The sequence below is a fragment of the Mobula hypostoma genome, chromosome 5, assembly GCF_963921235.1.
Source record: "Mobula hypostoma chromosome 5, sMobHyp1.1, whole genome shotgun sequence".
NCBI lineage: Eukaryota > Metazoa > Chordata > Chondrichthyes > Myliobatiformes > Myliobatidae > Mobula > Mobula hypostoma.
In genome coordinates this window covers 135,523,555-135,595,643 of record NC_086101.1, presented here as the reverse complement: position 1 = coordinate 135,595,643, position 72,089 = coordinate 135,523,555, and positions in this window count along the sequence as shown.

Below are 72,089 nucleotides of genomic sequence, written 5' to 3'. Positions count from 1 at the left end.
TATGCTAACAAACCTAGTCGGTGTTAGCGCGGAAATCAATGAAGCTAGGGTCCCCCGATAAGAGAAAAAAACCATTTTGAAAAGATGAGTATGGTATCGACCAGATGGGAGAAGGCTATTGTTTCGGCCAGCTCTGCTGATAAGGTCTCTCCCTTATTCCCCGAACAAAGCGACTCTTTAGGAGAAGTAGTTAAACGACTCTCACACGTGTGTTTGATTGTCCCGAGGTGATGCCAAGAAATGGGACGTTGGGTGGTGTCTGTTATAATAGGTCAACCTAGCGAGCAACACTCATATAGAATGAGTAATTCAGTGACAAAAGTGCTGGTGAACACAGAGGTGTGTATTGGCAATGTAATACGGCTGTCTGAAGCCAGCTTGATAGTGAACCTTGAAAAAAATGAGTTCGGCCACACGAAGGTCACTTGCCTGGGAATTGTGGTGACACAGGGCCAGCTGGCAGCGATGCAAGCTAAAATGCGGGTTATCTCTGACATCCCAACCCCGACAGACAAGAGGGCCCTCAGAAGGACTCTTGGAGATGGTGGGGTACTGTAGGAAGTTTTGCAATAACTCTGCGGTCACTACCCCTCCCCCTCCTACTAAGCCCTTGCGAGAGAAAACTAAGTCGGAATGGAATGACCCATGTTATTGTGGTCGGGACAAAACCAAATGAGAGGTTACATTGATCGCAATTCATCAGTGTTTTTGGCCACCATGAAGTTTGTTAAGTTGGAGCCTGGTCTAAGGGATTATTAATAACACATATAAAAGGAACAGAAAATGTGATGGCTGACTGTCTGTCAGGTGTTGACAACTTCAAACTCGCTGTATTAGCCAAATAGCTGATAAAGATGTATATTTGTGTGTGTATCAAATAATGTATTCATGTTTGTAATTTTTACCCCCCCGGTAAAAATCCTTAAAGGGGGGAAGTGTGACAAGAATACACATAGATTACGATGTAGCTGTCCTGTGCTGGCACCAGTGGGATCAGCAGTTGGTCTGCCACCTGCCTTCAGGAGAGAGAGAGATAAGGAAAACAACGGAGCAGCATTTGGAGATGCTAATGAAGGAAGGAGAGCTGTCAAGAGCGGCTCCCCCTTTGAACCCTGAACTGTTTGAGGTGATGGACAGGCGATACCCCAGCAGGGGGATAAAAAGGGACAGGTTCGCTAAGGCAGGACACACACGACACCCGAGGTAACAAGACCCTGGAAGCGGTGCGTCTCTCACAAGTCGGTGGGAAGTACCGGGCCATAAACGCACAGGGTGGAAAGGCACGATTGGCAGGAACCTGGTGTGTGTCCACCCTTGCCTGGGTGCCAGGTTCACCGCAGGGAAACGATCATATCTGGAAACGGAGGGGTCACGGTCGGTGACCTCAGATGACATCACAAAGGACTCGCCCGAAAGCTGACTGCGAAGGTCTGTGTGGAAGCTGTGTTGAATATTCATTTGCTTTGCTCTCTCTCTCCTTCCCCCCACTGTCCATCGCCACGGCAGCGATTACTGCGAACTGAACTGAACTAAACTTTGCGTCACTTTGAAACTGGTCATTTACCCCTAGACAACGATAGAGCTTGATTGATCCTGTTATCTAAATTCTGTGTACATGTATGTTTATCATTGCTGAACTGTTGCATTCATTATCCTTTTGATTAGAGTACTGTGTTGCTTGTTTCTTTAATAAAACTTTCTTAGTTCTAGTAATCCAGACTCCAACTGAGTGATCCATTTCTGCTGGTTTGGCAACCCAGTTACGGGGTACGTAACACTAGATACTGGTTACTCTTTGCTTTTTCTGAGCAGTTTGATCAGGGCGGGCGAGAGAGTAGAGGGAGTCAGAGTAGGAGGGCTTAGGTTCAATAGGGCTTCAACGCAACCGGGTTGAGGTGAGGTAAGTTACTTGTGAAGAATAGGAATAGGAAATATGGCTGTGAGGCTGGTGTTCTGTACTGGATGTCAGATGTGCGATGTTTGGGAGACTCCCAGCCTCCCAGACGGCCACATCTGCGTCAGGTGCATCAAACTGCAGCTCATTAGGGACCGCGTTAGGGAACTGGAGATGCAGATCAATGACCTTCATCTGGTCAGGGAGAGTGAGGAGGTGTTAGAAAGGAGCTATAGGCAGGTAGTCACACTGAGGCCTTGGGAGACAGATAAGTGGGTAACAGTCAGGAGAGGGAAGAGCAAGAGTCAGATGCTAGAGAGTACCCCTGTGGCTGTCCCCCTTAACAATAAGTACTGCTGCTTGAGTACTGTTGGGGGGGGGGAAACAGCCTACCTGGGGGAAGCAGCAGTGGTCGCACCTCTGACACAGAGTCTGGCCCTGTGGCTCAGAAGGTAGGGAAAGAAAGAGGAAGGCAGTAGTGATAGGGGACTCTATAGTTAGGGGGTCAGACAGGTGATTCTGTGGATGCAGGAAAGAAACTCTGATGGTAGTTTGCCTCCAGGTGCAAAGGTCTAGGATGTTTCTGATCGCACTCATAATATCCTAAAATGGGAAGGTGAACAGCCAGAGGTCATGGTACATATTGGTACCAACGACATAGGTAGGAAAAGGAAGGAGGTCCTGAAAGCAGACTACAAGGACTTAGGAAGGAAGTAGAGAAGCAAGACCTCAAAGGTAGTAATCTCAGGATTATTGTCTGTGCCACGTGACAGTGAATATAGGAATAGAATGAGGTGGAGGATAAATGTGTGGCTGAAGGATTGGAGCAGGGGGGCAGGGATTCAGATTTCTGGATCATTAGGACCTCTTTTGGGCAGGAGTGACTTGTACAAAAAGGATAGGTTGTACTTGAATCCAAGAGGGATCAATATCTTGGCAGGGAGGTTTGCTAAGGCTATTGGGGAGAGATTAAACTAGAACCACTGGGCGGGGGGATCCGAACTGAAGAGACAGAGGAAGAGGCGGTTGGCTCACAAATAGAGAAAGCTTGTAGACAGTGTGAGAGGGAGGATAGGCAGGTGATAGAGAAGGGATACGCTCAGACTGATGGTTTGAGATGTGTCTATTTTAATGAAGGAGTATCATGAACAAAGCGGATGAGCTTAGAGTGTGGATCAGTACTTGGAGCTATGATGTTGTGGCCATTACAGAGACTTGGATGGGTCAGGGGCAGGAATGGCTACTTAGATTGCCAGGTGTTAGATGTTTCAGAAAGGATAGGGAGGGAGGCAAAAGAGGTGGCGTGTGGCATTGCTGATCAGAGATAGTGTCATGGCTGCAGAAAGGGAGAAAGTCAAGGAGGGGTCTCTGTAGGTGGAAGTTAGGAACGTACCTATGCTGGAGCTTTTGGAAAGCATCAAGTTGGATTAGTCTCCGGGACCAGACGAGATATACCCCAGGCTACAGTGGGTGGGGAGGGAGGAGATTACTGAGCCACTGGCGATGAACATTGCATCATCAATGGGGACGGGAGAGGCTCTGGAGGATTGGAGGGTTGCGGATGTTGTTCTCTTATTCAAGTAGAGATAGCCCAGAAAATTATAGGCCAGTGAGTCTTGCTTCAGTGGTTGCTAAGTAGATGGAGAACATCCGGAGAGGCAGGATTTATGAACATTTGGAGAGGCATAATATGATTAGGAATAGTCAGCATGGCTTTGTCAAAGGCAGGTCATGCCCTACGAGCCTGATTGAATTTTTTGAGGCTGTGACTAAACACATTGACGAAGTTAGAGTGGTAGATATAGTGTATGGATTTCAGCAAGGCGTTTGATAAGATACCCCATGCAAGTCTTATTGAGAAAGTAAGAAGGCATGGGATCCAACGGGACTTTGCTTTGTGGATCCAGAATTGGCTTGCCCACAGAAGACAAAGTGTGGTTGTAGACGGGTCATATTCTGCATGGAGGTTGGTGACCAGTGGTGTGCCTCAGGGATCTGTTCTGGGACCCCTTGTCTCGTGATTTTTATAAATGACCTGCATGAAGAAGTGGAGGGATGGGTTAGTAAATTTGCTGATGACACAAAGGTTGGGGGTATGTGGATAATGTGGAGGGCTGTGGATTACACCAGGACATCGGTAGGATGTAAAACTGGGCTGAGAAGTGGCAGATGGAGTTCACCCAGATAAGTGTAAGGCAGTTCATTTTGGTAGGTCAAATATGATGGCAAAAGCCTTGGCAGTGTGGAAGATCAGAGGGATCCTGGGGTCCATGTTCATCAGACACTCAAAGCTGCTGCACAGGTTGACTGTGCGGTTAAGAGGTGCAATGGCCGTCATCAACCGTGGGATTGAGTTCAAAAGCCGAGAGGTAATGTTGCAGCTATATAGGACCCTGGTCAGACCCCACTTGGAGTACTGTGCTCAGTTCTGGTCACCTCACTACAGGAAGGATGTGGAAACTGTAGAAAGGGTGCAGAGGAGATTTACAAGGAGTTTGCCTGGACTGGGGAGCATGCCTTACGGGACTAGGATTAGTGAACTTGGCCTTTTCTTCTTGGAGCGATGGAGGATGAGAGATGACCTGATAGAGGTGTGTAAGATGATCAGAGGCATTGATCATGTGAATAGTCAGAGGCCGAAATGACTAGCACGGGAGGGCATAGTTTTAAGGTGCTTGGAAGCAGGTACAGAGGAGATGTCGGGTAAGTTTTTTACACAGAGAATGGTGAGTGCATGGAATGGGCTGCTGGCGGCGGTGGTGGAGGTGGGAACGATAGGGTCTTTTAAGAGACTCCTGGATAGGTACACGAAGTTTAGAAAAATAGAGGGCTATGGGTACCCTTAGGTAATTTCTAAGTAAGTACATGTTCGACACAGCTTTGTGGGCCAAAGGGCCTGCATCGTGCTGTAGGTTTTCTATGTTCCTATGTTTCTAGGGCGATCGATGTGGACTGGGTCACTTTGGCGAAGACTGAACCTGCAGCCTACAGGGAGCTGGCAGCACAGTGCTGGAGCTGAACAAAACAGAACACAGCTGGTCTCCTGCTTTGATGTTTGATAATCTATGTGTTGTTTGCTCACTTTTTGCCTTTTGTGCAATTCGTTCTTTTCTTTTTGCGTGTTGGGTGTTTGATGTTTTCTTGAATGGGTTCCATGGTGTTTCTTTGCTGCCTGCAGGAGGAGTTGTCTTGGAGATGTGTTCTGTATACATACTTCAATAATAAATATATATATTTTGAATTTATTTTAATTGAAATCCAGTTATGTGAGCTTCAGACACCTCACTGATTTCTTTTGGGTGTGCTTCCGATCGTGGAACTTTTTTGAAATCCCTTTCATAGTATTCCCTATGACTCAGTTGATAAAGCTGACTAAATAATCTGTTTTAGTTTGTAGTTTAAATATTGATTACAATTCTGAGAGACCACCATATGCTCATTTCCGAATATTACCATGGAATCTTTTACATCATCCTGCTAGACCGTCAGGGCCTCCATTTAATATCTCACCCTGGAAGGTGGCACCTCCATCTTCACTGCACAGCAACATTGGTGTAGGTTATTGTGTTCAAACACTTGGGACGTAATTTGAACTCATGCACGGGCCATCACATCTTGAAACAGCGTTTGAATAATGGAAATAGTTCCCTGCCAAGGAAAAAATGCGTCAGAATTTGAACGTTTATCGTTAAAGCTGACAAGTCAAATTTCTGTGGTTGACGTGGGAATTCCCCAAGTGATTCTCTTTTCCAGAAACACCAACAGCCTTTGCCAAATGCTATCTCCACTGACTGTAAACACAATTTGATTGCAGAAAATGATTGGCTCTATGAACATAATTAACCAGAGCAAGTTAATGTATTCCCCTTGAACTGCTGACTTGCATATACTTCCACTGAAACTACACTTCCAACTTCAGATCTGAACAACAAACCACTTTTAATGTAAGAGGAGCAAACAGAGAGAAACAGTAATGATTCACACTCTCTGTCAGATAGTAAAATCAACATACTTACAAAACAATAATCTGATTGGGAAGCAGAGAGGGAATTAGGTATGTAGAAGTACTGGAGGACGAGCTCTTCTCAGCACAGAATGGGTAATACTCAATGCATAAATCCTAAGTTGGAAGTTTATTTGTGGAATTGCTTATTAATGAGCGATTTTTCTACTTTTATACAGTACTATTTGTGAATCAGAATCAGAATCAGGTTTACTATCATCCGACATATGTTGTGTTTGCTGCAGCAGTACATTGCAATATGTAACTATAGAGAAAAAACTGAATATATAAAATAGACAAATTACAATGTATATGTATGTTAAATAGTTAAATAAGTAGTGCAAAAATTAAAATTAAAAAAAGCAGTGATCATAGGTTAAATGTCCATTCAGAAATCGGATGGCAGAGGGGAAGATGCTGTTCCTGAATCAGGTTCCTGTACTGTACCTCCTTTATGATGGTAGCAGCGAAGACTCAAAGTATCCCAAGGCAGTGAAATACTTTTTTTCAGAATTGTGAATATTGTAGTTAAAGAAATGCAGCTGATAAAATGGCAGACTGGTTTACAGCCATCATTACACGTTAACTACACATGTGATTTTTGTTTGAATGACTAAGAATCTGAATCAGGTTTATTATCATGGAAGTATGTTGTGTAATTCATTGTTTTGTGGAGACAGTACAGCATAAGGCATTAAAAATTCATGTAAGTAATACAAATAGGTACATTGTGTAAAAGAGGAATAACGAGGTTGTGTTCATGGGTTTACAGACCATTCAGAAATCTGATGGGGGAGGCGACGAAGCTAAAGCATCGAGTTTGGGATCTTAAGCAACTCACACAAAGTCCTGGAGGAACTCAGCAGTTCCTGCAGCACCTATGGAAATGAACAAACAGTTGACATTTCGGGCTGAGGTTCTACTTCAGTAAGTTTGGGAGCTTGGTGTTTTATGGAATAGCTGAAGCTCGTAGTGGGGTACAGTAAGTAAGTTCCTCTCCAAGCCTTGAGGCACATCGGGCGACAACCTTGACTGTTTTTTTTACAAAGCTGAGTCACGAGCTCAACGCTCAATCCAGCATGGATGGAAAGCCGGCTGGTTTCCAACCCGGGACTACTTGCCTTGAGGTCTGGTCCAGATGCCACACCACTGGGCAGCTTTAATGTGGTACAAGAACCTATAATTCAGGAAACTACTGAGTCACACACTAGCTTGCTTCAATCACGATCAGGATGTTAGCATGAGGAAACTGGTGATTAGGAAGGAAATTTCAACCAGGCCCATTCTCAACTGATGGTTAGGGACAAGTTTCTAAGCACTAACAGGATTATTGATAAAATCTCAATCTAGGTGATTACAGACTGAGACAAACTCCATTATTGCGCAGAACATCGTATCCTGAGCCACAATGGAAGGCCTTTCTGTGCCTTTTGTCTGAAAAATGTTGAATCAAGTCTGTGCACTGTTCTTTTTCCATTACTTGTGAAGTGTTTCCTTTCAAATACTTATCCAATTCTCATTTCATAGTCATAGTCATACTTTATTGATCCCGGGGGAAATTGGTTTTCGTTACAGTTGCACCATAAATAATTAAATAGTAATAAAACCATAAATAATTAAATAGTAATATGTAAATTATGCCAGGAAATAAGTCCAGGGCCAGTCTATTGGCTCAAGGTGTCTGACCCTCCAAGGGAGGAGTTGTAAAGTTTGATGGCCACAGGCAGGAATGACTTTCTATGACACTTAGTGTTGCATCTCGGTGGAATGAGTCTCTGGCTGAATGTACTCCTGTGCCCAACCAGTACATTATGTAGCAGATGGGAGACATTGTCCAAGATGGCATGCAACTTGGATAGCATCCTCTTTTCAGACACCACTGTGAGAGAGTCCAGTTCCATCTCCACAACATCACTGGCCTTACGAATGAAATTGTTGATTCTGTTGGTGTCTGCTACCCTCAGCCTGCTGCCCCAGCACATAACAGCAAACATGATTGCACTGGCCACCACAGACTCATAGAACATCCTCAGCATCGTCCGGCAGATGTTAAAGGACTTCAATCTCCTCAGGAAATAGAGACGGCTCTGACCCTTCTTGTAGACAGCCTCAGTGTTCTTTAACCAGTCCAGTTTATTGTCAATTTGTATCCCCAGGTATTTGTAATCCTCCACCATGTCCACACTGACCCCCTGGATGGAAACAGGGGTCACCGGTATCTTAGCTCTCCTCAGGTCTACCACCAGCTCCTTAGTCTTTTTCACATTAAGCTGCAGATAATTCTGCTCACACCGTGTGACAAAGTTTCCTACCGTAGTCCTGTACTCAGCCTCACCTCCCTTGCTGATGCATCCAACTATGGCAGAGTCATCCGAAAACTTCTGAAGATGACAAGACTCTGTGCGGTAGTTGAAGTCCGAGGTGTAAATGGTGAAGAGAAAGGGAGACAAGACAGTCCCCTGTGGAGCCCCAGTGCTGCTGATCACTCTGTCGGACACACAGTGTTGCAAGCACACGTACTGTGGTCTGCCAGTCAGGTAATCAAGAATCCATGATACCAGGGAAGCATCCACCTGCATCGCTGTCAGTTTCTCCCCCAGCAGAGCAGGGCGGATGGTATTGAACGCACTGGAGAAGTCAAAAAACATGACCCTCACAGTGCTTGCTGGCTTGTCCAGGTAGACGTAGACACGGTTCAGCAGGTAGACAATGGCATCCTCAACTCCTAGTCGGGGCTGGTAGGCAAACTGGAGGGGATCTAAGTGTGGCCTGACCATAGGCCGGAGCAGCTCCAGAACAAGTCTCTCCAGGGTCTTCATGATGTGGGAGGTCAATGCCACCGGTCTGTAGTCATTGAGGCCGCTGGGGCACGGTGTCTTCGGCACAGGGACGAAGCAGGACATCTTCCACAGCACAGGAACCCTCCGGAGCCTCAGGCTCAGGTTGAAGACATGGTGAAGTACTCCACATAGCTGAGGGGCACAGGCTTTGAGCACCCTGGTACTGACGCCATCCGGTCCAGCAGCCTTGCTTGGGTTGAGACGTTTCAGCTGTCTTCTCACCTGTTCAGCTGTGAAGCCCACCATGGTGGTTTTGTGTGGGAAAGAGGTATGGTCATGAGAGCAGGGTGGGGGACTGTGAGGAGGGGTAGGAGGGGAGAGTGGAATATGTGTTGGTTTTGGGGGCCGACAACAGGTGACTCATGTGGAGGATGGGCAGGGGCCACAAAGTCAAATTTAATGTTATTGTTGAACCTGTTATAGAGTGAATGTCAGATCACAATATTCATCGAATAAGACCAAGATCTCTGTGTATGTTGTTTCAATTTCTGTCCTTATTACTGAGATTATTGCCAGTGGATTTTTATCTAGAGGCAAGTGACATGGATACAAACCTTCAGGCGCCTGAGTCTGCACCAACTATCAAGAACTCATCCGCGCTAATCCCATAACATTTTCCTCATGCTCTTCTCAGCTCCTCCCATTTGCAGAGGCCAATCCATCTGCCAATCCACTCATCTTTCGCACGTGAAAGGAAAGCAGAGCCCCAAAGGAAGCCCAAGCACATCACAGGGAGAATGTGCAAACTTCACAAGGTAGCACTGGAGGTCAGGCTGAACACAGGTGTCTGTAGCATGAACTCAGCAGTTCTTCTTGCCATGCCACTGCTCCACCGCTCTATTTCTAACTAGTAGAGTCGCTGTCTCACAGCTCCATCGACACAGATTCAATTTCTGACCTCTGGTGCTGTCTGTGTGGAGCTTGCCTGTTCACTCTGTGACCATGTGGGTTTCTCCAGCTGCTCCAGTTTCCTTGTATATCCTAGAGAAGGCAGGCTGAATGACTGCTGCAAGTTTTCTCCAACGTAAATGAGTGGCAGGATTGATGGGAACGCGTGAAGATTATGCTACAGAGAAAATAAATGGGATGTGATTACTCTGGAAGCGCATAGATCAATGAGTCAATTGGCCTCCTTCTGTATCATAACGAGTGGCATGTTAGTGTAGTGGTTAGCACGTCGCCTAACAGTACAGGTGACCTAGTTTCAGTTCCTGCCACTGCCTGTAAGTTTGTACGTTCTCCCTGAGACTGTGTGTGGGTTTCCTCCAGGTGTTCCAGTTTCCTCCCACAGTCCAAAGACATACCGATTAATAGGTTAATTGGTCATTGTAAATCGTCCCAGAATAAGGCTCAGATAAAATCTGGGGTTGCTGGGCAGCGCGACTCAAAAGACTGTGAGGATCTACTCCGCATGGTATCGCAATCAAACGGTAGGTAGATAGATAGATAGATTAATAAATGAATACCCACATAGATATGAAAATATACACTATCACATCACTGCTGGTGAAGGAATTGAATTTCTTTTCAGTGTCCTGTGTGTTCAATGTTCTATTCATAGATGTGCTGTATGTGTGAGAGACGGGAAAATAAAGCAATGATTATTTCAACCTTTATAAAGTTACAAAGTGAATGTTTAATACTTGCCGGTCTCCCATTGGTCTGAAGATGAGGGAGCTGGAGAAGGAACCTGAGCTGTACTGTTTATATATTGAGAAGTGAGTAAGGTGTCAGGAACTGAAGCTTGTCAGTGAACCAGCCTTGGCTCAGTCTGAGAAAGCTTACCTAAATTACCGCTTGTAAAACAGGCTAAGCCAGGAATCCAGTGAGATCAGTCAATAATCTTAAACTGAGATTTTTCTCTTAACCAAACATTCATAAGGAAATGTAACTTCACCATTGTTAGAGAGTGCAGCTGATCACTCACACAGCACACTCCTAACTACCCATGGCTCACTGCAGCAAAGCAAATACGTTCAAAGTGTATTCACCATAAGGCATAAGATCAGAAACAGGATTAGGCCATTTAGCTATTGAGTTTAATACCTGCACCATCACTGTGCAATGTAACACATGTAGCACTGCAAGTTCCCTCAATGGCAACGTGATGATGTCATTAATAATCTTATGTGAGATGCCAATTTCCCCCAGGATCAATAAAGTATCACTATGACTATGACTATACAACATTTAGAAATTTTGTGTGAGGGATGAACATTGGCCAAGACATGATGAGCAGCATCACTGTTCTTCCTCAGCCGGTCGCAGTGAGATCATTTACTTCTATATAAAGAGCAGGTGGGGCCTCAGCCTAAATCTTATTCAAAAGACAGGATACCACCCTCAGAGCTGCACCATTCGTATCAATGTAGATTTTTGAAGTCAAAGTCTCTGGTGCAGAATTTGAATTCATAATCTATTGACTCAGGGCAAGAGTGTTATCCACTGAGGCTCTTAGGCATAAGGGAGAGAAATGAAATATGAAATGTTGTGTAGGATAGAGTAGGTAGTGACTGACAATTTATGGGAAGAGTAGATTTGATGAACGGAACATTTCTTTCCATTTTCTGTAGTATCTATAACAGTCTGTGGTCTGGGTACTTAATTGTAACATGACACTGCTGCATCAAGTTGGTGTTCTGCTTATTGATTATCTGAGGGTTCATTTTAAACTTGACATTAATTTTCACAGTCTCAATGCCTTTTATGTTCTTACTCTTTTGTACCCAACTGTATACTTTTAGAATATGGTTGTGGAAATACCACAGGATGTCACAATTTTCTGCAGCCCCCTTCCTGCCCTCATTTCCTTCTGTCCTGACTTTATGGGCCCACATAGCCCACAGTTTGTTCTGCCTCTTCTTTTGATGGTGTTGTGATCTTTGTACTGGGTATTCCAGAAGACCTCTCTCACAGTTCGAATTCACATTAAGTACTGTTCGCATATCACGGCTGTGATTGCTGATCTACACAGAAACCTTTGCTTTAAAAATCATATCTACACTTTCAAATCCCTCCATGGCCTCAACTCCCTGACCCTGAATCCTCTTCCAGCCCTACAGCCCACTGACAACTCCACATCCCTCCAGTCCTGGTCTTATAAACAATTCACCATTGCACCTCTGTTTTCAGCTACCTACGTGGACCTTATGCTTTGGAACTTCCACTGACCTTCTGAGCGCTCTCTCCTCAAGTTACCTTTCCTGACCTACTATTAATGTGTCTCGAGATCACATGCTGATTGATTATAATCCCGTGAAACTCCTGGGTTGTGCCAGCGGCCAAGCCTGAAGGCAAGTCTTCCTCATCCTTGGACCGACATGCTCAATCATTTGTACCTGTAACAGAACAATCCCATGGAGAGAGAGGTGGCTGATAGGCGACCCAATGTTGAGAGCTCTTTATGTGAAGTAGAGTTACTGCTTCAAGTGGTTATTGCATTCCTGTAATTCTGGCTTCTTGATCAACCCAAGTATAATCATTTCCCCCTCACTCCCAAGCTCTGCAATTCCTTCCATAAACCTCCCCATCTCTTTTCCTTGCACTTCACATATTCCTTCTTAGGGTGGCGGGGTGGAGATACGTTTCTACCAAAGGAGGCTAGCCTGCAGCCCACCCTTGGGCGAGTCGTAGCACTTTCTTAGCCTCTGATCAGAGTTATGTGAAGCCATGAGAGCAAGCGGTGGATGGTCCTGCGAGTAGATGGTGCATATCACAGGTCCTGGTTATGCGACGACTGACGCCAGGCAGACAATCTCTGAAGAGTACTGATAGTAGCTGGGGCCACCCGCCTTGTAAAGACACTGTCCAGAAGAAGATAATGTCAGACCACTTCTGTAGAAAAATTTACCAAGAACAGTCATGGACATGGATGGAAGACCATGATTGCCCACGTCATATGACGTGGCACATAAAGATGATGATGATGATATTCCTTATGACAAGAAGGAGGCCATTTGGCCTGTCAAGTCCATTCCGGCCCTCAAGGTAATCCCACCATTCCAATTCACCATCATTCATTTGCTTTCATGTGCCCGCTTGCTCCCCTCCTCACATTTCACACATGCAGTGACAGGGAGAGAACACAAACTCCACAAAGTCAGCACCAGACAATAGGACTGAACCCAGATTACTGGAGCAATGAGAAATAAAATCTGCATCTTTTGGTCATTTATCCTATCACCTTCATATATTAGTCATAGTCATAGTCATAGTCATTCTTTATTGATCCCGGGGAAGAGAATATAAGGGGGGATGCACAGGAACAGGTGCTTTGATAACTGTGCTAACCATGATGGCAGTCTAAACTAATGCACGTGGTCAATATCCCTGCCTGTTCATTTGCCTGTCTAAATGCTTCTTAAACATTGTAATTGTATCTGCTCCCAGCACTTCCCCAGACAGGCAGGACTTTCCAGGCATCTATCACTCTTTTAAACTATTGTGAAATGCCTTAGAACTTCTTACTGCATTAAAAGGTTTTTAGTTCCAGCCTGAGTAAAATGGACCATTGTACTGTTGCACAAAAGAGAGCCAATTTAAGGCATTTGCAAAACAAAATCATGCCCCATGTTTCTCTAAACACAAGTAGAAAGAACTTCAAACTTTGCCAGGAAGTTACAGACACAAGAGTTTTTAAAGCCAGTAAATAAAGTCCACATCCTGATAGAATTACAGAACAACATAAACCAAGGAAGGGATCCATTGCTTCCCTCTGGAAATCACAGGACCCACTGCCACTTTTGTGGGGTGATCCCTGTCTCACGGTGGAAAATCACAAGGAATCTGTAAGTGAGATTATCAGAGGTGTATTGGGGGGTTGGGGGGGGGGCGCGGTGATGCTTTGAATACATCATGATCTTGGTGAAAGGCAACGATAATCCCAGTGCCGAAGAAGAGCAAGGTGGTATGCCTGAATGATTATCGACATGTGGCTCTGACATCAATTGCTATGAAGTGCTTCGAGAGATTAGTTATGGCACACATCAACCACAGCCTACCGGTCAACCTCGACGCGTTGCAATTCGCCTACCGGAGCAACAGGTCAACGGCAGATGCTATCTCTCTGGCCTTACATTCCTCCTTAGAACACCTGGAGAATAAAGACGCATACGTAAGGCTCCTTTTCATTGACTACAGCTCTGCCTTTAATACCATCGTTCCAAATAAACTGATTCCTAAGCTCCGGAACCTGGGCCTTAGCACTCAGATCTGCAGCTGGATCTTCAACTTCCTCACAGACAGGACCCAGGCTGTAAAAATAGGGGACAAGCTCTCCTCTACAATCACTCTGAGCACCGGTGCCCCACAAGGCTGTGTACTCAGCCCCCTGCTGTACTCACTGTACACCCATGATTGTGTAGCCAAGTTTCCATCAAACTCAATATATAAGTTTGCTGATGACACAACAATTGTAGGTCGTATCTCGGATAATGATGAGTACAGAGAGGAAATTAAGAACCTGGTGGCATGGTGCGAAGACAATAACCTATCCCTCAACGTCAGCAAGACGAAGGAATTGGTTTTTGACTTCAGAAGGAGTAGCGGACTGCATGACCCAATTTACATCGGTGGTGCTCAAGTGGAACAGGTCAAAAGCTTTAAGTTCCTCGGGGTCAATATCACAAATGACCTGACTTGGTCCAACCAAGCAGAGTTCACTGCCAAGAAGGCCCACCAGCGCCTTTACTTCCTGAGAAAACTAAAGAAATTTGGCCTGTCCCCTAAAACCCTCACTAATTTTTATAGATGCACCGTAGAAAGCATTCTTCCAGGGTGCATTACCACCTGATATGGAAGTTATCCCGTCCAAGACCGAAAGAAGCTGCAGAAGATCGTGAACACGGCACAGCACATCGCACCAATCAATCTTCCGTCCATGGACTCGCTTTACACCGCACGCTGTTGGAGCAGTGCTGCCAGGATAATCAAGGACACGACCCACCCAACCAACAGACTTTTTGTCCCTCTTCCCTATGGGAGAAGGTTCAGGAGCTTGAAGACTCGCACAGCCAGATTTGGGAACAGCTTCTTTCCAACTGTGATAAGACTGCTGAACAGATCCTGACCCAGATCTGGGCCGTACCCTCCAAATATCCGGACCTGCCTCTCGGTTTTTTTGCACTACCTTACTTCCCATTTTTCTATTTTCTATTTATGATCTATACTTTAAATTTTTAATATTTACTAATTTTAACTATTTTAATGTCTTTAATATTTTATATTTGTAATCTAGGGAGTGTGAAGCGCAGAATCAAATATCACTGTGATGATTGTACATTCTAGTACCAATTGTTTGGCGACAATAAAGTATAAAGTATAAAGTATAAAATGGAAATTTCATCTGGAAAGTTCATCTCATAAAATGGGAAGACTGAGGTCCTTTAACATCTGCCAGACGATGCCGAGGATGTTCTACGAGTCTGTGGTGGCCAGTGCTATCACGTTTGCTGTTGTGTGCTGGGGCAGCAGGCTGAGGGTAGCAGACACCAACAGAATCAACAAACTCATTCGTAAGGCCAGTGATGTTGTGGGGATGGAACTGGATTCTCTGACGGTGGTGTCTGAAAAGAGGATGCTGTCCAAGTTGCATGCCATCTTGGTCAATGTCTCCCATCCACTACATAATGTACTGGGTGGGCACAGGAGTACATTCAGCCAGAGACTCATTCCACCGAGATGCAGCACTGAGCGTCATAGGAACTCATTCCTGCCTGTGGCCATCAAACTTTACAACTCCTCCCTTGGAGGGTCAGACACCCTGAGTCAATAGGCTGATCCTGGACTTATTTCATAATTTACTGGCATAATTTACATATTACTATTTAACTATTTATGGTTCTATTACTATTTATTACTTATGGTGCAACTGGAACGAAAACCAAGTATGACTATGACTATGACCATGACCATCAACACTGTGCTTTCAGCTTCAGTGAATATGTACCCAATGGACAAATGGAAGACCAACTGGTCTGTCAAGCCTGCCATCCACTGACGGAACATCCAGGCAATTCAAACCCAAACCTCTAATCCCATCCTCTCACCTACAATCCCCTACAGGTATGTCAAATTTATGAATGACACCAAGATTAGGGGCGTAGTGGGCAGTGAGGAAGACTATCAAAGCTTACAGAGGGATCTGAACTATCTAGAAAAATGGGCTGAAAATGGCAGATGGAATTTAATGCAGGCAAGCGTAAGGTGTTGCACTTTGCAGGGACAAACCAGAATAGGACTTACACTGAGAACAGTAGGGCACTGAGGAGTGCAATAGAACAGAGGGATCTGGGAACACAGATCCATAAATCCCTGCAAGTGGTGTCACAGGTAGATAGGGTTGTAATCAGAGCTTTGGCACACTGGCTGTCATAAATCAGAGCATTGAGCGCAGGAGTTGGGATGTTATGTTGAAATTGTATAACACATTGGTGAGGCTTAATTTAGGGTATTGTGTCTAGTTCTGGTCTCCTACCTACAAGAAAGAGATTAATAAGATTAAAAGAGTGCAGAGAAAATTTACGAGGATGTTGCCAGGACTTGAGGACCTGAGCTATAGGGGAAGGTGAAATATGTTAACACTGCATTCCCTAAAACACGGAAGATTGAGGGGAGATTTGATAGAGGTATACAAAATTATGAGGAGTATAGATAAGGTAAATGCAAGCAGACTGTTTCCACTGAGGTTGGGTGTGACTAGAACTGAAAGTCATTTGTTAAGGGTGAACGGTGAAATGTTTATGCGGAACACGAGGGGGAGCTTCTCCACTCAGAGGGTGGTGAGAGTGTGGTGAGAGTGGTGCCAGCGGACGTGGTGGAGGAGGTTTGATTTCAACAATTAGAAGTTTGGATAGATACATGGATAGGATGGGTATACAGATGCAGGTTGATGGGTCAAGGCAGAATAATAGTTCGATGTGGACTAGATAGGCTGAAGGGCTTATTTCTGTGCTGTAGTGCTCTATGACTCTCTCTAATTGGGACCTCTATAAGTTGATTAAGGACAATTTCATGAACACACTTGACAAACTCTATCCTATCTAACTCTTTCAATATATGATAGTCCTAGTCAATGTGTGGAATGTTAAAATCACCTACTATCATGACCTTATGTTTCTTGCAGCAGTCTGCAACCTCTCTACAAATTTGTTCCCATAGTGCACAAGCTCTCCAGTCTGCGCTGTCTGAGCACTGTCGTGATATTTCCCCTAAGTAGTAATGTCACCCCTCCCTCTTTAATCCCTCCTGCTCAAACATGTCTACAGTAATGAAACACCAGAACATTGAGCTGCCAGTCCTGCTCTTCCTGCAATCAAGTCTCACTAGTGGCTACAATATCATAATTCCATGTGCTGATCCACACTCTAAGCTCATCTGCCTCCTACAATACCTCTTTCACTGAAATAGATGCAAGTCAGAACATTATTCCCAACATGTTCAACCTTTTGATTCCTGCCTTTACATCCTTCCTCAAAACCATTCCACTCTCTACCCTAGCACTCTGGTTCCCAACCCCCTGCAAATATAGTTTAAGCTCCCCCCTCCCAGAGCAGTGCCAGCAAACCATCCCCCCGAGGTTATTAATCCCTCTCCAGTTCAGCTGTAAATGTCCCACCTGTACAGGTCCCGCATTCCCTGGAAAACAGCCCAATGATCCAAATATCCAAAGCCCTCCTCCCTGCATCAGCTGCTGAGCTACTATATTATCTTCCTATTTCAGGCCTCACTGGCACGTGGCATGGGTAGAATCTTGAGATCACAACCCTGGAGGTCCTGTCCTTGAACTTAACACTTAACTCCCTGAAGTCTCTTTGCAGAACCTTATCACTCTTTTGACCAATGTTATTGGTGCCAACATGGAACACGGCCTCTGGCTGCTCTCCCTCCCACAGAAGAATGATATGGACTCAATCCTGACCTTGACCCTGGCACCTGGGAAGCAGCATACCATCTGGGAATCTTGTTCTTTTCCATAGCACCTCCTGTATGTTCTGCTAACCAATAAATCCGCTATTACTACAGCTTGCTCTTTCCCCACTACCTTTCTGATCCACAGAGTCAGACTCAGTGCTGGACAGCTGATTGCTGTGGCTTCCTCTGCTAGGCCATGCCCCTCCCAACAGTAGCCAAAGTGGTATAGTTATTATTGAGGAGAACGGCCACAGGGGTACCCGGCACTGGCTCCCTATCTCCTTCCCCCCTTCTAACAGTACCCGGTTACCTGCGTCCTGCACCTCAGAGTAACCACCTTCCTGTATCACCTGCCAATCAACCCCTCAGCCTCCTGAATGATCCAGAGTTTATCCATCTCCATGTCCAGTTCCCTAACATGGTATGTAAGAAGCTGCTTCGTCCCATGATTAGGCTCAGATAAAATCTGGGGTTGCTGGGCAGTGCAACTCGAAGGACCGTAAGGATCTATTCCGCACAGCATCTTAATCAAACAGGTGATAGATAGATAGATTAATAAATAAATACCCACATAGATATGAAAATATACACTATCACATCGCTGCTGGTGAAGAAATTGAATTATTTCTTTTCAGTGTCCTGTGTGTTCAATGTTCTATTCATAGATGTGCTGTATGTGTGAGAGATGGGAAAATAAAGCAATGAATATTTCAACCTTTATAAAGTTACAAAGTGAATGTTTAATACGCGCCGGTCTCCCATTGGTCTGAAGATGAGGGAGCTGGAGAAGGAACCTGAGTTGTACTGTTTATATATTGAAAAGTGAATAAGGTGTCAGGAACTGAAGCTTGTCAGTGAACCAGCCTTGGTTCAGTCTGAGAAAGCTTACCTAAATTACCGCTTGTAAAACAGGCTAAACCAGGAATCCAGTGAGGTCAGTCAATAATCTTAATCTGAAAATTTTCTCTTAACCAAACATTCATAAGGAAACGTAACTTCACCATTGTTAGAGAGTGCAGCTGATCACTCACACAGCACACTCCTAACTACCCATGGCTCACTGCAGCAAAGCAAATACGTTCAAAGTGTATTCACCATAAGGCATACCACCATAAAGCATTCACCAGCAGGCCATTTAGCCAATTGAGTTTAATACCTGCACCATCACTGTTGCAATGCAGTACTCTTTTACATAGATGGGGCCTGGCCTGCTGAGTTCTTCCAGCATTTTGTGTGTGATCCTATCCAGTCTTCCCACTTCTCTAACTGTGCAATAAGAAAGAAAGAAACAAAGAACAATGGCTTCCCAAAACCTACCTACATCCACTGCTTCTCTTCATTGAAACCTCTTTGAGCCATAGCCTCAAGTTCCTCACTCTAACATTGTCCCAATCCCACAATGGCTGTTCCTATAACACACAGAGAGATACAACATAAGTCCTTTGGTTCACTGTATCTGCAGCAACCATCTGCACATCTCTTCTTGATCCCCCATCACACATCCCTTCTCCCAACTAGACCTGGAACTGTTTACAGCAACCTGTGAAACTATGAACTTGCATGTGGGGATAAAGAACGAGATCAAAGTCAACGTCAATTTACTATCAATGTAAATATATGTCACCATATACAACCTTAAGATTCATTTTCTTGTGGGCATACTTGATGAATCCAGTAACAATAATAGAATTAATAAAAGGCCACACCCAACAGGCTGGACAATCAGCATGCAAAAGACAACAAACTGTGCAAGTACTAAAGAAAACAAAGAAATAATAATAAAAAATAGATGAACAATAAATATCGCGAACATGAGCTGAAGAGTTCTTGATCGTGACTCCATGCATTGTAGGAACAATTCAGTGATGGGGCAAGTGAAGTTGAGTGAAGTTATCCCCTTTGGTTCAAGAGCCTGATGGTTGAGGGTTAATTACTGTTGCTGAACCTGGCGGTGTGAGTCCTGAGGCTCCTGTACCTTCTTCCTGATGGCAGCTGCAAGAAGAGAGCATGGCCTGGGTGGTGGGATTCATATCCACCACTTTTGTAGGATCACCCAGAGGAAAACCCACACGATCGCAGGAAGAATATGTAAACTCCACACAGTCAGCACCAGAGGTCAGGACTAGACTGGGATCACTGGAGATATAAGGAAGCAGAATTATATGGGTTGCCCTGAAGCTGACAGGTGGGAGAAATATTTTCATGTTGCATAACACAAGCACAGGAGTCAGTTGCCAAACCGTCAATGAAATATGTACAGCCTTTTGTTTTCATGACTAATATATTATTGGGAGGAGAAGATGGCGGCGCGACGCAGCTCGCAGCGGCCACTCTGGTGGTGATGTCTGTCATTTGTCAAGTAGGGTGCCGTACACAATCCTGATTTGATGGAGATTTGATGAAACTTCTGAAATGCCTGCTTCGCTGCTGCTGCTACTGTGTGGTCCAGAATCTCCGGAGGGGAAGGCCCCGAGTCCTTGGCTTTGCTTGTTGCTTGGCGGCCGGGGCGGGGTCGAAGCGCTCGGCAGAGGATGGTGCTCAGAGAGGCTGTGTCGGAGGGCTGGTTGGAGGCTTGAAGTTATCGGACGGACTCAGAGTCCACTGCTGTTGGGTGCTTCCAATGGTGCTGCATCAGCAAGTTAGTGGCGCTTGGAGGTTCATGTCAGGGAGAGTTCCTCCCTTCTGCCGTCTGCGTGAGATGATGAGGCTATCGGGACTTTGAGACTTTTTTTTACCGTGCCCATGGTCTGCTCCTTATCAAATTACTGTATTGCTTTGCACTGTTGTAACTATATGTTATAATTATGTGGTTTTGTCAATTTTAGTCTTGGTTTGTCTTGTTTCTTGTGATATCATTCTGGAGGAGCGTTGTATCATTTTTTAATGCATGCATTACTAAATGACAATTAACGAAGACTGAGTGTCCTCATAATCTAATCTAATCTAATCTCCTCTAAAGCATTCATTGTTTTCCTGTTTTACTAACACCACTGTCCCTATTGTCAGTTGATCTGTCCTGCCCTTCCATTTTTCTTACGTTGCTTTATAAAATGTTAGCCTCTTACTTCTAGTTTAACATGAACAATTAATTCTGTCTGCCTGGCTTGCTCGAAGGAGCCACCCACCTGTTTTGCTGGTGCCAGCTCATTATTGGAAGAATCCGTTTATTCTACTCGTGTGGTCTTGCAGTCAAGTAATTTGTTCACAAGATTAGACCATGCTGACAATGCCAACAATTATTGCTCTTTCCTAGTTGCCCCAGAACTGGAGACAGTTTAGACCATGGTTTCCCCACCAGGAGTCCATTTACCACTTGCTTAATGATATTGGTTCATGGCATAAAGAAGGTTAGGAAACCCTGGTTTACAGTCAACCACTTTATTGGGTCTGGAAACATATATAAGGTGGGTTTCCCTCCCTTAAGGACATTAGTTAACCAGATGAGCTTTGATTACCAAGGTTACCACTACTGAAAAAAGCTTTCTCCACAGTTCTGCAATTTTTTTTGCAGTTTTTGAAAGCTACTGTTATATATGCTTCCAATATTTCTTTCTGCCAACATGTCTCAATGTTCTCAACTAATTTCACATATTTCTTATCAATTAACCTTAAAATGGCTCCCTTTCATTAACAACTGATGTGCTGTTGGAAATAGTTTGTCCCTGGTTGAGTTATCAATACCCTTGCTGATTTATTTTCTTTTCAAAGATTTTTTTCGGGTTGTTTCCCTTGAGAAGCACCCTTGAGAATATTCTTATATAATCTGGGGACAATCCTGGCAAGGTTGATTGCTGCCTCTTGAGAAGCACTCACCCCCTTGAGGGCTTTACTTCAGGGACTTTGCTGTTTTGGTTTAGGCTCATTTAGCATTCCACCTGTGATCCTGTTGTCTATACAAATACTCTCTACTGTGAAAGGTGTCTCTCTAGTGTAACTCTCACTTCGGCTAGTGGCTTAATATAGGGGATGATAGCCCCCGGCCCAGCCAAATTTAAGAAATCTCGTCTGGGTGGATGCTGCGCGATGTGTACCCTGTTACAAATCAGTACCCCAAAATAACAAACAGTACACAATATGCGATTAAACGATTGAGCTTTATAATTCTTAATTTGACTACTGCACATGGTTAGTAAAGAAAACAAAAAAAAAGGGCCCATTCTCAGGAAACAGTCTAATGTGCAACGTTGGAGCTCACTGATAAGCCGGTTGTCCACCATCGACCTCCTCCGATCGTCACTGACCTTCGGATCCTCGCTCCAAGTCCCCTCCGTCTGGCGGTCTACCAACTCTCTCCATTGGCGTCGTCTCTCCTCATCTCTCCCTGGCAAAAGACTGCGGAAATCTCTCTTCCAGACTCACAAGAAAGACCAACATTTCTCTCACTGAGTAATCCCAGCATTCCAAACCCCGTTACCTCTAGTCATAACCCAAACATTGCTGCTACAGAGAAACCATTACATTAGCAGTGAAACCTTACAGCATGTTACACTCTCCCTCCACCAAATTTAGTCATGTCCTCATGACGTTGAGATAATTCACCAACCCTTCCTGCAAAACACAAAGTCCAACCCAGGTGTAAAAGGCAGTGACATAGCTCCCCAACACAGTAGGGGTCACACTCTGTTCCCCTGGTGCTATGTAGGCCAGCCTATCTGATGATCTCCTAATTCTCTGAGACCTCCGCACCTCCTCATCTAATTCTTCAGATCCAACACTACTGGGGATACTTCCAGTCTACCTGGCAAGGCCTCCCCCGATCTATCACTCATGCCCACCTGCAACTCAGACCCCTCTGTCTTGTGACCAAGCCCCGCTTCCTCCCCTGGAGAGTCCCGCTGCAACCCAGGCTGCCCACAGATAGCCCCCCCTCCCCCCACCCCACACTTCACCTGTCTTAATGGGAAAAGGGCCAGGAGTCTCTTCCTCAATCATTGGGGAGTTAGCGAAAGGTAGCATATACCACACATCCAGGTCCTCATCCTCCAAATCAGTATCCCTCTTAGGGGTGGGGGCTGGCCTAACATTGCCTGTTGGGGACCCGGCAGTCGCCCCGCATTTCTGCAGAGTCCTCTTACTAGGTGTAGGCTCCAAGTCAGGCTCTGGGTCTACCTGCACCTCTTGAACCAGGGGCAACAGGTGTTTCTGACGGAGAATCTTGACAGGCCCATCCCATCCTCTGGTTTCACCTGGAAAACTGGTAGGTTTGGCATCTGACTCTCCACCACATAGGGCGTAGCCACCCAGCGGTCAGCCAACTTATGCTTTCCAGGTAGTCCCAAATCCCTTATGAGGACTCTGTCTCCCAGCATGAGTTGGGAGAACCTCACCTTTTGATTGTACCTCCTCTTATTTCCTTGATTCTGTTTGGCAACCGTGACTCCAGCTAATTCATAAGCCCTTTTCAACTCTCTTCTCATGTCAGACACATACTTCAGATAAGTCTTCAGTGGTAAGTCACCCTTGTCAGTCCCAAAACAAAGGTCAATGGGCAACCTTGCCTCGCGCTCAAACATCAGATAATATAGCGAGTATCCAGTAGCTTCATTGCGTGTACAGTTGTAACTGTGGACAGATGTACAATATGTTGACTCCTTCTGCTCTTCTTGCTGATCCCCAGGGTCCTGAGCGTGTCTAGCAAGGTCCGATTAAACCTCTCAGGCTGGGGATCACCCTGCGGGTGATAGGGCGTGGTCCTTGACTTCTCGACTCCAAGCATGCCCAGTAACTCATGGATGAGTCTGCTCTTGAAATCCTGTCCCTGATCACTATGGATTCGCCTGGGAAGGCCATAATAAATGAAATACTTCTCCCATAACACTTTTGCCACCGTAGACACCCTCTGGTCCTTGGTAGGAAAAACCTGAGCATATCTGGTGTAGGGGTCCGTGATGACCAAGACATTCGCCGTGTTGCTGGCATCGGGTTGTATTGACAGGAAATCCATACACACCAGGTCCAGAGGTCCCACACTCTGCAGGGGAGACAAGGGAGCTGCCCGCGTAGGCAATGTCTTCTGCTGTATGCATCGAATGCATGACTTACAGTATTCTTCAACCTCCGATTTTATTCGGGGCCAGTAAAACCGGTCTCTGAGCAATCCGTAGGTCTTTTACACCCTCAAATGTCCAGAATCATCATGAAGTGATTTCAACGCTACTTCTCGGGCAGAACCAGCTAGCAATGCCGGGGTCAGTCTGGAGGTGACGTGATCCGGTATAAGATCTGGTTCTTCACTCCCAACCGAGGCCGTTCTCGTAGTAATGGAGGCACCGTGTGTTTCGTCCGCTTCACCTGAGCCATGTCTCCCTCTTTGACCACTGACCAAATGATACCGATGCCCGGATCATCTCGCTGAGCAGCTGCCACTTCCCTAAACTCAATTCCAGCAGCTGATTTGTCTTCAGAGCAGTCAGGTTACAGTAAACTTGGGGGATGGCGTTATCAAAAGCCCCCAACTGATCCACCTCTCGATCCTGCACCTCCTTTTCTTCTGCCTTCACAGTGATGGCAAAGTGACACATGGCCTTTACCCCTGGGGCAGGAACGCTCTCCCACTCCTCGTCCCTGACCGTCATGTACACGTCAGGACAAAACATCAGCATCAATGTTCCTGCTTCCCGGCCGGTATTTCAGGCTGAAATCATAGGCAGACATTGCCACCAACCACCGATGGCCTGTGGCGTCCAGTTTCGCCAAGGTCAGGATACAAGTTAGGGCGTTGTTGTCCATCCTCACCTCAAGCTTGGCCCCATAGAGATAGTCACTCAGCTAATCCAATACCGCCCGTTTCAATGCCAGAAATTCGAACTTGTGCATGGGATTGTTTTCCTTGGAGGGCGACAGACTCCGGCTGACAAACGCATTGGGCATCAACCCTGAGCCCTGATCCTGATACAGGATGCCCCCTAAACCCTCTCTGCTGGCATCTGTGTGCAGTACATATGGCAATCGGGGGTCTGCAAAAGCCAGTACCGGTGCCTGGATCAGCAGCTCCTTCAGCGACTGAAAGGCCTCCTCACTTTTTGCATCCCACCTCGGTCCAAAGGGCTCTGACGGGCTAAGATACTCTCCACCCTCCTGTCCTTTTCTCCCCCTCCTCCTGACGTATGTTCTGAAACCCCACCATGAGCTCCATTGGGCTTCCTGTCGGGTCAAAAGCATTGCCCAGTGCTTGCAGATAATTGACAGGTGTTGCTACGAGATACTGCAAACTGGCGGCTCTCACAATGTCAGCAGCCCGCCCACTCAAACTCTCAACCAGTCTCTGTGTTTTACGTCATCAGAGCACTGCCACTCATCTAACAACTGATGGTCCGCTCCACCCAAGTCTCATACTCCTCCTCCCCTTTAGGGGTGGACATTATTCCTGAGAGTCGGCGGAGCCTGCCATAGCTGGGACTTTGAACCTGATTTTTCCATTTATTCGCCAGAGAAGTGAGGGTGGATATTAACTCAGAACTCTCACTCTTCACCGGGGGACATGGACTAATTAGACATTCCAAATCCGACCACTCCTTCCCCTCACCCCTCAGAAACGAGAGAACCCTGTCTTTGAAATCTCGGCCCCCAGCTACCACTACTTCAGCGCTGGTCTGCGTTAAAATGAGAGCTGCGCCCGCCATTTATCAAACCTCCGCCCACAGTCGCAACTTTAACAGTACTTAACAGTGGAATTAACAATTCATCTGGAGTACAAATATCTGCCCCACTGGTTCATTGCTTGGGATAATCACACAGCATCCAACGGAATCAATTCCCACAATTGTAGCCCCCACAATTGTAACTCTTGCTTTAGCTAATGGCTTAATATAGGGTGTGATAGACCCCTAGACCCCAGCCCAGCCAAACTTAAGAAATCTCACTTGGGTGGATGCTGCACAATGTGTATGTACCCTGTTACAAATCAGTACTCCAAAATAACAAACAGTACACAATATGCAATTAAACGATTGAGCTTTATAATTCTTAATTTGCCTATATGTTTAGTAAAGACACAAAAAAAAAAGAAAAAGGGCCCATTCTCACAAAACAGTCTAATGTGCAACATTGGAGCTCACTGATAAGCCGGTCATCCACCATTGATCCCCTCGATTGTCACTAGCCTTTGGACCCTCACTCTAAATTCACTCCGTCCGGCAGTTGACTAACTCTCTCCAGTCACGCCTTTTCTCCTCATCTCTCCCTGGCAAAAGACCGCGAAAATCTCTCTTGCAGACTCACAAGAAAGAACATTTCTCTCATTGGATAGTTCCCTCAGTCCAAAACCCTGTTATCTCTAGTCATAACCCAAACATTGCTGCTACTGGGGAACAATTACATTAGCAGTTAAACCTTACAGCATGTTACACACGTTTATGCTTTTCCTTGATTTTCTTTATGTGGTTTTATTGTGGCTCAGCACTAACGGACATATAAAAGACAAACATTCATTTTGAACTTTCAGCCAAATCAAAAAAGAATTTAATAGCACTTCTTTTTCTTGATAATTAACTCGTTGATTGGAAGGTACGATTGATTATTTTTGATCTGTGTATCCAAGTCTCTGAGATCACACTAGAACTTCCAAGAATTTTTCTGTAATACTCCACCATACTCTGACAGAAGGAACAAAGTAGAAAATTATCATGGCAATAAAGAGAAATAATTTAACTAATTTACTTAAGCACTACTGTTTATTAATTATAAAAAAAATCTGACAAGCTACTTTATGGATCAATAAAAAGACAAAAAAGTTCCGATAGGCTGTGACAAATCGTGGAGGTTGGGTTATGTGACAAAACCTCTAGGAATACCTTAAGCAAAAATTAGAAATTGTACACAATAAACATCTTTCATATTCGAACAGGTAAACAGATCAACTGAGGATACTATGTCCATTGCTCTCCATGCTGTACTGGAATACCTGGAGCATAAGGATATCTACACTGGAATGCTTTTTATTGACTACAGTTTTGCCTTCAATAACACACTCCCCAACAAGTTGACCATTAAACTACACAGTCTGGTTCTCAAGACTCCATACTACAACTGGATTCTGGACTTTTGCACACAGACAATCAGACTAGGCAAGTACACACCAACCTCCCTGACCCTGTACACCAGTGCACTGCAGGGATGTGTACTGAGCCCACTCCCTTACACTCTTGTCACCCATGACTGTGCCCCTGCCTATGCCACCAAGCCCATCATCAAATTAGCAGATGACACCTCAGCGAGTGGATTAGTTACAAATAATAACAAAACAGCATACGGAGTGGAGGTGCAGAATCTGTCTGAATGGTGCCATAACCACAACCTTTCGCTCAACAGCAAAAGAAGTGATTGGTCACTGCAAGCTCCACTTATAAACGGTGAAGCAGTGGGAAAGGTCTCCAGCTTTAAGTTCTTGGGAGTGAACAGCACAGAGGAACTCTCCTGGACCACCAACACCTCCTTAATGGTAGGAAAGACTCAGCAGCGCCTTCTATCTTAGTAGTTTAAAGAGAGCAAATCTGCCCCAAAAGCTGCTGGTAAACCTTCATTGTTTTGTAATTGAGAGCATACTGACCTACAGCACGACAGTCTGGTACACTAGCTGGAACAAGATCGCTCAAAAATCACCTCAGCGAATGATCAGGACTGCGCAGAACATCACTGGAACACAACTACCAGATATAGAATCCACCTGCAACTCTTAATGTCTACGGTGGGCTTGCAAAACCGTGGTGGACTGATCCCATCCCAGCAATCACCTGCTCAATCTCCTTCCATCCAGCGGGAGATACAGAAACACCTCTGCGCGGGCACCCAGAATGATAAAACAGCTCTATCCCCAGGGCTGCCGTGCAATTGAACAATGCCGCATTTTAGAGTTGTTTATTTTGATTCAGTTGTAACTTAGATGTCACTCCGAATAACTCAGATGTCATTTTAAGTTTAGCCATTGTGTTTTTAGTAATTGAGCTGCCAGTATGCTATTTTGCACAGAATGGAGCAGCTCTTCAATCTCATTGTCCTCAGCAGTAATAATAAAGCTCTAACTAACTATTCAATATCAATGTGAATTGACATTGTGCCTTTAACACGTTAAAGCATTTTAAGTCACCAATTTAAAAGTTTAAAGGGTTTTTTTCTAAAATAGTGCTCAATTAACAATTCAGCTTTGTAAGAGATGGTTATTGCTTGGTGCTTGCACTGCATGTAATGTTATGTACTACTTAATGAGACTGGGTTGGCCAATATGTTGGCCAAGTCCTCCTGCGTGCATGCATGGGCTGTTTCATTCGCTGAGGAGTTGTGAATGGAACTACACATTGCACAACTATCAGTGTACTTTCCCACTGACCTCAATGTAGGAGGAAGTTCATTGATGAAGCAACTGGAAACAGCTGACTTTGAATAGTTCCCTGAGCAACTTTGCAATGATGTCCTGGGGCTGGGATGATTGACTTCCAACAACCACAACCACCTTGACTAGGGCTAATTACTTTGACAAACAAATATAGCAATACTTGGCAATATTCCATCTTTAATATCTTTATTTTTCCCTTTCAGGGTTCTTTTGAAGACCCTGACCAGGAGTTACACACTGACTTCGTTCGGCTCTTTGCTGGAATGGAACCCGCTCTCGGGGTTCCATAATTGACTGTTTTTCAGCACACCAAGTGTTCCGACTGAGAGTCCGGCTCAAATCCAGAAGCTAAGATCTCGGGGCTCTGGAGACGGGCGGATCAAGGGACGGTGTCATGGCAGGAGATCCGTGTGTCGTCGGGGAAGTCGGGATATCTGCTGTGGGCCCAAAGACCAGAGATCTTTGCGACCTTCGGGCACAGAGCTCGGAAAAAGCGACGTAACAGACTTTTAACATCGTAAACCAGTGAGTTGCTTGTTAAGTCTCCCCTCTCACTGGTGAAAAATGGAGACACCTCCCTCTCCCTTTTTAGGGAGAGAGAGGACCTATGGGATGTTGAAAGCCGGATGAAATACGAAGTCTTTGAGGTAACTGCAAGTCTGTGTCATTGCTATTGCTTTGCTCAGTGGTGGAACCAATGCTTGCTTTTTCTCACCGGTGAGGAATTGTTGCTCGCTGCCGCTTACACGTGGGAGGAAAGGAAGCTGGGAGAATCGTTGGGGTTCTTACGTTTATCTGTCATTCATTCTTCGGGGCACTTCTCTGTTTTTGTGGATGTTTGCAAAGAAAAAGCATTTCAGGATGTATATTGTATACATTTCTCTGACATTAAATTGAACCTTTGAACTGAGAGCTTTATTGGAATCTGTTGTTTGTAGGGTGCTTTAGCTTCCTCATTCTGGAGTTGTGGCTTCACCAGCTTCAATCATGCCAGTGTGATTCAACTGAATTAGCAGAGTAAAGGCTGATATAGACAATGAGGTTACAACGTATAATTTATTACAATCCTGATTCACATACATGCGGATGATCAGTTTTGATTCGATTTATCCATACTGATCTACTCCATTTGCTTGATAAGGTACCACACTTGATAATGTGTGGTACATTATTGCTTGATGGAGGATATCCTCAGTGTATGGGAAAACATTGTCTTCAGAAAAATCTGTGCTTGGGACACTCCTAGCAATGCCATTGTGGACAGATACATCCACAATATGAAGATTAATGGAAACGAGTAGGCTTACCTCTGATCTCTTATAATCTGACTGCCCTCATTGACCTTCAGACCTTGTTCAATTGTGGTGTTCAACACCAAGAAAGAGTAATGTTAAGAAAGCACACGCCAAGTGACTATAGATGGTTCTTTACAATGACTATGATAGCCTGAATGATCTCCTGTGACGAAGCATTCTATAAGTCTGTAACAGCATTTTGCTTTGAACCCTCTTGTCTCTTGCTGGACCAGATGAACTGCACCCTAGGGTTCTGAAAGAGGTAGCAGTAGAGATTGTGGAGGCATTAGTGATGTTTCAAAAATCATTGGACTCCGGCATTTTGCCAGAGGACTGGAAAATTGCAAATGTTACTCCACTCTTTAAGAAAAGAGAAAGGCAGCAGAATCGAAATTATAGATCAATTAGCCTGGCCTCAGTGGTTGGGGAGATGTTGGAGTCAATTGTTAAGATGAGGTTATAGAGTACTTGGAGACACAGGACAAGATAGGACAAAGTCAGCATAGTTTCTTTAAGGGAAAAACTTGCTTGACGAAACTGTTGGAATTCCTTGAGGAAATTACACATAGAATAGATAAAGGGGATGCAATGGATGCTGTATATCTGGACTTTCAGAAGGCCTTTGACAAGGTGCCACACATGAGGCTGCTTACCAAGTTAAGAGCCTATGGTATTACAAGAAAGATACTAGTATGATTAGAGCATTGGCTGATTGGCAGGAGGCAGCAAGTGGAAATAAAAGGATCCTTGCCTGGTTGGCTGCCAGTGACTAGTGGTGTTCCATAGGGGTCAGTGCTGGGACTGCTTCTTTTTATGCTGTAAATCAATGATTTAGATAATGGAATAGATGGCTTTGTTGCAAATTTTGCAGATGATACGAAGATTGGTGGAGGGGCAGGTAATGTTGAGGAAACAGAAGGACTTAGACAGATTAGGAGAATGGCCAAGAGAGTGGCAAATGAAATACAATGTTGGAAAATGCATGGTCATGCACTTTAGTAGTAGAAATAAATCAGAATCAGAATCAGGTTTATTATCACTGGCATGTAACGTGAAATTTGTTAACTTAGCAGCAGCAGTTCAATGCAATACATAATCTAGCAGAGAGAAAAAATAATAAATAAAATAAACCATAATAAATAAACAAGTAAATCAATTACGTATATTGAATAGATTAATTAAAATGTGCAAAAACAGGAATACTGTGTATCAATACTGTGTATTAAAAAAAGTGAAGTAGTGTCCAAAGCTTCGAAGTCCATTCTGGAATCGGATGGCAGAGGGGAAGAAGCTGTTCCTGAATCGCTGAGTGTGTACCTTCAGGCTTCTGTACCTCCTACCTGATGGTAACAGTGAGAAAAGGGCATGCCCTTGGTGCCGGAGGTCTTTAATAATGGACACTGCCTTTCTGAAACACCACTCCCTGAAGATGTCCTGGGTACTTTGTAGGCTTGTGGCCAAGATGGAGCTGACTAGATTTACAACATTCTGCAGCTTCTTTTGGTCCTGTCCCCACCATACCAGACAGTGATGCAACCTGCCAGAATGCTCCCCATGGTACAACTATAGAAGTTTTTGAGTGAATTTGTTGACTTGCCAAATGTGCAGATTATTTTCTAAATTGGGAGAAAATTCAAAAATCTGAGCTGCAAAGGGAGTCCTTGTGCAGAACAACCTAAAGGTTAACTTGTACGTAGAGTCAGTGGTGAGGAAGGCAAATGTAATGTTAGCATTCATTTCAAGAGGTCTAGAATACAAGAGTAAGGCTGTGATGCTGAGGCTTTATAAGGCATTGGTGAGGCCTCCCCTTGAGTATTGCGAACAGTTTTGGGCTCCTCAACTATGAAAAGATGCGTTAGTTCACAAGGATGATTCTGGGACTGAAAGGGTTGTCATACGAGGAACATTTGATGGCTCTGGGTCTGTACTCACTGGAATTTAGAAAGATGAGCGGGGATCTTATTGAAACCTTCTGAGTTGAAAGACTTAGAGAGAGTAGATGTGGAAAGGATGGTGGGGGTGTCGAGGACAAAAGCGCACAGTCTCAGGATAGATGGTACTCCATCTAAAACAGAGACACGAAGAAATTTCTTTCGTCAGATGGTGGTGAATTTGTGGAATTTATTACCACAGGTGGCTGTGGAGGCCGGGTGTTGGGTGTACTTAAGGCAGAGCTTGATAGGTTCTTGACTGGACACGGCATGAAAGGTTATGGGGAGAAGGCTGGGAGTGGGATTGAGGAGGGAAAAAAAAGATCAACCGTGATTGAATGGCAGAGCAGACTTGACAGGCCAAATAGCCTAATTCTGCTCCTATGCCTTATGGTCTTATGATCTCCTATGCATGGGATCATCTCACAAATTTATTCTTCCTCCTGTTGAGTTCATTATTGAGGGGTAGTGCAGAGCACACCAGGATGCCAGCATGCAGGATACGCAACTGAACTTCATTGATAACCCTGCTTGTACAGTGAGTGAACTCTTTCCATGTGGGGGTGGCTAACTGAGTGACATAGGAACAACTCTATCAACTACCTCTACTCCTCCAACATGTGGATATGTAACGGCTAAGCGTAAAAGATCCCTAGCATCCGGGTCATGCCATCTCTTTGCAACTACCATTGGTCAGGAGGTACAGAAGCTTGAAGTGCCACATCACCAGGTTCAAGAACAGCTACATCCTTTCAACTATTTGGTTCTTGAACCAATTGGCACAACCCTAATTACTGCAGTATAGAAATACTATGACCAGTTTGATCACTTTGCATTAAAATAGACTTTGCTTAGTTCCAATTCTGTTCTTTCTTGTAAATGTTATGTTTAATTTGTGTTTTTCTTGTGGATTTTATCTAATTCTACCTGCTAGTGATGCTGCTGCAAGTAAATTTTTCATTGCCTCTGTGCAATGTACTTAGAATTTGAAGTGTAGTCACATTTGTTAGAAGAATGGCAGCCAATTAATACACAGCAAACTTCCAAGGCAATAACAATTAAAATGGGATAAATCTTGGGCAAGGAGAACACCCTGATCTTCTTGCACAAAATGTCACGGGATGAGTAGGGCCAAAGTTTCAAGACTTTTTCAAAAGACAGCATAGCTCTTTGCAGTGCACTTGAACTTTAGCCTTGATATACTGCTCATATCTGTGGAGAAGTATGTGTTACCACGACCTTTCGACACAGAGACGCCAATGTTACTAGTTAAACCACAGCTAAAAGCTCAATTCTTGGGGTTGGTGTACATAAAATAAACTCTGCACCGCAAGAGTCTTAGTGAGATTGCACCTGGAGCACTGTACGCAGTTTTGGACTCTGTCTAAAATGTCTATATTTCTTATGGTAGGAACACTCCTCTTATGGTAGGATTCCACTTGTGACAGTTCACCTGTGAGTCTGATGGGGTCGTCTATTGTATTTGGTGCTCCTGGTCTGGCCTCCTGTAAATCGGCGAGACCCGGTGTAGATTGGAAGACCGCTTTGCTGAGCATCTGTTTTGTCCGACAGAAAAGGTGGGATCTCCTGGTGGCCACCCACTTCAATTCTACCTCCCACTCCCATTCAGATATCCTCCTCTACTGCCACAATGAGGCCACACTCAGGTTGGAGGAGCAACACTTTGTATTTTGTCTGGGTAGCCTCTAACCTGATGGCATGAACATCAATTTCTTGAACTTCCAGTAATTTCCCCATTCTTTACCCTTCCCATTCCTATTTCCCTTTCTCATCTCATCTCCTTACTTGCCCATCACCTCCCCCTGGTGCCTCTCCTCCTTTCTTCCCTGGTCTTCTGTTCTCTCCTATCAGATTAGCCCTTCTCCAGCTCTGTATCTCTTTCACCTATCAGCTTCCCAGCTCTTTACTTCACCCTTCCCCCTCTCCTGGTTTCACCTATCACCTACCACCTTGTACTTCCTCCTTCCCTCCCCCCCCCCCCATCTTCTTGCTCTGACTTCTCATCTTTTGTTTCCAGTCCTGATGAAGAGTCTCGGCCCTAAACTTTGACTGTTTACTCTTTTCCACAGATGCTGCCTGACCTGTTGATTTCCTTCAGCATTCTGTGTGTGTTGCCGTGAAGATTTACTATTCTAATTCTGGGAATTATCCTTTCTGCCATATAAAGTGATATTGAGCTCCACAAGTCCACGTCTCTAGAGTTTAGAAGAATAGCAATATATCTTAGAGTAATTTACAAAATCCTCACAGATCTTGTCCTGGCTGAGGAATCTAAGACCAGGGTGCAGAGTTTCAGAACCAGGTGTAGATCACTTGGGACTGAGAGGAGGAAAAACCTCTTTACAGAAAGGTTCACTTCCTGTGAAATGTGTTTCTAACCCAAACAGTTCGCAAGTCAGAAATGCAAAGATGAACTAAGTTCCCACATGGCAGAAGATGGCTGCAGCCATGTAGCAGCTGCAGATCCATCCAATTAGTCCCCCAAATGCTTGCCTATACCTACAGACTGTCGATAAGTCAGGTGCTCATAAGCAGGGGAGGGTGCCGGGCGTTTGCATTTCTCGATTCCAGAATGCTGCTGTGTCTCTGTCATTAGGTTCATTCAAAATAAGGATTTGTGGATGTGGCGATGGTGGTAGACATTGTCCAAAATCATGCTGAACGGTGGGGCAGGCTCAGAGCCTAATGGCCTATCCCTGCTTTGGTTTTTCTTTTGTTCCTTATCATATTTTCTTTTTTAGGACGGTGAACAAAGAAATCAAAAGAGAGAGTGTTTGTTAGGCGTCTTCAAGAAAAGGGTTAGAGATGATTGCAGATGTAAGGCTTGGGCTGCTGAAGGTTTGGCCACTGTGGGTGGTGTGGTGAGGCCACCATTAGTACGCTGACTTGAGCAGGGCGAGCTGCTGTGGTTATTTTCTGAAAGCTGTGTGACAGGAACTTTGCAACCTTTCTCATTTATTACCTCCTAACATTTTTGCAATCAAGCTCATCCGGCCAACTATTGTATTAAAAATGACTCTGATTCGTTTGGCTAATGCTGTACCTCAGAGCCACCCTGGCTGCCGTGATGTCGACCGCTTGCTCTGTGAGTCTGAGACACGCCTTCAGACAGAAGCTGAGCTCAGTACTATTCCTGCCAATTCATGAATGGCAGAGACAGAAGTGAAACACCACAAGTATTCTGCTCCAGTGTTCTAGTTCAAAATAGACAAAAAGTCCTCTATAATTTACAGTACACAGCTGGGAAGTGTAGATATCACGGCGGAGTCATGGGGCTGGATGAGACTGCAGAGTAGGAGATGAGGCAAACCCATAGACTGGGTGAGAAACAAGGCTGATGATTTTAAAGTCATGAGGTAGTTTAATCGTGGTCTGTAAGAAAAGGGCTGAATAGGATTTGGAGCAAGATTATTAATACTACCATAAGACCATAAAACCAAAACTGCTCACAATACTCCAAGTGAGGTTTCATCAATACCTTATGAAGCATCAGCTTTACATCCTCACTTTTGTATTCTAGTCCCCTCAAAATGAATGCTAACATTATAGCAACATACATCAAAGTTGCTGGTGAACGCAGCAGGCCAGGCAGCATCTATAGGAAGAGGCGCAGTCGATGTTTCAGGCCGAGACCCTTCGTCAGGACTAACTGAAGGAAGAGTGAGTAAGGGATTTGAAAGCTGGAGGGGGAGGGGGAGATGCAAAATGATAGGAGAAGACAGGAGGGGGAGGGATGGAGCCGAGAGCTGGACAGGTGATAGGCAGAAGGGGATACGAGAGGATCATGGGACAGGAGGTCCGGGAAGAAAGACGGGGGGGGGGGTGACCCAGAGGATGGGCAAGAGGTATATTCAGAGGGACAGAGGGAGAAAAAGGAGAATGAGAGAAAGAATGTGTGCATTAAAAAGAGTAACAGATGGGGTACGAGGGGGAGGTGGGGCCTAGCGGAAGTTAGAGACTTTGATGTATGTTGCTTGAATTTCCAGCATCTGCAGAATTCCTGTTGTTTGCTAACATTATATTTGCCTTCCTTACCACCAACTCAACCTACAAGTTAACCTCTAGGAAATCCTGCCCAAGGACTCCCAAACCCCTTTGCACTTCGGACTTCTGAATTCTCTGCCTGTTTAAAAATAATCTATCTTTTTATGCCTTCCACCGAAGTGCATAACCATACACCACCCAACACTGTATTCAATCTGCCACTTCTTTACCCATTCTCCTAATCTGTTTAAGTCCTTCTGTGCCCTCCTTGCTTCCTCAACACTACAAGCCCCACCCCTATGTGTGGCTGAGGACTTGGTGCAGGGAGCAGGGTTTTAGATTTTTAGATCATTGGGATCTCTTCTGGGGAAGGTGGGACCTGTACAGATTGGATGGGTTGCACCTGAACTCGAGGGGGAGCAATATCCTTGCAGGTAGGTTTGCTGGCATGGTTTGGGAGGGCTTAAACTAATTTGCAAGGGGGATGGGACCCAGAGCGATAGAACAGTGAAAGAAGTACACAGAGTAAAGCCAGATCTAACATATAGAGAGGCTTTGAGGAAAGAGAAGCAGAATAAACGGTGTAAAGACAGTAAGGTAGAAGGGCTGAAATGTGTGTACCTCAATGCAAGAAGCATCAGGAACAAAGGTGATGAACTGAGAGCTTGGATACATACATGGAATTATGGTGCAGTGGCCATTACAGAGACTTGACTGGCACCAGGGCAGGAATGGATTCTCAATATTCCTGGATTTCAGTGCTTTAAAAGGGATAGAGAGGTGGGGAAAGGGGAGGAGGGGTGGCATTACTGGTCAGGGATATTATTACAGCTACAGAAAGGGTGGGTAATGTAGCAGGATCCTCTTTTGAGTCAGTATGGGTGGAAGTCAGGAACAGGAAGGGAGCAGTTACTCTATTGGGGGTATTATACAGGCCCCCTGGTAGCAGCAGAGATACAGAGGAGCAGATTGGGAGGCAGATTTTGGAAAGGTGCAAAAATAACAGGGTTGTTATCATAGGTGACTTTAACTTCCCTAATATTGATTGGCACCTGATTAGTTCCAAGGGTTTAGATGGAGCAGAGTTTGTTAAGTGTGTCCAGGACGGATTCCTGTCACAGTATGTGGACAGGCCAACTAGGGGGAATGCCATACTAGATCTAGTACTAGGTAATGAACTGGGTCAGGTCACAGATCTCTCAGTGGGTGAGCATCTGGGGGACAGTGACCACCACTCCCTGGCCTTTAGCATTATCATGGAAAAAGATAGAATCAGAGAGGACAGGAAAATTTTTAATTGGGGAAGGTCAAATTATGAGGCTATAAGTCTAGAACTTGTGGGTGTGAATTGGGATGATGTTTTTGCAGGGAAATGTACTATGGACATGTGGTGGATGTTTAGCGATCTCTTGCAGGATTTTAGGGATAAATTTGTCCCGGTGAGGAAGATAAAGAATGGTAGGGTGAAGGAACCATGGGTGACAAGTGAGGTGGAAAATCTAGTCAGGTGGAAGAAGGCAGCATACATGAGGTTTAGGAAGCAATGATCAGATGGGTCTATTGAGGAATATAGGGTAGCAAGAAAGGAGCTTAAGCAGGGGCTGAGGAGAGCAAGAAGGGGGCATGAGAAGGCCTTGGCGAGTAGGGTAAAGGAAAACCCCAAGGCATTCTTCAATTATGTGAAGAAAAAAAGGATGACAGGAGTGAAGGTAGGATCGATTAGAGATAAAGGTGGGAAGATGTGCCTGGAGGCTGTGGAAGTGAGCGAGGTCCCCAATGAATACTTCTCTTCGGTATTCACCAATGAGAGGGAACTTGATGATGGTGAGGACAATATGAGTGAGGGTGATGTTCTGGAGCATGTTGATATTAAGGGAGAGAAGGTGTTGGAGTTGTTAAAATACATTAGGCTGGATAAGTCCCCGGGGCTGGACGGAATATTCCCCAGGCTGCTCCACGAGGTGAGGGAAGAAATTGCTGAGCCTCTGTCTTTGTTTATGTCCTCGTTGTCCACGGGAATGGTACCGGAGGATTGGAGGGAGGCGAATGTTGTCCCCTTGTTCAAAAAAGGTAGTAGGGATAGTCCGGGTAATTATAGATCAGTGAGCCTTACGTCTGTGGTTGGAAAGCTGTTGGAAATGATTCTTAGAGATAGGACCTCTGGGCATTTACAGAATCATGGTCTGATCAGGGACAGTCAGCATGGCTTTGTGAAGGGCAGATCGTGTCTAACAAGCATGATAGAGTTCTTTGAGGAGGTGACCAGGCATATAGATGAGGGTAGTGCAGCGGATGTGATCTATATGGATTTTAGTTAGGCATTTGACAAGGTTCCACACAGTAGGCTTATTCAGAAAGTCAGAAGGCATAGGATTCAGGGAAGTTTGGCCAGGTGGATTCAGAATTGGCTTGCCTGCAGAAGGCAGAGGGTCGTGGTGGAGGGAGTACATTCAGATCGGAGGATTGCCACTAGTAGTGTCCCACAAGGATCTGTTCTGGGACCTCTACTTTTCATGATTTTTATTAACGACCTGGATGTGGGGGTAGGAGGGTGGGTTGGCAAGTTTGCATATGACACAAAGGTTGGTGGTGTTGTAGATAGTGTAGAGGATTGTCAAAGATTGCAGAGAGACATTGATAGGATGCAGAAGTGGGCTGAGAAGTGGCAGATAGAGTTCAACCCGGAGAAGTGTGAGGTGGTACACTTTGGAAGGACAAACTCCAAGGCAGAGTACAAAGTAAATGGCAGGATACTTGGTAGTGTGGAGGAGCAGAGGGATCTGGGGGTACATGTCCACAGGTCCCTGAAAGCTGCCTCACAGGTGGATAGGGTAGTTAAGAAAGCTTATGGGGTGTTAGCATTCATAAGCCGAGGGATAGAGTTTAAGAGTCGCAATGTAATGATGCAGCTCTATAAAACTCTGGTTAGGCCACACTTGGAGTACTGTGCCCAGTTCTGGTCGCCTCACTATAGGAAGGATGTGGAAGCATTGGAAAGGGTACAGAGGAGATTTACCAGGATGCTGCCTGGTTTAGAGAGTATGGATTATGATCAGAGATTAAGGGAGCTAGGGCTTTACTCTTTGGAGAGAAGGAGGATGAGAGGAGGCACGATAGAGGTATACAAGATATTAAGAGAAATAGATAGAGTGGATAGCCAGCGCCTCTTCGCCAGGGCACCACTGCTCAATACAAGAGGACATGGCTTTAAGGTAAGGGGTGGGAAGTTCAAGGAGGATATTCGAGGAAGGTTTTTTACTCAGAGAGTGGTTGGTGCGTGGAATGCACTGCCTGAATCAGTGGTGGAGGCAGATACACTAGGGAAGTTTAAGAGATTACTGGACAGGTATTTGGAGGAATTTAAGGTGGGAGGTTATATGGGAGGCGGGGTTTGAGGGTCTGAACAACATTGTGGGCCGAAGGGCCTATAATGTGCTGTACTATTCTATGTTCTATCGTTGAATCGTCTGCAAACCTGGCAACAAAACCATCAATTCTGTAATCCACATCATTGATATATAACGTGAAAAGAAGTGGTCCCAACACGACCCCTGTGGAATACCACTAGACACTGGTAGCTAACCAGAAAAGGTCCCCTTTATTCCCACTCTTTGCCTCCTGCCAACTAATCAATCCTCTATAAATGATAGTATCTTTTCTGTAATACCATAGGCTCTTATCTTGTTATGCAGCCCCTTGTCATAGGCCTTCTGAAAATTCAAGTACACAACATCCATTGATTCTCCTTTGCCTATTCCAGTTGTTAATTCCGCAAAGAATTCCAACAGATTTGTCAGGCAGGATTTTCCCCTAAGGAAACCATGCTGACTTTGGCCTATTATATCATGTGCCTCTAGGTATCCTGATACTCCATCCTTAAAAACAGACTCTAATATCTTCCCAACCACAGAGGTTAGACTAATCGGCCTAATTTTTTTTTTACTTCTGCCTCCCTCCCTTCTTGAAGAGTGGAGTGCAATTTCCCAGTCCTCTGGAACCATGCCAGAATCTAGTGATACTTGAAAGATCATTACCAATGCCTCCACAATGTCCCCAGCCACCTCCTTCAGCACCCTAGGATGTAGTCAATCTGGTCCGGGTGATTTATCCACTTTCAGACCTTTCAGTTTCCCAAGAACCTTCTCCTTGGTTATAGCAATTGCACTCACTTCTGCCCCCTGACACTTCTGAACTTCCAGCATACTGTTAGTCTCTTCCTCAGTGAATATAGATACAAAATCCTTCTGATGTTTCTGATCGTGTCCACGATATCCTGAAGTGGGAAGGAGAACGGCCAGAGGTCACGGTACCTATTGGTACCAACAACATAGGCAGGGAAAGGGAGGAGGCCCTGAAACCAGACGACAGGGGTTAGGAAGGAAGTTCATAAAGGTAGTCATCTCGGGATTACTGCCTGCGCCACATGATAGTGAATATAGGAATAGAGTGAGGTGGAGGAGAAACGCGTGGCTGAGGGACTGGAGCAGGGGGCAGGGATTCAGATTTCTGGATCATTGGGTCCTCTTTTGAGGCAGGAGTGACCTGTACAGAAAGGACGGATTGCACTTGAATCCCAGGGAGACCAATATCCTGGCGGGGAGGTTTGCTAAGGCTATTGGGGAGAGCTTAAACTAGGATTGCTGGAGGGTGGGAACCAAACTGAAGAGATGGAGGAAGAGGCGGTTGGCTCACAAATGGAGAAAGCTTGGAGACAGTGCGAGATGGAGGATAGGTAGGTGATAGAGAAGGGACGTGCTCAGGTCAATGGTTTGAGATGTGTCAATTTAAAGCAAGGAGTATTATGAACAAAGCGGATGAGCTTAGAGCGTGGATCAGTACTTGGAGCTATGATATTGTGGCCATTACAGAGACTTAGATGGCTCAGGGGCAGGAATGGTTACTTCGAGTGCCAGGCTTCAGATATTTCAGAAAGGACAGGGAGGGAGGCAAAAGAGGTGGGGGCGTGGCACTGCTGATCAGAGATAGTGTCACAGCTGCAGAAAAGGTGGAAGTCATGGAGGGATTGTCTACTGACTCTGTGGGTGGAAGTTAGGAACAGTAAGGGGTCAATAACTCTACTGGGTGTTTTTTATAGACCACCCAATAGTAACAAGGTCATCGAGGAGCAGATAGGGCGACAGATTCTGGAAATGTGTAATAATGATAGGGTTGTTGTGGTGGGAGATTTTAATTTCCCAAATATCGATTGGCATGTCCCTAACGCAAAGGGTTTAGATGGAGTGGAGTTTGTTAGGTGGGTTCAAGAAGGTTTCTTAACACAATATGTAGATAAGCCTACAAGGGGAGAGGCTGTACTTGATCTGGTATTGGGAAATGAACCAGGTCAGATGTCAGATCTCTCAGTGGGAGAGCATTTTGGAGATAGCGATCACAATTCTATCTCCTTTACCATAGCATTGGAGAGGGAGAGGAACAGACAATTTAGGAAAGCATTTAATTGGAGTAAGGGGAAATATGAAGCTATCAGGCAGGAGCTTGGAAGCATAAATTGGGAACAGATGTTCTCAGGGAAATGCACGGACGAAATGTGGCAATTGTTCAGGGGATATTTCTGTGGAGTTCTGCACAGGTATATTCCAATGAGACAGGGAAAGGATGGTAGGGTACAGGAACCATGATGTACAAAGGCTGTAATAAGAGCTTATGAAAGCTTCAAAAAACTAGGTAATGATAGAGATCTAGAAGATTATAAGGCTAGCAGGAAGGAGCTTAAGAAAGAAATTAGGAGAGACAGAAGGGGCCATGAGAAGGCCTTGGCAGACAGGATTAAGGAAAACCCCAAGGCATTCTACAAGTATGTGAAGAGCAAGAGAATAAGACGTGAGAGAATAGGATGAATCAAGTGTGACAGTGGAAAAGTGTGTATGGAACTGGAGGCGATAGCAGAGGTACTTAACGAGTGCTTCAGTATTCACTACAGAAAAGGATCTTGGCAATTATAGGAATGACTTATAGCAGACTGAAAAGCTCGAGCATGTAGATATTAAGAAAGAGGATGTGTTGGAGCTTTTGGAAAGCATCAAGTTGGATAGGTCACCAGGACCAGACAGGATGTACCCCAGTCTACTATGGGAGGTGAGGGATGAGATTGCTAAGCCTCTGGCGATGATCTATACATCATCAATGGAGTCAGGAGAGGTTCTGGAGGATTGAAGGGTTGCAGATGATGTTCCATTATTCAAGAATGGAAGTAGAAATAGCCCAGATAGAACAGTGAGTCTTACTTCAGTGGTTGGGAACTTGATGGAGAAGATCCTGAGAGGCACTACTTATGAACAATTGGAGAGGCATAATATGATTAGGAATAGTCAGCATAGCTTTGTGAAAGGCAGGACGTGCCTTATGAGCCTGATTGAATTTTAAGAGGATGTGACTAAACACATTGATGAAGGAAGAGCAGTAGATATAGTGTATATGGATTTCAGCAAGGCATTTGACAAGGTACCCCATGCCAGGCTTATTGAGAAGGTCAGGAGGCATGGGATCCAAGGGGACCTTGCTTTGTGGATCCAGAACTGGCTTGCCCACAGAAGGCAAAGAGTGGTTGTAGATGGGTCATATTCTGCATGGAGGTCAGTGACCAGTGGTGTGCCTCAGGGATTTGTTCTGGGACCCCTACTCTTCGTGGTTTTTATAAATGACCTGGATGAGGAAGTGGAGGGATGGGTTAGTAAATTTGTTGAAGGTGTTGTGGATAGCGTGGAGGGCTGTCAGAGGTTACAGCGTGATAGTGATAGGATGCAAAACTGGGCTGAGAGGTGGCAGATGGTGTTCAACCCAGATAAGAGTGAGGTGGTTCATTTTGGTAGGTCAAATATGATGACAGAATATAGTATTAATGGTAAGACTCTTGGCAGTGTGGAAGATCAGAGGGATCTTGGGGTCCAAGTCCATAATAGAATAGGTTAAGTGATGTCGGCCTTTTCTCCTTGGAGCGGCAGAGTATGAGAGGTGACCAGATAGAGGTATATAAGATGATGAGAGGCATTGATCATGTGGATATTCAGAGGCTTTTTCTCAGGGCTGAAATGGCTATCACAAGAGTGCACAGTTTTAAGGTGCTTGGAAGTAGGTACAGAAGAAATGTCTGGGTTAAGTTTTTTACATATAGGATGGTGAGCCCGTGGAATGGGCTGCCAGCAACGGTGGTGGAGGTGGATATGATAGGGTCTTTTAAGAATCTCCTGAATAGGTACATGGAGCTCAGAAAAATAGAGGACTATGGGTGACCGTAGGTAATTTCTAAGGTAAGGACATGTTCGGCACAGCTTTGTGAGCTGAAGGGCCTGTATTGTGCTGTAAGTTTTCTATGTTTCTAAAATCCTTATTTATTTCATCTGCCATTTGCTTGTTCCACTTTGCTATCTCTCAGCGACATTTCCAATGGTCATATATCTACTCTCACCTCTCTTTTACTCTTTATGTATCTGAAAAAAACTTTTGGTTTCCTCTTTGATATTATTATTCATATCAATTCATACTTCATATTTTCCTTCCTTAAGGCTTTTTAGTTGCTTTCTGTTGTTTTTAAAAGCTTCTTAATCCTCTAACTTTCTACTAATTTTTTCTCTATTATATGCCCTCTTTTTTGCTTGTCAGCAACATGATAGCCAATGACTATCATAACATTGCCCTTTTGACATGCACTTTCTATCTCCTGTTGTAATTTGTAGTCCACCTCCTGGCTATGTTCAAAGCACTGTATGCATTATAACTCCTATCAGGGTCCCTTTACCCTTGCAGTTTCTTAACTCTATCCACAAGGATTCTATATCTTCTATTCCTATGTCACCTCTTTCTAAGGATTTGATTTAATTTTTTACAATCAGAGCCACCCCACTTGCTCTGCCTACCTGCCTGTCCTTTTGATACAATGTGTATCCTTGGATGTGACACTCCCAACTGTGATCTTCCTTCAGCCAGGACTCAGTCACCCTCCGATGCTGGCTGTTCATGGACTGATGAAGTCCGCATTTAGCTTATATGGTTCTGCCAAGTGACTTTGAATTGACTGACAGAGCTGTTGGGAGTAATAACACAATCATTCAACTCAAGTATGCTGTTCTCCAAAGGGGTTTTCTATTGATGGGTCCTCAGGTTGTTGTAGAGGCCAATCGGAGATCCACAAAACCTGGATTCCTTTAATGGAGAACACAATGTGTGACTTCGTTCAATGTCACTGATTCAGGGGTAGCCACCACACAACCCTTGGCAGAACAGTGTCAAGGTCCAATGGCAAGCTGTCTGGGGATCCTTCTCTGCTACTGTGATCTGTCATCATCTTCTGCCAGTTCCACCATTAAGGGCTTGGTTGGATTGCTCTTTGTCTGGAACCTCCCCTTTGACCTCACCATCATGGGTGACCCTACCAGGAGCTGGTTGCCAGATGGCTAAACTCCAGACAGCATTGCTCCTGGGAACTCAGGGACTCATGAGCCTCTCTACCACAACAAAGTGACCAACCTCGGAGAAGAGAGCTGTTGGGAGCAGATGGACTGGAGGCATTCCTACCGAGCATCACTCTTAATATTTCATTAATATAAGTATATTGTTTGCTTAAGTATTCTTGTTAATTTAAATAATTCATTACAGATTATATCTAAAAGTAAGTGAATTCGATATATCATGACGCTACCACCTGACACGTGAGCGGCCCACTTAAAGTACAGAACAAACTAAGACTCGCATCTTCTGGGCTCCTGACTTTTTCTTGAAATTCATTTCATGTTTCGGAGTTACAAAACATAACACTGGCGATGAGGAAGTTTCAAATGAACCCAAGACAGCAATCTACCAGTTGAAGTGCAGCGAGAAGATTGAGTTTAAAAAAACGCAGCAAGGATTGGTCAAGTAAAAATAAAATTGCACCACATGTTCTTCAAGAGGGAGGACATGATCGAATGTTTTTAAAAGCCGCAAATGGAAGAATTCAAGGGTTCATGTACAGAGAGTACCACGTGATAATATTCATAAAAAAAAGGAAATTACATCAGAAAGATAGACATATTCCAATACAAAACAGACAACTGGATTTTGTGTACTGAATGGATTGAGCAGTATTTTAAGGCAAATGAAATAGCCAAAGACGTACCGGTTGGTTGGTGAACTGGTCATTGTAAATTGTCCCATGATTAGGCTCGGATTAAATTGGAGGGTTACTGGGTGGTGTGCTGTGAAGGGCTGGAAGGGCTTATTCCTCACTGTATCTTTAAATAAATAAAAACTAAAGATATGAGCTTTGTTGATATTGTGAAAGTAATGCTGGAAAATTTAGAACCAAATCCATTGTTAATTGCAGAAAACTTTAGGTTTCATAACTGGAATCAAAAGGAATTGGACTCCATCTCAGTGTACGTGGTTGAATTGAAGAAGTTGCCTGAGCATTGTCTGTTCCATAATGATGCACTGAAAGATCCTTTAGTTTGTGGAATCTTACAAGAAAGCATTCAAAACCAGTTCCTAACTGAAGCACAACTTACATTTAAAAGAGCAGTCGAAATAGCTGTATCAGTGGAAAAAGCAGACAAAAAAAATCAAGCAACACACATAAAAATTGCTGGTGAACGCAGCAGGTCAGGCAGCATCTATAGGAAGAGATTCAGACGACGTTTCGGGCTGAGACCCTTCGTCAGGACTAAACTGTACCTCTTCCTATAGATGCTGCCTGACCTGCTGCGTTCACCAGCAATTTTTATGTGTGCTGCTTGAAATTCCAGCATCTGCAGATTTCCTCATGTTTGTACAAAAAAAAATCAACTCAGTTGCAGTCAGGAATGAAACTGAGTGTGAACAAAATTGCAATGTCTAAATAGGAACTGGACTTGCTGAACAAATTGTGCAATTGTTGTACCTAGGACTCACGTACACAGAGCCAATGCAGATTTAAAGGTAAAACTTGCAATAAATACAACAAAGTAGGATGCATACAGAGACCATGTCGGGCAGACAAAAATAAATGGACTGCTCAGGGAAGAGAAAAAGATAAAAAGGCAGGTTGCAGTTTCAAAAAGAGCACAAATCTGCATGCTACTGACAAAAAATCTGATAATGATGAGAGTGACACAGGAGTGGGTAGCTTTGAGACTTACAATGTTAAAACTAACAACAGACAAGCAACACACATCAAAGTTGCTGGTGAACGCAGCAGGCCAGGTAGCATCTATAGGAAGAGGTGCAGTCGACGTTTCAGGCCGAGACCCTTCGTCAGACAAGCAATGTGGCTTACACCAGAAGTGAATAGCAAATTAATTAAAATAGAAATGGATGCAGGCTCAGCTGTTTCAGTCATCCTCGAAAATGAGTTTGAAAGGCATTTCAAAGATACAGACCAGTCACTTGCAGATATCCAATGAAGAAGTTAACACCTATGGGAATGACATTTGCAACAGTGAAAGAGCAAAAACCACATTGGGCTTGTATGCAGTAAAAACAGGGGGATCAGAATTGTGTGGGTGTGACTGGCTGAGACAACTACAAGTTGATAGGAGATCCATCCACCATTTCATGCCATAACCCCTGCAATGAAGCCATCTGAAAATGAATAAAGAAAGGCAATGAATGATGCCACAACTGTTTCTATGCTATGCACCATGAACATCTGCCCAACAGAGGGCAAACAGATATTAGTGCCAGCCTCCATGCCTCTGGTTGGAAAACAGATTGGACCGAGGAAGGACCATGTTGCTCAGAAGAACCGTGAAAGTTACAAAAGCATTGGTCCGACTACAACAGTTTTTGTAGGCAACATATTTGAGAAAGCTTCTGATATGATAATCAGGCAATTTCTTGTGAAATGTGGCTTGGTTTTAAGCTGGATGAGAGTTTATTGAGCTGTCAGAACCACTTCCTGCAGTCCCTGAGTCAACTCCTACAACTACTACGGAGGAGTTCTCAGAACCTGAGATTGTTTTATAGTCATAAGTCTCCCCTCAGTTAAGGTGGAGCTTAGGAGGGATGATGGCACCTAATGGTGACTCCTTTACTTGCATATTCAGAAACAGCTCTAATTCTATACTTTAATATCCCTATTTTTCCCTTTCAGGGTTCTTTTGAAGATCCTGACCTGGAGTTAAACGCTGACTTCGGTTCTTTGCAGGAATGGGACTGCTCTCGGAGTCTCACGACTCGCTGTTATACCAAGGACGCGGCCTAGGAGATTAACTTGCCTTCGGAGTTTCGGGATTTCATGGCTCTGGAGGCGGGCAGACTTGAGGCCAGTGCCTCTGCAGGAAATCGGTGTGTCATGGGAGACAGAAGATCTCTGGCTGAGTGCCCAGAGACCCGAGTTCTTTGGACACAGAGCTCAGGAAAGGCGACACAACGGACTTTTAACATTGTCAATCAGTGAGTTGTTTGTTATGTCTCCCCTCTCACTGTGAAATGGAGACAACTCTTTTTCCCTTATTATGGAGAGAGAGAGCCTGTGGTACGTCAAGTTACCGGGTGAATGAGTAGTCTTTGGGGTACTGCAAGTTTGTGTCTTTATTGATGCTTTGCTGCATGCTTGAGTGCTCGGTGGAGGGTGCTGATGCTTTTTTTTTGCTGGTGGGGGAAGGGGAGATCGTTGCTTTGCTGCTGCTGACGGGTGGGAGCGGAGTTGGGGGGGCTTTGGGGTTCTAACATTTAACTGTCATTCATTCTTTGGGGCATTCCTCTGTTTTCCTGGATGGTTGCAAAGAAAATGAATTTCAGGATGTATATTGTATACATTTCCCTGACATTAAATGTACCTTTGAAACCTGCCTAGTCAGGAAAGACATTATGCCAGAAGAGTAAGAAATCCTCCACAGTGATTAAATATTTAGACCTAAATAGGTCCATTTAAAATTTATTCTGCTGTGGATGTCTGTATAATAGTTATATTATATAGTATATTGTGCATATAGTTGATCCATTCTATATTGAGTTGGGGTTTATTACTAAGCAGAAAGAAGTGGTGTGTATTTAATATTTCAATAATATTTGAGTGATCTTGTAAATACATTGTTTGATTAAGCATTCTTGTTTGCTTAAATAATTCATTATTTGGATTATACATAAAAATAAATGAATTGCATACATCATGACACTACCACATGATGCCTATGCGCCTTGCTTAAAGTAAAGAACAAACTAAGATTCACATCTTTTGGGCTCCCGACTTTTCTTTGAATTAATTTTATGTTTTGGAGCTACAAAGCAGAAAAACCACCCACACTTTAAAGTGAGGCAAAGTGACCAATACCTTCCCATCCCTTCTGGCAAATTGCTCTCTGTCACGGCCACATTCACATTCCGTTACGCACATTTTGTAACATGTTCTTATGTCTGTCGGGATGAGAAAAGGCACTGGATAGAAATTTTACTTGCAGAAGGAGAGAAATCTGCTAGCATTGAACAGCCGTGTTGCATATTATACACCCTGCTTGATAGGTGGTGAACTTGATTCAAGCCAATGGAAGTAGAATGTACATCAAGCATTAGATACCAGAATGCCTGTTCTGTGACCTCAAAGAGTTAGCCTTCCTGATGCAAAATACTAGGATTTGTTGGAAGGGATGTGATGACCCTCTGTGATAGAAAACTCTACATGTCAACCTCCCCATGAGAGACGAAATTACTCCCTGTCTCAGTCATGAATGTCTTAACCCACATTCTAGACATACAAGGAAAATCCAGTATAACCTGTCAGGATCTTATACATTTCTCTGAGACCTTCGCTCACTTATTTTACCTCAAGTGAGTACAGGCTAAGTCACCCGGTCTCTTCCCATTGGACAGAACCACAAATTGCAGCTCAGTATGATGAAACTTTGCCACACTCCTTCCACAACAAGTACAGGTATGTGGTTTCAAGTCGTCACTTTTTATTGTCATTTCGACCATAACTGCTGGTACAGTACACAGTAAAAACGAGAGAACGTTTTTCAGGACCGTGGTGCTACATGAAACAATACAAAAACTACACTGAACTACGTAAAACATCACAAAAACTACACTAGACTACAGACCTACCCAGGACTGCATAAAGTGCACAAAACAGTGCAGGCATTACAATAAATAATAAACAAGACAATAGGCACAGTAGAGGACAGTAAGTTGGTGTCAGTCCAGGCTCTGGGTATTGAGGAGTCTGATGGCCTGGGGGAAGAAACTGTTACATAGTCTGGTCATGAGAGCCCAAATGCTTCGGTGCCTTTTGCCAGATGGCAGGAGGGAGAAGAGTTTGTATGTGGGGTACGTGGGGTCCTTCATAATGCTGTTTGCTTTGTGGATGCAGCGTGTGGTGTAAATGTCTCTAATGGCGGGAAGAGAGACCCTGATGATCTCCTCAGCTGATCTCACTGTCCGCTGCAGGGTCTTGCGATCTGAGACAGTGCCATTCCTGAACCAGGCAGTGATGCAGCTGCTCAGGATGCTCTCAATACATCCTCTGTAGAATGTTGTGAGGATGGGGGGGTGGGAGATGGACTTTTCTCAGCCTTCACAGAAAGTAGAGATGCTGCTGGGCTTTCTTTGCTATGGAGCTGGTGTTGAGGGACCCGGTGAGATTCTCCGCCAGGTGAACACCAAGAAATTTGGTGCTCTTAACAATCGCTACAGAAGAGTCGTCGATGTTCAGCGGAGAGTGGTCGCTCCATGTCCTCCTGAAGTCAACAACCATCTCTTTTGTTTTGTTCACATTCAGAGACAGGTTGTTGGCTCTACACCAGTCCGTTAGCTGCTGCATCTCCTCTCTGTATGCTGACTCATCGTTCTTGCTGATGAGACCCACCACGGTCGTGTCATCGGCAAACTTCATGATGTGGTTCGAGCTGTGTATTGCTGCACAGTCGTGGGTCAGCAAAGTGAACAGTTGTGGACTGAGCACACAGCCCTATGGGGCCCCCATGCTCAGTGTGATGGTGTTGGAGATGCTGCTCCCGATCCGGACTGACTGAGGTCTCCCAGTCAGGAAGTCTAGGATCCAGTTGCAGAGGGAGGTGTTCAGGCCCAGTAGGCTCAGCTTTCCAGTCAGTTTCTGAGGAATGATTGTGTTGAATGCTGAACTAAAGTCTATGAACAGCATTCGAACATATGTGTCTTTTTTGTCCAGGTGGGTTAGAGCCAGGTGGAGGGTGATGGCAATGGTATCGTCTGTTGAACGGTTGGGATGGTACACGAACTGCAGGGGGTCCAGTGAGGGGGGCAACAGGGTCTTGATGTGCCTCATGATGAGCCTCTCGAAACACTTCATGAGATGGATGATGAGGGATCTCATGTAAAGAGGCTGTAAGTGCACACAACAGTCCAGGTGCTGTCCTATTGAGGCCCTGTATAATTACAACAAGACATCCCTGGCTCCTGTGCTCAAAACCTCGTGCAATGAAGGCCAACATACCTTCTGTTCACTGGACACATACAGTACATAAAGACAGGTTGGGATGGTTAGGCTTATGCTCACTGGGGTGAGAATGGGGTCTCATTGAAATTTACAAAATTCTAACAGGACTGGACAGATTAGATGCAGGAAAAATGTTCTTGATATCAGGGGAATCTAGCTTCAAGGGTCACAGTTTAATAGGGGTAAGCTATTTAAGTCTAAAACAAGAGAACTTTCTTCTCCAAGAGAGTGATAAATTTATGAAATTCTCTAATAAAGAATGCAGTCAAGTCATTAACTATATTCAAAAAGGAATTAGATACTGGCTTTAGGGCTACAAACATCAAGGATTATGGGCAGAAGGCTGGAACAAGGTACAGAATTCGGATGCTGAATTTTGATAATGGCTGTTTGTCGGATCGTGTTGTGTGCGAACTGTATGTTGTTTGCATTGTAAAAATGAATGTTGAAACAAAGACAGGATGTGTGTGGTGGTGTTAAAAACAATTACTCTCCAGAGTCTGATAAACCCTTCTGACGGCATTGAGTGGGATAAGGATTATAGTGAAATCTCATTTGGATATTAAACCACGCAACTTGCAGAGAACTCATAGTCTCCTGCCAAAGTTTCTGAGGGCAGTTCTCATGTAGGTCTGCCGGAAATGATACAGAAACAATCATGCTGATGATTTCTACTGAACTGGGAGATCAATAAGCATATGTTTTGTACAAGTAACTTTAAGCATCCAAGCCCCAAATTTGATTAATTACTAATGTGATGAGTAAAATAACTGAAGACTTTAGAAGAATCAGAATCAGGTTCATTATCAAATTCAAGTTAAATTATCATTCTACCGTACATGAATATAGCCAGAGGAAACAGCGTTGAAAAGGTGATGGCTCACAAAGGTAGCATCCATCATTAAGGACCCCCACCACCCAGGTCATGCCCTCTTTTCACTAGACTTTCAGAGAGGAGATACAGGAGTCTGAAGACTCACACTCAATGTTTTGGGAACAGCTTCTTCCCCTCTACCATCAGATTTCTAAAGAGAATCTGAACCCTTGAGCAGTGCCTTGCAAATTTTGCTCTCTCTTTGCACTACTTTTTTAATTTTGGATATCTATTTCTTATTGTAATTTACAGTATATTTTATGTATTGCCCTGTACTGCTGCCACAAGCCAACACATTTCTTGACGTACATCAGTGATAATAAACCTGATTCTGATTCAGACTGAGTAGTACTATTCTGATCATGTGAGTCTAAAGCAGGTGTCCTAATGAAATGGTTCAGTGTTTGGGATCCCATTTTGCCGAGTGCTGTTTATAAGCAAATTAGCTTTCAATGTATTCACATTACAGCAGTGTCAGCTAAAATACTTCCGGAATGCTACCTCGAACACGATGCTCTGCTGTAGTTGATGCATGGTGTTGGAAGAACAGGTGCAGGAAATTTTGACACTCCCAGTTCTTTTCCATCCCTGATAAGAGTTATCGACTTGGTCCCATATGTGCCTTGGTCCATTTTTATTCGTAGAGATAAAGTCAATGTCAAGTTTATTGTCATATACAGAAGTACATGCATGCACAAAAGCAATGAAAACTTACTTGCAGCAGCATTATGGGTGAAGATAAGCAGCAGTCACAAAAAGAACATAACTTAAGCCTATGCCCTACATGATTTTTACAAGAAGTAACGGAACGAGAATGGAGGACAAAGTCCATTGCATTCCAGAGTGGTCATAGCATTTGCGACACTGAAGTGGAGATTAAGGTTGTGTAGGGTGGTTCACGAACAAAATGGTTGAAGGGAAGGTCAGGGCACACATCGTGATGCAACAGTTGGTGGGGTGGAGGGCAAACATGAGACTAAAATTGGCGCAATACTGATTGCAAAGGAGATTGAAGTGTTGGAAGGCAGAACACCGACAGTTTGAGCTGCAAAGTAGCTCAAACACATGGGAAAAAATTAACTATAGTGCCCTGATTAAAATTTCTACTGCTATGCTGTGAGGTATTTTATGTTAACAGTTTTCTGTAAAAGCAGTGTGTCCTGCTGTTAAGAGTGTTTTGGCTTCAGCTAAAGATAAGGAGCCATGTTGTCCAACTTAGGAATGTTGTGTGTAACGGCCTCTGCCCCAACTGACTCCCGTTGCCTAGGGTGAATAGCCGTTGACCCCCCCAAACAGTGCAAATGCTTTGGTGCAGATACGGTGTGAGGCACCCAATGATCAGCCACGTCACAAATATGAAACAATATACCAAGTGCGAGTAAAGAATTATACTTTATAGCAAATTTTGGTGATGGGTTAGTAGCAACAACTAAAAGAAAAGGCACCACATAAGTAACTTATCAGTCTTGTGCACATAATATTTTAATATGTTGGAGCTCACTCCTCCAATTCCATCCATAACGTCCTTCCGAGACTCCGGCCACCCTCCAAACCCCCGAGGTCCGGTGTCCGCCGCCCTGGAACCGCTGTCTGTTCCCCACACGTTCGTCCTCCCCACTCGCCTCCCAAAAAAGCCCGCGCTCCTCAACTCAGCACACATATACAAGATAACAGAACATGACTTCCATTGGCTAACAACTGAATACAATTTCCATTATCACATTGTATAACCCAAACATTTCTGTTACAGAGAACCCCTTGCTCAGCAGCTAACAGTACGAGAAACCATTTTAATATAACACTTCAGAGAAGCCATTTTGGTAATAAGTGATTAACAGTTAACAGTCCATCTAGTATTACTGAGAGCCCTACATGTGTCAGCCAATCACGAGTGAGATGGCATGAAATGTTCTTGAGAGCTGGGTGGGAACAGTTTTCTGAAGGACAATAGCCTGATTTGTGGAGTTTTGGGGAGAGGCCCAGAAAGAAGAGCAGGGAAGATGCCTGGAGGATCCGATCCGAAGAGGAGATCCAAATGCAAGGAGTGCTTTGCGAGGCAGAGGATTCAAAGAAGGGAAGTTGGTGTATGAGCTACGGTGATAGGGTTACATTTGTGGCGGCCGTCCAGGATTTGGGATGCTGTGAATACTGTTTAAGAATTTACTAAGTGGTTTATTATGTGTTTTATTTGTCTGTTTAAGCGGTTATCCACAAGCCATGCTTGTGTTCTGAGTGGGGTGGATATTAGAATTGTTGATGAATTGCTACTTAGAGTGCTGAGTTCTGTAAAAGTATTGGGGAAAGTTACACTGGTTGAACAGTGTTTGACCAATTAGCAGGTAAGGATGCTTTGTTAGTCTAGGCCACATGACATGACTGAAGTCGTGCTGCCTAATTGTGGTAAACCATATATATATATGTTGTAACTGGGTTAACTGTCAGGATACGCCCCTCTGCTGACTGCCCCTGTGGCTCCTCCCACAGAATCCTGTATAAAGGTGTTTCACCTTGCCCCTCCCCCTTAGTCTGGGGGCAGACATTCACTGTGGGGGTCGTATTGTACAGCGAATAAAAGCCTTTCAGTATTTTACCAAACCTCAGTCTTTTGGAGTTATTGAAGGTGCTTCAATTTTATTCGCTGTACATTTTAAAGCATGGAACACACGCTGAGACCAGACAAATTAGACCTTGATCCGCAAACACCTGAAGCTGGGAACACTTTTGAACTCTGGCTGGCCTGCTTCGAAGCGTACCTAGAGGAGATTAAAGCGACCGACCCCGTAGCGAAGCACAGAGTTCTACTCTCCAGGGTCAGTCCACGGGTCTATTTACCGATCAGAGACCAGCCGAACTACGACGGCGCAATGAGCACCCTCAAAAGACAATACTTGCGGCCGATAAACAGCATCTATGCTCGGCACCGCTTAGTGACACGGCAACAACGCCCCGGGGAATCAAGTGCTAAAATCGTCCAGGCCCTACGGACACTCGTGCGAGCCTGCAATTGCCAGGATCTGACGGTGGCACAGCATTCAGAGCTCCTAGTGAGAGACGCCTTTGTCACGGGGACCAGGTCAGTGTATGTGCACCAGCGGCTGCTGGAAAAAGCCGATCTTACCTTAAGTTCGGCGATCGAGCTGGCCGACATGCTGGAGGCCGCTCTGCATAACTCCAAGGCTCTCCAGGCACACAACCCCCGATGGCCTCGTGGGTGCTGCAGACCCCGCAACCTGTCGGCGAATCGACCTCGGCTGCCGCCAGTCGCAAGTCCCCGCAACCCGCTGGCGAATCAACCTCGGCTGCTGTCAGCCGCAAGTCCCCGCAACCCGCTGGTGAATCGACCTCAGCTGCCACCAGTTGCAAGTCCCCGCAACCTGCTGGTGAATCGACCTCGGCTGCCACCAGTCGCAAGTCCCCGCAACCCGCCAGCGGATCAACCTCGGCTGCTGCCAGTCGCGAGTCCGCGAAGTGCTACTTCTGCGGACTGGAGAAGCACCCCCGGAAACACTGCGCGGCCCAACAAGCTACCTGCTCCAGCTGTGGAAAGAAGGGCCTCTTCGCAAAAGTCTGTAAGTCCAAACCGCAAGCGGGATCGAGCAGCGCCGCGTGTGAGATATGGGGGTCACCATCTTGCCTGCCGCCATCTTCCCTGCACGCCGCCACCACGTGCGAGACATGGAGGCGGCCATCTTGGTCGACGCCACCTCCCACTGCCTACGACCAACAGGTGCTCACGGGGCACCCCACCGCGCCAGACCAAGACAGCGACCCAACCCTGGCTTCCGTGACCCTCGACCAAAGCACTCCCCACCAGCTCGCAAGGTCAATGATGGACATCCTGGTGGAGGGGCGCAGGACAAGCTGCCTGTTTGACACAGGCAGCACGGAGAGTTTTATCCACCCGGACACGGTGCAGCATTGTGGACTCGCGATACGGCCAGTAAGTCAGAGGGTCACCATGGCTTCCGGGTCGCATACAACAGACATCCAGGGGGAGGGGGGTTGTGTAGCGACACTAGTGGTGCAGGGCACAGAATATCGAGACTTTACGTTACTGGTCTTGCCTCAACTGTGTGCCCCTGTGCTGTTGGGGTTGGACTTCCAGAGCCACCTGAAAAGCGTGACAATGAAGTATGATGGACCCCTCCCGCCAATTACTGTCGTAAATCCCCAGTTTTGCAGGGATATGTCACATACCCCGCTACTGACCACACACGCACACCGACCTTCACATCTCACCCAACATCATGCCAACTGCCACACTACCGACACCACTTGCGGCCTCTCCACCCTCAGGATCCCTCCCCCACCGCTGTTCGCCAACCTGACCCCCGACTGTAAACCTGTGGCAACTAAAAGCAGGAGGTACAGCGTGGGGGACAGAGCTTTCATTAAGTCGGAGGTGCAGCGGCTGCTCAGGGAGGGGGTGATTCAGGCAAGCACAAGTCCTTGGAGGGTGCAAGTGGTGGTTGTTCGGAACGGGGAGAAAAATAGGATGGTCGTGGACTATAGCCAGACCATCAATAGGTTCACGCAGCTTGACGCATACCCTCTACCCCACATCGCGGATATGGTCAATCAGATAGCACAGTACAAGGTGTACTCGACCATAGACCTAAAATCTGCTTACCATCAGCTCCCCATCCGCCAGGAGGACCGTCCTTACACTGCCTTCGAGGCGGACGGCAGGCTTTATCACTTCCTGCGCGTCCCCTTCGGTGTCACGAATGGTGTATCTGTCTTCCAGAGGGCAATGGACCAGATGGTGGACCAGTGCCAACTGAAGGCCACGTTCCCATATCTGGATAACATCACCATCTGTGGTCACGACTGGCAGGATCACGACAACAACCTCCAAAAATTTCTCCAAGCGGCCAAAGCTTTCAACTGCACCTATAACAAGGACAAGTGTGTGTTCGGGACCACCCGACTTTCTATCCTTGGGTGTGTCATGGAGAATGGAGTCATTGGCTCTGACCCCGACATTATGCGCCCCCTGTTGGAACTTCCTCTTCCCGATACCCTCAGAGCCCTCAAAAGGTACCTGGGCTTCTTTTCATATTACACCCAATGGGTCTCTAACTACGCAGACAAGGCCTGCCCCCTGGTCATGTCCACCACATTCCCCCTCTCAGCCGAGGCCCGCGCGGCCTTCAGCTGCATAAAAGGGGACATTGCCAAAGCAGCAATGCATGCGGTGGATGAGGCCATTCCCTTCCAAGTAGAGGGTGACGCCTCCGACTTTGCACTGGCTGCTACCCTCAACCAGGCGGGAAGACCGGTGGCGTTCTTCTCCCGTACCCTTCAAGGCCCTGAAATTCGGCACTCCGCGGTGGAGAAAGAGGCCCAGGCCATAGTGGAAGCTATAAGGCACTGAAGGCACTATCTTGCCGGCAAAAGGTTCACCCTGCTAACTGACCAGCGCTCAGTCTCATTCATGTTTAATAACCAACAGCGGAGCAAAATCAAAAATGATAAAATTCTGAGGTGGAGAATCGAACTCTCCACCTACCACTATGACATCATGTACAGGCCTGGGAAGCTCAACGAGCCCTCCGATGCCCTATCCCGGGGAACATGCGCCAGCGTGCAGATCAACTGGCTATACGCCCTACATGTAGATCTTTGCCACCCGGGGGTCACCCGGCTTTTCCACTTCGTGAAAGCCCAGAACCTGCCTTACTCCCTTGAGGAGATCAGGACGATGACCAGGGACTGCCAAGTCTGTGCAGAGTGCAAACCACACTTCTACCGACCCGAAGAGGCACAACTCATTAAGGCCACCCGCCCCTTTATGTGACTGAGTGTTGACTTTAAGGGCCCCCTTCCCTCCACCGACCGCAATGTGTACTTTCTTAACGTTATCGACGAATACTCGCGGTTCCCCTTCGCCATCCCCTGCCTCGACACCACTACCACGACAGTTATAAAAGCCCTGCGCAAGCTCTTCACTCTGTTTGGATACCCATGCTATGTCCCCAGTGACAGAGGGTCCTCGTTTATGAGTGACGAGCTGCGCCAATACCTACTGGCTAGGGGGATTGCTACTAGTAGGACCACGAGCTATAATCCCCGGGGGAATGGACAGGTAGAGAAGGAGAATGCCATGGTGTGGAAAGCCACACTCTTAGCCCTCAGGTCAAAGGGACTGCCGGTCTCCCACTGGCAGGAGGTCCTTCCCGAGGCACTCCACTCCATCCGCTCCCTGTTATGCACGGCCACCAATGCCACCCCTCATGAGCGACTCTTTTCTTTTCCCAGAAAGTCAACCACTGGAACCACCCTACCATCTTGGCGGACGTCCCCGGGGCCAGTGCTGCTCCGGAAACATGTGAGGAGCAATAAATACTCCCCGATAGTCGAGAGGGTTCACTTACTTCATGCGAACCCCCAGTATGCCTACGTGGTTTTACCTGATGGGCGGGAGGACACGGTCTCCATCCACGACCTGGCGCCCGCAGGAGCACCGGGCCCCTACCCTGAGCACTCCATGGTGACTATTGACCCCGTACCCACCGATGTATGTACCCATGAGACACCGCGCACTCCAAACCCTACACAGACACCACACGACACTCCCATATCGGGTGCAACGCACACGCACGAGCGATTAACAACGCCTAACGTGCTGGCACCTCAAGTCAGGCCGGACCCAGCACAACCGCCATCGCTGGTGCAATCACCACCGGTGCTACGTAGATCACAGCGACGGACTCGACCGCCTGATAGATCTGACCTGTAAATATACTTGTTGTATATATCGTCAGTCACTTCACCCCGCAGGACTCCTTTTTAAAAAAGGAGGGGTGAATGTGGTAAACCATGTATATATGTTGTAACTGGGTTAACTGTCTGGACACACCCCTCTGCTGACTGCCCCTGTGGCTCCTCCCACAAATTCCTGTATAAAGGTGTTTCGCCTTGCCCCTCCCCCTCAGTCCGGGGGCAGACACTCGCCATGGAGGTCGTATTGTACAGCGAATAAAAGCCTTCCGGTATTTTTACCAAACCTCAGTCTTTTGGAGTTATTGAAGGTGCTTCACTGATAAGATAAGGGGAGCCTGGAGAGGTGGGGCCACAGGCAGTCCATATTTTTAGAGAAGGGGGGTATATAGCTGAGGGTGAAGACTTTAAAGACAAGTTGTTCTTGTTTCTGCGAAGTGTGGGGAAGGAGTTGTCTGATGTGAAAGGTCTAATGGGTCCTTCAGCAGTTGATTTAATTTCTGAGCTGATTTTGGCAATTATATCACTGGTTGATAAATGCCAAGTGTGCCTGCAGAGAGCCAAAGTTTTGATAAGTTGAGAGTCAAGCCCACAATGATGGGGAAGAAGAATTTGAAGTTTGGGCAGAGCAGACATCTCAGTTACTGGGTGAGTGGCAGTGCTCAGATAATATGGAAGAACAATTACTGGTAGAGCAGCGGTCCCCAACCGCCGGGCCGTGGACCGGTACCGGGCCGCAAAGCATGCGCTACCGGGCCACGAGGAAGCGATATGATTTGGCGATAGGAGTCAGCTGCACCTTTCCTCATTCCCTGTCACGCCCACTGTTGAGCCATTACGCATGCGAGATCATTACTCACACGTCATCCATGTCAGCGCGGGAAGAAGATAAACTCCTCGAACTTGCAAGTGACAGCGGGATGAAAGTATGGTTGACATAACATCTCTGCCGGTATTCTGGATCAAAGTCAAGGTGAAATATCCTGAAATAGCCACGAAAGCACTGAAAACGTTGCTTCCATTTCCAGCATATCTCTGCAATGAATGCAACGAAAACTAAATTGCGGAACAGACTAGACATAAGGAACCCCCTTCGAGTATCGCTGTCTCCCGTCACCCCTCGATGGGACCGTCTTGTTGCAGGGAAACAAGCCCAGGGCTCCCACTGATTCAGCGATATTGGTGCGTTGCAATGATTTTATATGTTCAAATGAGGAAAATATGTGCTGTGTGTTTAATATCCAAACGTTACCTAAAATGTTATGATACCATTGACTTACTTATATAACCATATAACAATTACAGCACGGAAACAGGCCATCTCGGCCCTTCTAGTCCGTGCTGAACGCTACTCTCACTTAGTCCCGTCAACCTGCACTCAGCCCATAACCCTCCATTCCTTTCCTGTCCATATACCTACTCAATTTTTCTTTAAATGATAATATCGAATCTGCCTCTACCACTTCTACTGGAAGTTCGTTCAATACTTACTTCAAGCTCCCCTGATAATTGACTTATCACTATATTCAAGCGAGGAAAATATGCGCTGTGTGTTTAATATTAAATTCGTTAGGTAAACCCTTTTAGAAACGAAATTGAGTGTATTAGCCACTTATCACCGACATTCCGGTCGTGATTCACACCCGCCCCCCCCCCCGGAACAGAATCGCCAAAAAGAATTTACAGAAGGGGAAAAAAAAAATCGGCAGATCATGACGCGCATGCACGCTGGTGCCCGCGCAAGGCTTCATGGTCATTGTAGTCTTCTCTGGGTAAACACAACGTATTTGACTGCTACTCTTGTCCGTTGGCAACCCTCCTCTCCCACCCCCCCCCCCCCCCCCCCCCCCGGGTCGGCCGGTCCGCAAGAATATTGTCAATACTAACCCGGTCCTCAGTGCAGAAAAGGTTGGGGGCCCCTGTGGTAGAGCATTTAAAAGGACAGGCTGCTGAGGTGGTGAAGTCCTTAAAGGCAGAAAACCTGTTGGCCATGTCCATGGAATATATGCAAGTGTTAGAAACAGTTTTTGGCATGACGGATAGCCCAGCTGATCTTACGATAAAGTTTAGTCACACATTCCAGGAGAAAGGGGAGAAATTTTCTGCTTATGTTTTCAGGCTAGGGACACAGTGCATTGCCTGTGCCATAAAGGAGCCATTCAGCTGGCTGAGATAAACTGATTAAGAATGGGGCAAATTGTGATGGACACGCTGTTGCATGATGTGATTGCTTTAAGCATTCAAATGACTCACAAGACGCATTCCCCTCCCTCATTTGTTGAGCTGGTCAGAGAAGTAAGAGAGGAGGATATGATGGAGGAGTGAGAGGCCTCCACCAGTCGGGCAATGTCCTCAGTAGTAGCCTTCATTGCTGAAGCAACTCCCGATGCCACACAAGTGGGGGTTTTGCCAGATGAAGTGAAAACCCTACGAGCCGAGGTATTTTGGTAAATGTCAGCTAGCGCTGCCACCAAGCATAACAAGTCCGAGTAGGTCATATTAAGCAAAGGTATGCTCCTGAAAGGGGTATTTTGATGAGGAAAGCAACCAGTATTTTCTGTTAAAACTGTGGAGAGGATGGACATTTCAAGGAGGAGTGTGAAGGACAGGAAAACCTTCAGAAAGTAACCTGACAGTTGCTTAAACAAAAAAGGAAGTTGGGAAGCTTCTGAGGGACCCAGTAAAGGAACAGCCTGGTGTCTCGGAGAGAACACATTCCAATCAAGGGAAACACTAAAGTGCAAAACCCTATTCCAGAAAGCTTAGTGGGACCATGCTTGGGTGTATCCATATAGATTGAGAGTATTTATGTTGGAGCCTACTTGACACAGATTCTCAAGTTACTCTACTCTACAGATCCTTTCACAAATGGTACTTGACGCATTTACCATCAACACCACTCAGTGCCCTAGAAATCTGGGGCCTTAGTACTGATGATTACCCATATGATGGTGATTTGTCATTGAAACTGGAATTTTTGGAAGCAGATGGTGGAGTAGCTGAGACCCTTAATACATTAGTGTTGATCTGTCCAGATCAGGTTTAAAAAGGGGAACCTTCCATTATTGTGGGAACAAATACTCCCATTGTCAGAAGGTTCATGGGGGCATGCAAAGAGAGAAATAGAGAGAATTTTTTGAAATCTTAATCCGTTCAGAGTGGCTTTTGAGAAGGTGCAAGTTCTTCTTAAGCAGGATGATGAGCATAAACGATGAACTGTGTGTTCCACCCAGTCCAAGCCCTTCATGTCACATCCTGGGGAGGTAGCTAGAGTGATGGGAAACCCCAAATTCCCTGGAATGTCTGATGCCAAAGTTTGGCTCCAGAAGATCATGAAAAAGAGGCACATTTACCTGCTGGAGTGCTGGTGAGACCTGAACTGCAGAAACCTTCAACTGTTCATGCAAAGAAGATGATAGTGATTGCCAAGAACATCTTGGAGAGGGAGGTTACCCTCAGACATGGGATGCTGGTAGCACATCGTTTCCCTGTGAGGGTAATATCTAGTTTTCTGGTGAGAAAACCAGGAGAGAGAGAGTCTCCTGGATCAGGAAATTCAACAGCAAAGTCATTCAACTTTGGTGACTCCCTGAAAGTTGAGGAATGAAAAAGGAGAAGATGTTGTTTCTATTGACGAGCTTGATGTAGGTTGCTCCAAGTGTACTTATGACACTATTAGAATGATGGAGGACACCCCTTGCAGAGAGAGGTCACGACGGTTAGCGCCAGCAGAGATGGAAGATGTTTGGCAGCACCTGCTAAAACTGAAGGAAGCTGGAATTATCAATGAGTTGCATCACCCATAGTGGTGGTGAGGAAGAAGAACAAGAAAGTATGAATGTATATTGATTATCGGACACTGAACAGGCGTACAGTCCCAGACCAATATTCTGTTCCATGGATCGAGGATGCTCTGGCCTGAGTGGAGCTAAAAGGCTGAGTGTGTTGGATCTAAGGAATGGGTATTATCAGATACTCATGAGTGAATCTGATAGAGAGAAGATGGCATTCATACATCCACTTGGATTCTTTCAGTTTGAAATAATGCTCCAGGGCATATCCAGAGCACCAGCTACTTTTCAACATATCATGGAGAAGATTGTTGGGGACACGAACTTGCTGAAGGTGCTGGTGTACTTGGATGATCTCATAGTGTTCAGGTCTACACTGAAGGAGCATGAGACAAGGCTACCGAAGGTGCTGAAAGCTAAAGGGTTGAAACTGTCACTGAACAAGTGCCAGTTCTGTAAGATGTCAGTCAACTATGTCGGACACATGGTGTCATAGGATAGAATGGCTACAGGTCCATCCAAGATTGAGGTGGTGACTACATGGCCAAGGCCCAGGGATGTGAATGCCCTTGGATTCCCTGGCTCCTACCAGAGATTTGTAAAGGACTGCTCCACAGTAAGTCACCCTCTGAATCTGCTTCTTGGGTAAGAAAGGGAGAGGAACAAAAGGAGAAGGCAGCATGGTTCATCTTAGCCCTCCGGGGCTGTTCAGGGAATGATGTGAAGAAGTCTTTCAGTTCCTGACAGAGTTGCTGACTAAAATTCCAGTGCTGGCCTTTGCAAATCCCCAGTTATCGTATGTACTACATACAGATGCCAGCCATGAGGGCTCAGGCGATGTTCTATATCAGGACCAAGATAAAGGTTTGAGACCTGTTGCTTTTGTCAGCTGGAGTCTGTCACCATCTAAATGAAATTACCCTGTGCATAAATTGGAGTTTCTGGCATTGAAATGGGCAGTGGTGGATAAGTTAAGTGACTGTCTATATGGTGCCAGCTTAAGGTGAGGACTGACAACAACCACTGACTCATATCCTGACCGCAATGAAGTTGGCTGCCACAGATCATTGCTGGTTAGCAGCATTGTCTGCTTATGATTTCAGCCTTAAATATCAGCCAGCAAGTCAGAACATTGATGTGGATGCATTGTCCCAATGTTTGCATGAGGTGCCGGAAATCAACGGAGAATGGGAACGGTGTTCCTGTCTCTGGTGTTAAAGCAATGTGCCATTTTCCCACAGTGTGGAAATCAGAGGCAAGGCTATGGCATGGTAGAGCTGTGGATCATTTGGTTATGCCGTTCCACAAGTATATTGCAACTTGACTGCTCTGAGTACAAAGCAGTTGCCTGCCTCGAGTGCTGCGGAATTGGCAGTAGCCCAGCAAGCTGACCATTTGGTTATCTGTTGGAAAAAGCGATATGGCCCAAGTTGAGAAGACAAAACATCCTACCAAACCCCTACTGTTGAGGGAATGGGACAAACTGGAGCTGAGGAACTAAGTTTTATACAGGGTCACATCTCCTCCAGACAGAACTCAGCATTTTCAGTTGCTTTTGTCTGAGAAGCACTGGAGGGTTGTACTATAATCACTTCATGATGACTGAAGTCATTTGGGGTTTGACAAGACCCACAGATTGGTCTGACACAGGTTCTATTGGCCTCAAACGAAGCCTGAGGTTGAGAAGTACTGTAAGTCGTGCATCCGATGTATTCAGGGGAAGATGCTGCCAACAAGAGTTGTTCCATTATCTCATTTACAAAGTACGGGACCACTTGATTTAGTGTGTATGGGTTTCCTCACCATAGAGCCTGATTCCTGTGATGTTGTCAAGGTCATCACGGATCACCACACCAGAAATGCTCAAGCCTTCCCCACAAAGGACCAGAGAGAATCCACAGTTGCCAAAGTGTTATGGGAGAAGTATTTTGTTCACTATGGCCTCCCTGGAAAGATACACAGTAATCAGGGAAGGAATGTTGAGAGTCGGCTCATACATAAGTTACTGGGCGTGCTTGGAACCCTGGATTCCAACATAAAGAACAAGTGGAGTCAGCATATTGGGCATTTGGTCCACTGCTACAACTGCCCACAGAATGAAGCTACTGGCTTTGGCTAAATATAAGGAGCTATGTTGTCCAATTTTGGAACGTTGTGTCAGCCAATCAGGAGTGGAATGGCATGGAACATTCTCAAGAGCTGGGAGGGAAGAGTTTTCAGAAGGACAGTAGTCTGGTTTGGGGTCTTTTGGCGGGAGGTGTGGAGAGAAGAGCCCCAGGGAAGACTCCTGGAGGATCCCATCTGAAGAAGAAACCCTATTGCAAGGAGAGTTTTGTAATGTGAAGGATTCCATGAAAGGAAGTTCTATGTGTGTTTGGTGAGGAGAATTCAGCGCCATGAGAAAAGCTACTCCTAGCTACTACAGAAATGAACTCCAATGTTTATGGGCACATTTAGACTGGTGTATGATAATTCTGTATGGGCAGTATTTACACAACATCTGCTCAAATCGAAGTTTCTTTAATCGGAACATCCTGACATTCCTGTTTGGTTGAACCCCAAGTCATGTCGTCCCTAGGCGTATATGATTTATGAAAGGTGGCCTTCTCACTGCTGCGTCACGTGACTGTTAGCAGAGTCAACTAATGAGCTAAGTTGTACGAGGCCTGGTGAGGGGGTTGCATAACAGATCGTCTGTGAGTCAGTGGCTAAGACTTGTGACTCCGAGCCCACAATCATGGGTTTCAGACCCAGATCAGACACTTGAGTGCAAAAGTTTTGGCTGGGTTATTAAAATGAGGCTGTCATGTTCTGTCAAGTGGACTTAAAAGATTCCACTATTTTGGAAAAGAGCTTGATATTCTGTCCAATATTTCCCTCACAAACAAAATTATGTGGCTGTTTGTCAGATCGTGTTGTGTGTGAGCTGAAAGTTATTTGCATTATAAAAATAAACATTGAAACAAAGACAGGATGTGTGTGGTGGTGTTAAAAGTGGAAAAATTATTTAATCAATTACTCTCCAGAGTCCAGTGAACATTTCTGACAGCATTGAGTGGGATCAGGATTAGAATGAGATTCCGCAGATAAACTACCATAACTTGCAGAGAACTCTCAGGTCTCCTGCCAAAGTTTATGAAGGCAGTTCACATGTAGAAATCTATGAGAAATGATGCAGAAACAATTATGCTGATGACTTCTGCTGAACTGGAAGATCAACAAGCATGTTTTGTACAAGTGCCTTTAGATTAATTACTAATGTGATGAGTAAAATCACTGAAGACTTTAGAAGAATCAGAATCAGGTTCATCGTCAAAGTCAAGTTTAATTCTCATTCAACCACACATGATGCATACAGCTGAATGAGACAGTGTTCCTCTGGAGCCAAGATGCAGTACATACACAGCACCTTCAAAATAGCGAACAAAAAAACCACATATGTATATATAGTCCAAAACCCTGAGCAACATATCACGCAAATTGATTTTACATGTCCCATAGTGGAAGTTGTTCTCAAATGGCAGGGGTAGGCAACCATAGCTGACAAGGGAAATTTAAGGACTGCATAAGAGCCAAAGGAAAGGGCATATTAAGTAGCAAAAATGAGAGGGAAGTTGGATGATTGGGAAGCTTTTTAAAATCCAACAAAAGGCAACTAAATGATTGAATGGCAGAGCAGACTCGATGGGCTGAATGGCCTACTTCTGCTCCTATATCTTATGGTCTTACAAAAGCTATAAGGGAAAAGATTAAATATGAGGGTAAACTAGCCGATAATATAAAATAGGATACCAAAAGTTTTTCAGTTACATAAAGAGTAAAAGGGAGGTGAAGGTTGCTATTTGACGACTGGAAAATGATGCTGGTGGGGTAGTAATGGGGACAAAGAAATGAAAGATAAAGTTAATGGATACTTTGCTTCTGTTTTCACTGTGGAAGACCTCAGCAGTTTGCCAGAGGTCTGTCAGTGTCAGGGAGCAGGAGTGAGTGCCATTGCTATTACAAAGGAAAAAGTGCTAGGCAAACTTAAAGGTCTTAAGGTGGATAAGTCACCTGGGCCAGATGGACTACATCCCACAGTCCTGAGAGAGGTTGCTGAAAAGATATTGGATGCATTGGTCTTGATATTCAAGAATTATTTGATTCTGGTATGGTTCTAAAGGACTGGAGGATTGCAAATGTCACTCCACTCTTTAAAAAGGGAGGAAGGCAAAAGAAAGGAAATTATAAGCCAATTAGCCTAAACTCAGTGGTTGGCAAGGTATTGGAGTCTATTATTAAGAATGAGGTTTTGGGGTACTTGGAGACTATTGATAAAAGAAGTCAAAGTCAGCATGGTTCCCGTAAAGAGAAATCTTGCCTGACAAATCTGTTGGAGTTCTTCAAGAAAGTAACAAGCAGGGTGGACAAAGGAGAGGCAGTGGATGCCACTTACTTGGATTTTCAGAAGGCATTTGAAAGGTGCTACATATGAGGCTGTTTAACAAGATAAAATCCTATGGTGTTACCTCATGTTACTGGATATTGTCCAACATTCTGAGCCATATCACATAACTGGATAAATGTAACATTTCAGTACTCTGAGGCAGGTTGTCATTGCCTAATTTAGCGTTGGTCAGTACACTCTTCATTCTCGTAATGGTTGCTTTTGCCATCCCTATTCTTCTTTTGATGTCCATGTTGCACCTGCCGTCTGATGTCACCCAGCTTCCTCAGTAGCAAAAATTCTGTACTTGTGTTATGTCTTCCCCATTTACTCTCAGCCTGCAGACAGGATTCTCCTTCTTTCTGGATATCACCGTACATTCTGTCTTTTTGCAGTTGATAGGTAGACCCATTTTTGCACTTTCTTCAACAATTATATCAATTAAGTTTTGTAGTTCCTCCTCCGTACTTGCAATTCTTTCCAATATCTACTAATTACATTATATCTATTCATAATAACAATCTCATGTAAGTTGTCAATAGTTATATTGAAATATACTAATTTATTGCAAAAAAAGTCTATCCCCTACCAAGACCGAAGCTGTTGATTAAAGAGTTAAAAAGGTAAAATACCTTTTCATATAATAAAAATTAATAGTAGCCAATATCTGAATTTAAACAATGAATTGAATGTTTTGAAAAAATTGAACAATGAATCTTCTCTAAATCTAAGGATGACATAATGTTGCATAACCATTGAGAATGAGTAGGAGGAAAACCATCTTTCCGTTTAAACCAAAGCGCCCTCCTAGCTATAAGAGAGCTAAAGGCCAAAATACGTAAATCAGATGTCTTCAGCTTGATATCTTGTTCTGCAACAATACCGAATAGGGCTGTCAGAGGATTAGGCTTAAAATTGACTTTGAAAAGTAAAGAAAAAGTTTGAAAAACATCCTTCCACTATTTTTCAAGAGTCGGACAAGTCCAAAACATATGAATTAATGAAGCTTCTCCATTATTACATCTGTCATAGTAGGGAGATATATCCGAATAAAAATGAGATAGCATATCTTTAGTCATATGGACTCTATGTACCACCTTAAATTGTATGAGGGAATGGCGAGCACATAGCGATGAAGTATTAACCAGTTTAAAAATTTCATTCCAAGTTTCTTCAGATATTCATGTCTGTAAATCTTGTTCCCAGAGATTCTTAATTTTGTCTAAAGGAACATTCCTCGTCTCCAGTAACATAACATAAATATTAGATATTGAACCATTATGAAATGGTGTCAAATTAAAAATTATGTCTAGTAAGTTCTTATATGAGCTTATAGGAAATGTGCATAATTGAGATCTTAGAAAGTCTCTGATTTGTAGACATCTAAAAAAGTGAGTTTTGGGTGAGCTATATTTAGCTGACAATTGCTCAAATGAAAAAAAGTTTCCTCCAAAAAACAGATCCCAAAAACATTTAATACCTTACGTGTCCCATTCTTTAAAAACTAAATCAGTCATGGAGGGTTTAAAAAAATAATTCGAATAAGTGGGACTTGAAAGGGAAACTCAATAACCAAAATGTTTTCTAAATTGTATCCAGATCCTCAGAGTATGTTTAACTGTTAAATTATCAGTTAGTTTACTTACAAATAAAGGAAGTGAGGATCAAAGAAGAGAAATAATAGAAAATTTATTAACAGAGTTAGCTTCTAAAGAAACCCATACTGGACAGTCTACACGATTAATATAATATAGCCAAAACGTAAGATATTGTATATTAACTGCCTGTTAATGAAACCTAAAATTAGGTAAGGCTAAACCTCCAGACATTTTAGATTTTTGAAGATGAACTTTATTTAAACGAAGACATTTATTTTTCCATATATAGGAGGATAAGATAGATTCAAGAAAGTCAAAAAAGGATTTAGGAATAAAAACGGGTAAAGCCTGAAAAAGATATATAAATTTAGGTAGAATATTCATTTTAATAGAATTAATTCATCCAATCAACAATATTGAAAGAGGTGACCAATTTAATGATATTGTTTTTATATGGTTCAATAAGGTAAGAAAGTTTTCTTTAAATAGGTGTTTGTAATTCTTAGTGACTGTTACACCCAAATAAATAAATTGATTCCTTACAATTTTAAAAGGGAGATTAGTATTAATTGATACCAAATTATTTAAAGAAAATAATTCACTCTTATGTAGGGTCAATTTATATCCTGAAAATTGACTAAAACGGAAGAGTAAAGAAAGTACACAAGGTAATGAAGTCTCAACATTAGAGATAAAAAGCAATAAAGCGTAAAGTGAGATTTTGTGGGTGATACCTCTCCTTAAAATACCACACATATCATTATATTCTTGAAAACCAATGGCAAGGTGTTCTAAAGCTAGATCAAAAAGCAAAGGACTCAACTGACAACCTTGTCTAGTTCCGTGGTGAAGTTTAAATGGTTTGGAATTTTGAAAATTAGTAAGAACCTGAGCAGAAGGAGATAGAAAAAGTAATTTAATCGATTGAATAAAATCTGGTCCAAAATGAAATTTCCTAAGGTTTTAAATAAATAATTCCATTCAACCCGATCGAAGGCCTTCTCAGCATCTAAGGATATTGTGGCGACCCACTTTCTGGCACACACGAACCGGCTCACAACAGCGCGCGCAGGCAGAGAGCCGGCAGCAAAAAGGACGCCAGGCCACCTTCACCAGCAGGGGGAAAATCCCGCGCGCAGAAAGGGTCTGGGAATATACATTCCCCACAGCAATCCCGCCCAGGGAGGGCGGGAACGGGAAGGCTTTAAAGCGGGCCGCGAAGTTTGAATAAATCTCTTTCATCGCAACTCTAACTCACCGACTCCGTGTGGTTATTCTAGCGCTGTGTGTAGCACATCGCTACAATTGGTGACCCCGACGGCCCAAACGATATTTGGACTAGAGATGACCGACGCTGCATCTGTTCACGCAGTTTCGTTAAAACTGCCAAGCTTCTGTATGCTGCGACCCCAATAATGGTTCGAACAAGCAGAAGCACAATTCCACATTCGGCAGATAACCTCGGAGTCCACTCGCTACTACTACGTGCTGAGCTCCCCCGACCAGGAGACTGTTGCACAAGTTGAGGAATTTATACAGTCACCCCCGGAGGACGGCAAATACACAGCATTCAAAGCCCTGCTCATAAGGACTTTCGGACTCTCACGGCGTGAACGAGCACGCCGCTTAATGCACCTGGATGGTTTGGGAGACAGGCCGCTGTCAGCATTAATGAACGAGATGCTGGCCCTGGCTGAAGGGCACAAACCCTGCCTCATGTTTGAGCAGGCGTTCCTAGAGCAACTGCCCGAGGACATATGCCTGCTGCTGTCCGACGCAGATTTCAGCAACCCCCGGGAGGTGGCGGCCCGAGCAGATGTGCTGTGGAATGCCAGGAAAGAGAGGGGGGCATCCGTCGCACAGATCACCAAGCCGCGAGCCCAACGAACAATGGTGTTTCTACCACCAGCGGTGGGGCACAGAGGCCCGCCGCTGCAGACCGCCCTGCAAATTCCCGGGAAACGCCAGGGCCAGCCGCCGCTGATGGCTACGGCGGCTGGCCATCAGGACAGCCTCCTGTATGTCTGGGACAAGCAGTCAGGACGCCGTTTTTTGGTCGACACCGGAGCGGAGATCAGCGTCTTACCTCCAACGAGTTACGACACCCGCAACAGAGAACCGGGAACCACCCTGAGGGCCGCTAATTGCAGCACAATACGAACCTACGGCACCCGCACGGTGCGGCTACAGTTCAGCTCCAGCCGGTTCACGTGGGACTTCACACTAGCCGCCGTGGCCCAACCACTGCTGGGGTCAGATTTTCTACGAGCCCACAGCCTGCTGGTCGACTTGCAAGGGAAGCGATTAGTCCACGCCAAGACTTTTCAAACGTTCTTCCTGGGTGAAGCACAGTTGCCAGCCCCACACCTGGACTCCATCACGCTGTCCGACGATGAATTCACCAGGGTCCTGGCGGATTTCCGATCAGTACTGACACCGCAGTTCACGGCAGCCATGCCCAGACACGGAGTACAGCACCACATCCCGACCCAGGGGCCACCCCTCCACGCCCGTGCTCGAAGGCTTCCCCCGGACAAGCTCCGACTGGCGAAGGAGGAGTTCAAGAAGGTGGAGGAATTAGGGATCATACGACGGTCCGACAGCCCATGGGCCTCCCCCCTTCACATGGTGCCCAAGGCAACGGGGGGCTGGAGACCATGCGGTGACTACCGCAGACTGAACGAGGCTACAACGCCAGACCGCTACCCTGTGCCGCACATTCAAGACTTCGCAGCAAACCTACACGGTGCAAGGATCTTTTCCAAGGTAGACCTCGTCCGGGGATACCATCAAATCCCTGTACATCCGGACGACATCCCCAAAACAGCACTTATCACCCCGTTCGGACTTTTCGAATTCCTCCGAATGCCGTTTGGCCTAAAGAATGCCGCACAGACTTTCCAGCGGCTAATGGACGCGGTGGGACGCAACCTGGACTTTGCATTCATCTATTTGGACGACATCCTCATAGCCAGCAGTAGCCGGCAGGAGCATTTGTCCCACCTCCGCCAGCTCTACTCCCGCCTGAGTGAATTCGGCCTTACAATCAATCCAGCCAAATGCCAGTTCGGAGTCGACACCATCGACTTCCTGGGCCACAGGATTACTAAAGACGGGGCAACGCCGCTGCCCGCCACTTCCCCCGACCCAACACAATCAAAGGCTTGCAGGAATTCGTGGGTATGGTGAATTTTTACCACCGTTTCCTCCCCTCAGCAGCCCAAACCATGCGCCCCCTGTTCACCCTGATGTCGGGTAAGGGCAAGGACATTACCTGGGACGAAGAGGCCGCAACCGCTTTCATCAAAACCAAAGAAGCCTTGGCAAACGCCGCGATGCTAGTGCACCCAGAATGGACGTTCCTACTGCCCTCACGGTGGACGCATCCAACACAGCGGTCGGTGGAGTGCTGGAACAACTCATCGAGGGTCGCTGGCAACCCCTGGCGTTCTTCAGCAAACACCTATGACCACCCGAACTCAAATACAGTGCTTTCGACTGGGAGCTATTGGCACTATACCTGGCAATCCGACATTTCAGGTACTTCTTAGAAGGTAGGCCCTTCACCGCGTTCACAGACCACAAACCGCTTACCTTTGCGTTCACTAAGGTGTCCGACCCCTGGTCGTCCCGCCAGCAGCGACATCTGTCCTACATCTCCGTGTACACGACGGACATCCGGCATGTCTCTGGAAAGAACAACGTCGTGGCGGATGCACTGTCCAGACCTACCATACAGTCTCTGTCCCAGGGGGTGGACTATGCAGCGCTGGCAGAGGCACAGCAGGCAGATGCTGAGATCCCCAGTTACAGGACTGCAGTCTCCGGTTTACAGCTTCAAGACCTCCCCGTAGGCCCAGGTGAGAGGACCCTACTATGTGACGTAGCTACCGGCCAACCCCGCCCCGTCGTCCCAGCAGCCTGGCGCCAGCGAGTTTTCGAGTCCATTCACAACTTAGCGCACCCTTCCATCAGGACAACCGTCCGGCTGGTCTCCAACAGGTTCGTGTAGCATGGACTTCGTAAGCAGGTCAGTGAATGGGCCAAAACATGCATGCAGTGCCAAACGGCCAAGGTGCAGCGGCACACCAAGGCTCCGCCACAGCGGTTCGAACCCACCCACTGGAGGTTCGACCACATCCATGTGGATATCGTGGGGCTCCTGCCAGTGTCACGAGGAGCACAGTACCTCCTAACTATCATAGACCGGTTCATCAGATGGCCAGAGGCAGTCCCGCTCAGCGACGCCACCTCCGAATCCTGCGCCCGAGCACTGATCACAACCTGGGTAGCACACTTTGGGGTACCGGCCCACATTACCTCCGACAGGGGCGCCCAGTTCACCTCCAGCCTGTGGTCGGCTATGGCCAACCTTTTAGGAACACAGCTACACCACACAACTGCCTACCACCCACAGTCGAATGGACTAGTGGAGCGCTTCCACCGTCACCTGAAATCGGCTCTCATGGCCCACCTGGAGGGGCCTAACTGGGTGGACGAACTTCCCTGGGTCCTGCTCGGAATCCGCACGGCGCCCAAGGAGGATCTACACACCTCGTCGGCCGAGTTGGTGTACGGTGCGCCCCTGGTCGTCCCAGGAGAATTCATACCAGCCCCAAGGGGGCAAGAGGAAGAACCCACAGCAGTCCTGGACAGACTACGAGAGGGGCTCGGTAACCTGGCCCCTATCTCCACTTCACAGCACGGACAGAGCCCGACCTGCGTACCCAAAGACCTGCAGAACTGTAAGTTTCTTTTTGTACGACGGGGCAGACACCGGGCACCGCTACAGCTGCCCTACGAGGGACCGTTTAAGGTGATCAGGAACAATGGGTCCACGTTCGTGCTGGACACTGGGAGGAGAGAGGAGATATTCACGGTGGACTGACTCAAACCGGCCCATGTGGACTTGGCGCAACCGGTCCAGGCTCAGACACCGCGGCGCAGGGGCAGATCTCCCAAACAGAGGCCGATCCAGACTGTGGACATTGGGGGAGGTATCGCCGGTTCTGGGGGGGGGGGTTATGTGGCGACCCACTTTCTGGCACACACGAACCGGCTCACAACAGCGCGCGCAGGCAGAGAG